Below are 68,226 nucleotides of genomic sequence, written 5' to 3'. Positions count from 1 at the left end.
TGCAGGAAAAGGTGACAAGTTCACTTGAGACTTTTCCTAAAGACAATTCAGTCAGGACCACTATCGTCAAATGCGAGTGACAATTAGCACACATTTTGGATTGGCTGTATGATTCCGTTCTGGGCGAGAACTCCATGCGCATCCATGCAGCCAAGCATGGATAATAGCAGGGAGAGCAGCAATAACCCCCCTTAGGGTAAACAGAACCAACATGAATGCATGCAATATCGTTAATTTTAAAGTACAACATAATTCTTGAATTTATTCTGATTCAAGGGGAAAACCAAATCCTGACTGACGAGAGGGGGAGCTGGGGATGGAGGAGGGTAATTAGCTCCTGAGAAACGAGATAGCTGCTGATAATACTGAAGGAGCTTATATATGTATCCAGTGATAGGCGTCATATTCCTATAGGTAGATGTGGATCAACTGAGAGTCAGCTGATGCGAGCTTGACTAATGTGACCTGCCAGAACGCTTGATTTTTGCCATGCATTATGCAGTTTTGTGGCAGGGTGGACCAAAAGCCAGACCGAGAGTGCCATCACAGCCTGGCGATCCAATGAATGCAGCTAAACGAGATTAACTGAATGAAAATCCACACAGAAAGACTTCCATCCACTCCCTTGTGGGCTAGGTGCTGCATTTTCAATGATCACTACAGCTAACATACACCTTCTGTCGAAATGATGATTTATGACTTTGATTTATGACAATGGGTCAATCTCTCACTTCTGAACTTCCTGAAGTAGGACTGATGGATTGGTCCTATTTGAAAGCAGATTCAGAGAGTTTAAACAGTTCTGTATACATGAAATTGCAATATCCAAATATAAACGACGACGCACGGTTAGCGTCTGGACGTACGGACAACATTAAGACGCAATATACGTCATTTCAGATTCTTCTTCCTGTATCCAAAGACAACAACAACAGCAGCAGCAAGCGGATAATGAATAGTTCGGGGCAGATAGCGATCGCCTTTGTTTGCGCTTTGGTGCCGGTACTGACCTCGCTCCAAAAGTATGCTGTGCTGCTTCTCGCCATGTTTACTTCCGGTGTACTGATTCCTTGCGAATAGAACATGCGCAGAACACAAATCACTATGGGGATATGCTGATACGCGTTTATAGGACCAAAAATTCGGGTTAGAAAAGGGGTACCCCAGGTATCATATCCGAGTTTTTAAAATCCGGGATATGAGCATATTCGGGTTTTTGCCGGTGTTTACATGGCCGTGCGCGACCGGGTTATTGCTAATATTCCGGTTTTGAACGGGTTATTGGCTGCATGTAAACGTAGTCAATGTCTGGTAAATATGCGTTTGACAAGGCGTTGCGTACTGTGAAACTCTACACTGCAGATGTTGGAGATGATTTTACATTGCAGGCCCCATGTCTGATTTTCCACGACCAAGACTGGTTTCTGTTTTTCCAACTACGTTTGAAAAGATTTGAACGACTGTGGTGAGGATCCGTTGTACATCGCCGAGTGGGATGCCTTACCTCCTGACACAATGATCGTTACAGTTCTGTTAAGACCCTGAGGAGGGCGTTACCAACCTCGAAGACCGCCTCTTAAGCACACCCACATATTACAGCCATTAAAAACGCTTGCAGATTGGTACACTCGCTACATTCATTCACCTTGTCTCAATAATCTACAACTGTCCACTGCTACAGCAGCACCCAAGAGACTGCACCGGCGATACCTGATGACAATGCTATACCGCTAGAGCCCCACCCACAAACTTGTGACAACAGTTGGTTGGATAAATTTTGCATGGATCTTGGGTATCACAACCTGACCTTCCTTACAACACCATACGACAACACTGATACAATAGCTGGAGCTGCGGCCTTTGCTAGAATTGACAACACAGACAGTTGTATCCACTCAGATACAAAATCATGTATCGACGGATTCAAAATCATAAAAGCAACTGTGGTGGTCCTTCTGGAAGGATGTCATAAACAAAAAGCTGAGAGAAATCTGTTTGGGTTGTGAAGTGGACCACCCCAATCAGATTAGACATTCCTGCTTGTTTGAACCAGGTCCCTATTTCCTTGATGCCTACTTAGAGGAACTGACCCGTAATCTGGTGAGACCAGACCTTAAGCACATCGTTGCTCAAGCATTGAGCCGTTGTGGTTTAAGGATTCACCCCCAGAGGATTCAGTGAGCCCCAGTTCAGTTCAGTATTTTACATGAGCTGCGTGACGAAGTTTGCATTGTGGAAAAGCTTTGTGAAGTCAGAGAGAAAGTTGTGGACGTCAGCAGTGAACAGATTGTCTATGACGCTGTGGACTGCTGGAAAGGTTTTGTCCAAGTTGACAGTGTAACGCCAACATGGGGAACACATGTGTTGCAACTGGACTGGCAAAGTGTCTACTTAAACAACGTATTAGATGCGAGATAACCAGCTTGTTGTACAAGATCATTAATGAATGTACCAATGTATCTGTTATTGTAAACAGATGTGCTGTTGTAAGACTGGAAAAACTGGAAGAACTGGAAGATAGCGCAAATCTCTGAGAGAACAAAGCAAATTAACATTTGAATTTCTCTCTTGTGCATTATTCGAAATGCAAGTCTCACCTAAGCAATCCTAATCTACATATTTTCCCTTGACCCCGGGCCCGCATTCTCCCCCCCCACTCCTTCTCCCTCATGCTGAGATCATCTGAAATTCACCCAAGAATCTAAATAGTCTGATAATGTGAGTAATCATCATACATTATCACACATGTTTGATATCATTTGAAAGGTCTCAGTGCGACTGGTACAAAGGTCTCATTCTCAAATAAGTAAACTATAAGGTGTGAAAATAACGAGGGCCAGTGCGGAAGTGCGGGAATCCAGACAGAGCTCAAACGACGAAGAACATGAAGCAAATCCACAAGTCCAATGAACAGCACGGAACAGGAACAGCACGGAACACACACCAGGGGAACCACAACGATCTGAAAACATGAGACACCAGTTACTGTACATATAAAGGGACAAACAAGTGGTGACAGCTGGTGCTGTAATTAGCAGTGATCAGAGACCACGCCCACAGAAATACACACACAGACACACACAACAGCACGTGGACGAGAGAGAGACAATACATTCATGAACAGTGACAGAAGGTATTACGGTATTTAAAGGGTCATGAAGCCTCCCTCTTTCAGCTCAAGTCAAGCTCACAATCTTTTTGAAAACTTAAATGGGCGTGGATGGCTGTGAGAAGAAGGGAAGCAGTGGGTGTGGTGTTGTGGCACGGCAGAGAGGAGGTAACTGTCATCGCCAGTGGGCAGTGGCTCATGCATATCGACTGTCACTAAAAATCAGTGGTAAAACGTGAGGAAATGCTAGATTTTGTTTTATAGCTGGCAAAGTTAAAGTCTAATGAAATACACTGACACTTTATTATTGTCCTTTCAAAAGTAACTGAATGCCCTGCTACATATATTAGCCTACAGTAATCGTAATTCTATTTAAAACATATTAATGTACATGTCTAATTATAATGCCATTATAAAATATATATTTGTTTATATACACACTATAAATGCATATATTTGAAAATAATTAATTTTCCGCTTAAAAAAAACGTTCCCTTCATAGCCTCTACGCGCCCCCTGAACCCCAATGACACATATTTAATTACACGAATTAAGCATACAATTGATGTATTATCGAAATATCTAACATTTTAATAACGAGCGCTTATTTAACAAAAGGTAAGTAAAATGACCAGGGTTACATTTTACACGTGGTGTCATGAATAATTAAGAGACAGTGTCTTCTCATAGGATATAAAAACTCAGTCTCATTAATAATTATGAGAGACCGATGAGTCATCAATGCACTTTACAGTGCTCTGCCACGCCACTGCCTGCGATGAAGATTTTAAACCCAGAAGACGAAAATAGCTGAAAAAACGTCTCGGGTTACGAATGTAACCCTGGTTCCCTGAGAGGGAACGAGACGCTGCGTTGAGACACGGTGGGAACGCTCTACGTGATTGCGTCGTGAAGCACGTGTATAATCAGTCCAATGGAAGAGCGAGACGTCATAGGCGGGTGACGTCATAGACCAGAAGCTATAAAGCACACCTGAAAACAGACCGCAACAGCTTCTGATAAGCCTGAAGCAAGTCGATCAGGGCATGCATGAAGTAAGGCAGGAGAACGCAGCATCTCGTTGTATACAACCAGGGTTGTATACGTAACCTGAGACGTTCCCTTTCAAGGGAACTCGAGCTGCGTTGAGAAGCGGTGGGAACCCCATACCCACTACGCCATAAAGACAAATGCCCATTCTGTGTGAAGTCTTTGCACACACAAAGAAGCAAGCAACCTAGCCCCAGGAGTGGAGAGGTCTAAGTCATAAAATCTGACAAATGTATGTGGTGACGACCATCCTGCCGCATTACAAATATCCTGAAGGGAAACACCCAAAATTAAAGCCTTAGAGGCAGCCATACTTCTTGTAGAATGGGCCCGAACAGCCATAGGTGAAGGCTGTCCGACCGCTTCATAAGCAAGTGAGATAACCTCAACTACCCACTTGCTCATCATCTGTTTAGATGCAGGGCAACCTATCTTAGGTGACCCGAAGCAGACAAATAATAGTTCTGATATACGCCACTAAACAGCTCTGTGGACATACGCATCCAAAGCCCGGATAGGGCATAACAGATTAAGTTTTTCCTGATCTGGGGTATTGAAGGTGGAGGACAGAAGGCCTGCAGCACAAATGACCCACACATTTAGTAGGGACCTAGAAATACAACCGGACCTGGGGTGAAGAAATACTATCACCATACCAGGTGCAAACCCAAGTACGTGCAGGCCTCAGCCTTATGTACCACGGAGAAGACGAAATTAAGGATCTCTCCTCAGAGATAACCCAGCAATGAAACATTCATTGCAGAAATCAAGTACTGTACCAAGAGGGCAGAAACAAGATTCAGAAGGCGTTCTCTGCACCAGGCAGAGAACAGTTTTCATATCAATGCATATTTAGTCTTCTCGTGGAGGGAGCTCTAGACTGGAGTATGGTCTCCACAACCTTGTTCGAGAGACCTGAATCCATGAGCTGGGCCCCCTCAGAGGCCGAGCCCACAGTATGCATAACTCCAGAGCTCCCAGGAGCAAAGATATCGGGAATGCGTACAGGTGTAGTGTCAACCACACCTAATACAACACATCCAGTCCAAGCGGAGCTGGATGCGTGAGGGAGAACCACAAAGGGCAATGCATTGTACAAACGATGTGAAAGGTCGACTTGAGTTTGACCGAAGTTCACCCTAAGAAGCTCCACCACCTCGGGGTGAAGTCTCCATTCCCCAGGCCTCAGCCCCTGCCTCAACAGAATATCTGCTATGATATAAGAGACCATCAGTGTGTTGTCCGGAAGGACAAACAAATGGTGACCTCTCGGGTCTGGCAGGAAGTATTGAGATTCTTGGGAATACCGCCATCACTTATAGCCAATTATGTGCTAAAAGGTAGAAGGTCCTGCCAAACACCCTTCGCCGAGCGACCACTCATGATCACCCCCGACTTGTGAGGGAAGCATCCGTCGATAGCATGTGCGTCGACAAGAAGCCCCCAACTCTGGGCCTGGGCGAGGAACCAAGGTTCTTCCACATGATTCCAATTGTCGATATAATTTAATACGCAAATGCCCTGGAGTCTCAGAGGAGCCAGAGCTGCATCCATGCATATTGTAAAGGTGCGGGGTAATAACCTAGGCCATTCGGAAGACCCCGATACTGGTATGCTTAGCCCCCGAAAACAAACCTCAGGAGCCTCCTGTGATGAGGATGGATAGATAAGTAAGCGTCCTTCAAGTCTATTGTGACAAACCAGTCCTCGGACTGAGTCTGTGACACAATCATATTTAGCATAAGCATACTTTGAACTTGAGATTCTGAAACCTGCTGTTTAATTGACGCAGGTCTAGAGTAGGACACAACCCCTCATCCTCTTTCGGAAACAATGAAATAATGGCTGTAAAACCCTGACTGTCTGCTGGGAGGAGGAACCCCTTCTACAGCTCCTTTTGCAGAAGTGTCAGTATGTCCTGCTCCATAACCAAAGCCTGCACGGGGTCCACCACTGTGGGGAGGACCCCTAGAAATCTGGGCGAACGAGAACGGAACTGAATTCTGAAACCCTTTTCTATATGTGGCAGTAGTTTCCACGCTGCTAGAAATTCTACTAGGGGAACCAGTCTCTCAAGACTGGCCTCTGGATTTGGTTGAACAGTCACTATGGTGCCTTAAAGCGGCGAACCGGCAGGTAACAACTGAACTGACCGTTTTACGACGATCGAGGATCGTATGGGGACGCTGACACCTCGGTGCCCTGAACGGCGAACCGACAGGGAACAACCGAACTGCCAGCGCTGCGACCCTCCTCAGAGAGTCGCACCCCAAAGGGGCACAGAGGAGAAACGATTTCTCAAAACCGTCCCTGCCCCGGAGGAGCCCTCAGAAGCCCGATACTCGTTTTGCGACAGGACTTCTTGTCTAAGCTTTATTAGAGATGACGGCAGTCCTCACATCTTGCCTACCCCTAAGTAGCTTAGTTCCTACGACCCTCCTCGGAGGATCGTTGGAAAAAGCAGGCACCTCAGGACCCTGAAACGGCGAACCGCAGGGAAACCGAACTGACTGCTCTACGACCCCCCTCGGAGGATCTTTTGGGGACACTGACACCTTGGTGCCCTGAACGGCGAAACGGCAGGAAAACCGAACTGGCAGCGCTGCGACCCTCCTCAGAGAGTCTCAAAACCGTCCCTACCCCGGAGGGGACCACCCTTAGAAGCCTGATAGCCTCGGTGTCAGGGCTTCTTCTTGTCCAAGCTATTTAGAGATAAAACAGTCCTCAGACCTTGCATATCTCTAACTGGCTAGACTGAGACCGCCACCCAGGTCCTCCTCGATTGTGGAGGAGCCCAAATGGCGACGCTCTGTTTTGCACTCTGTGCTGTGAGGAGCTTAGTAGGCCGAGACTGCTCCCGCCCAGCAGTCTCAGGAACATTATATTGGTGAGGAAGAAACCTCTGGAACGCCGCTGAATCGTTTATTTCTTAGTTTTTTTAAAGCGGAGCGTCCAGAAGAACAGAAATATTTGTATCTTTATTTTTCTTTATTTTATATCAGAAAAACTTATATATATATTTATATATATATCACTCCGTGGCCACCAGGAAAAAACAACCGAACTGGCAGTGCTGCGACCCTCCTCAGAGAGTCGCCCCCCAGAGGACGCAGAGGAGAAACGATTTCTCGAAACCGTCCCTCCCCGGTATTGTTTATCTGTTTTTGCACGACGCAATTCTCGAATAGCGTCAGTGCTGACATCCTCACATTCATCCATGTCCTTATATATTTTACCTACCAGCGCTGCCTAATAAAATGTATTTATTATATAAGATGGCTGGTGGGTAACGTCGGGGTTAAAAATGATGACGCCGACTCGGGTGAGAGAAAGCTCACAGGCGTCTCTTTAACCCGAGGCACTGTCATAACATGATACTTAATAGCCCTTAAATTACTATAGTTAGACGTTTGGGGAACACATTAAACACATAAAATAGAAACCGGTTTATTCCACGATCTCGACACCTCAGTGTGGAGATAGGGAAAAACGACAGTCCCCGACGAGGAGGCTGAGATATGGAGTTTTCCTTTTTTTTTTTAGATATATTTCATCTTATAAACTTTTTTTATTTTCACTCTCATAATGTTCAGCTGTCCAGTAAATATTTAACTAGCAACAGCGCTAGATAAAACCTCCTTTTAAAAGCTCCTCTTTATTCAACAGAGTTATGAGCTGACTTATTTATTTATTTATATTGAAAACTCAAACATCTGCCTTTTTCTTAATATTTTTATTTGTTTTGTTCTCTCTTCCTTAACAAAACACTAACGATACCAATTCCTCGGAATTGGAAATCGCAGCACACTGGATCTGGCAAGTGAAAGCTGAGATAGGGCGGGGCCCATCCCAACCCCCTCTGTCAGATCCGTTTGCGAACCCCAAAATTGCGAGTCGCCGCAGTGCCACGGCATCAGCGGGACCCGCGCAGGGAGCGCGAACCAAACCGTCCTCCTCGAAGAACGCCCGGCGGGAGCGGAGCGTCCTCACGAACAGCTTCTCGCTATGCTCACAGTCAGCTCCCTCGAGAACTGACTGTGGCATGCTCCACTCCCAAACAGCAACAAAAAGCTGATGTGTGTGTCCCCACCCGTGATATAACGTGGGCAGGGAACAACACAAAGCTGCTTGCTCTCTTTTGCCACAACTTGACAGACAACAATAAATATGACAAGGACAGAATACACAGATCGCTTGCTGAAGGCGCAGAAGCTGTTGCGGTCTGTTTTCAGGTGTGCTTTATAGATCAAAAGAGAAAAACTCTGATTACTCCAGAAAATTTCCCCAGCAGAACTGGGATCTCTAATGCTAATGACACAGCAGACTGTGAAGGCTCAACTGCAAGAGCAGCTTTAAGGTGTCACACACAGCACTGAAACAACAGCAATAATTTAGACCTGGTCAATGAAACTCAGTTTCAGGTGACAACTGGAATTAAAATTGCAATGGACATGATAATGGAACAAGTAGAAGAATTCCACATGTCTGAATCTGAAGCTGTTGAAAACATCAGAATTAACTGTGATTCTCTCTGCATATACTTCTGTCTCAGGTTTACTACTGCAATTCCTTGGAGGACGGATGCCAGGACGGGCCGACCCAACCTGGATCAAAGCCAGGACAGCGGGATTGTTAGAACATAACCTGAGACTCAGGGGATGGGTGAAAAGACACCTCAAGAGGCCATTACATCTCACAGTAGCACATCACTGTATAAGCATGGCCTCCCAGTATAGAACTGGAACTAAATTTACAACACAATTATTAAAGATTAGATTCCACCCATTTCCTTGAACACTGAACACACTCCTCCATTACTACACCCTCATATCATCATGACCTGGAAGATATCAAGTCTATCCAGGCTGAACACTACACATCATGAGATGATAAAGATGACAGAGTCCAAAAGTGTCAATTCACTAAAGATCTATTGTCCATCTTCACACTAACAGATCTGGATAGCTTCACACACATAGGATGGTAAAGCCGATCCCATGATGACAGTCTGACAGAGACACACACAGCATATGCTTTTCACAATCCTCTGCCAACTCATGGGAAAACAGACATATGAATGGCTACAGTCACAAATCGATGATGCGAATTATAAAGCAGAGACAGACCTGCTATTAAACGTCATGTTTAAACTTTCTGCTTGTTGTTAGGGTTATTTCTCAACATACCACTAATAACAGAAACATCATGAAAAAAACTGATAGATCTGAAGTGCGAGCGCTTCAATCAAATAAAAAATGTATAATTTAACCCTGTAATTGACTGTGACGCACACACGCATGCACATACGCACACACATTTCCAACGAACCTCCATTCTTCTATGACTAAGCAAACACAGTGATTATATATATATGTGTGTGTGTGTGTGTGTGTGTGTGTGTGTGTGTGTGTGTGTGTGTGTGTGTGTGTGTGTGTGTGTGTGTGTGTGTGTGTGTGTGTGTGTGTGTGTGTTCTTCATAATTATGATTGAATATTATTATTATTGTTATTACATGCCATCTATTTGATTGTTTAGATTACACTGACCTCTTGCTGCATTTCTTTTGATTAATTCAGACCAAGAATATTTAAATTCTGCAACCATTTAACTCCATCACAGCGGTGATAATTCTGTTTGAATATAAATAAAGTTTAAAAGAGAGAGTTGAGAGAGTTGAAAGAGTTGAATATGATCAATAGATCAATATTGTTATTCTGAGATTTATGAATTCTTACATTTTGAAATCAATTAAAAAAATAATGTCAAAGTCAGTTAGAATAATCAAATGTAACAATTTATTATGTCAGGTAAATGTATCATTGCAATGTCATAATCAGTTCAAAATGAACATCAAATGCTCTGGAATAAAGAGGAGAAATGTTAAACCGACATTAGGAAATGCATGAAGCTGAGAGTCTCTGTGACTCACAGCATTCACGGGCTGATCTGAGGTACAGAAAGGCCCCGATCCTTTTGCTGCATTCCATTATATAGCCAGAACTTCTTTCAAATGGTAACATGTGCTAACAATGGTAATTTGCTTTCGGAGGTCACGCCTTTTGTGTACAGAGGACCGTTTGCTTGAAAATCACCCCCTTCTGTGTGCAAGATATTTCTAAACTCTTAAGAACTTTATTACCTTTTGGTTTAATTCTTTGGGAATGAGAACTCCTTAAAGATTTCAATTAACTTTTTGAAACACTTAAAAGACTGAAAGTTCAAACATTCATCAGTGGACCACTCCCAACAAGAGGAACAAACAGGTTTTCACAGTTGCTTGGGCTTAATACATGGCTGCAAAAAACCTGTAATATAAAAGGAGTGAACTTCATTGACAACGTCAATCTTTTCTGGAGTCAGAGGCAACTGTTTCAACAGTATGGCCACCACCCAAACAAACTTGGTTCAAGAGTGCTAAAGGACAATATCTACTTCTCCCTCCATCATCCTTCTGCAGTGCGTGCCAATGGCACACAGACACCTGGATACAGTATGAATGACCACAGGTTGACACATCACACAAGGACAATGATAACACCACCCAGCCACAACAACCTCTGCTCACGGACACAATCTCAGCTGAGCCCTGCCCACAGAGCTCACCACAGACAGATTAGAACTGCTCCAAGATTCAGCACCCAAGGACGACTTTCTGGAAAACAGCATATTACATTCTCCGATAACACCAGAGCAACAGCCCCTCTCACCAGACACGTTATCCCTCTCTCCAGCATCTCCACTTCTGTGCTTCTCAGAGAAAAGTGTATGCTGGAACCAAACTATCCCACTCTATTGCAAGCCCCCAGATATCAACCAAAAAACGGCAGGCCCCGCAACCACCAAAGCCTGCGGGCCCAGCTCGCCCTCCACCTCCTCCTGCGAGAGCTCTTCGGCCTCTGCCACAATGCCAGGGCCCACACCCTCCTCCAGCGGCTCGAGGTGAACCAAAATCAACTGATACCAGCTCTCATGTGTCGGGTCCCCGCAATGATAACAATAACTTTCTCAAATGTTTACACAACAACCGGGAACCCAGTGTGCCTGTATCTTTCTCTATTGGTGTTTGATTACATGATAGAAAGTCTAAGGCCTTCAAAAGCCGTACAGCAAACCCATCTAATCTGGTACCTATTACACGCCAAACTAAGATTGCTGTGGGGACAAAAAGTAAGACTGTTAAGTTAGCACTTTTAAACATCCGCTCACTTAAAAATAAATCACTTCTAGTCAACGACTTAACCACATACAACCTGGATTTTGTGTTGCTAATGAAACTTGGCTAGAAGACAGCTGCAGTGCAACAGTCCTCAATGAAACATCCCCTCCTAACTTTACTTTTATGAGTGTCTGCAGAGCTGTCAGAAGAGGCGGAGGTTTAGCTGCTCTTTATAAAGATGTCTATCAATGTAAGTAAATTTCGAATATCTGGGTATTGTGTTAAAAGTTGCTCCACGAAGTTTACTTATTATTTACAGGCCTCTAAATAACTCTCCAGCCTTTGCTGAGGACTTTACAGAACTTATTAACAATTTCCTCTGAGTTTGACTGTTTTGCCATTGCTGGAGATTTTAACATTCGCATAGATAATGCAGAAACCAATATGGCAAAAGAAATCAAAACTGTTTTAAAAACCTTTGATCTGACTCAGCATGTACATGGACCCACACATAATCGTGGACACACTCTAGATTTACTTATCAGTAGGGGTCTAAACATTTCATCGATTGTTATTAAGGATGTAGCACTGTCTACATGATATATTGATCTCTCCTGCCACTGAAGCTAGATCTGTGTCTGTCTAGAAGAGATGCTTAAATGAGAACATTAGTGAACTATTTATGAAGGCTATATCTTTAACACCAAGCATATCTGCTGACTCTGTTGATTTTCTCCTTGATTCTTTTAACTCAAAAGTTAAAAGTGTACTTGATATTGCTCCTGTGAAAGTCAGGAAGAAGAGTGGTAGACAAAAAGCACCTTGGAGAAACTCAACAGCAGTGCAAAATATGAAAAGACAATGCAGAAAACCAGAGCGCATGTGGCGGAAGACAAAACTTGTAGTCCATTATAACATCTACAAAGACAGCATTCATGCTTTCAGTATGGAACTAGGCAAAGCTAGACATACTTTCTTCTCAAATATTTTAAACAGCAACTTAAACACACGCACTCTTTTTGCAACTGTAAAGAGACTGACAAACCCCCCAAGCCATATTCCCAGTGAAATGCTCTCAGACAGCAAGTGCAGTGAGTTTGCTTCCTCCTTCTCTGAGAAAATCAATAATATCAGAAAGATGATCAGCACATCCTTGAGTTGCGCTGGGGTCAGACAGATCAGACCGCAACCTGAGAAATTAGTTACTATGTCTGATTTCGAAGAAATTTATGGCAAAATTTTGGAAGTAACCGCACAGCACCTTAAAACATCAACCTGCGACACACTTCCCACATCTTTCTTCAAAAATGTGTTAAACAGTAGAAGCAGATTTCCTAGAAGTGGTAAATGCCTCACTTCTCTCTGGGAGTTTTCCAAACTCCCTGAAAACTGCTGTTGTCAATCCCCTCCTGAAAAAGAGCAATCTGGATAAGACCATATTAAACAACTATAGACCGTTCTCAAATCTTCCTTTCATAGGCAAGATCGCTGAAAAAGTTGTCTTCAATCAGCTGAACAAATTCTTAAGCTCAAATGGATACTTTGACAATTTTCAATCTGGTTTCCGATCGCATCACAGTACAGAGACAGCGCTCATAAAGATAATAAACGATATTCGCTTAAATTCTGATACAGGCAAATTATCAGTACTGGTACTATTCGACAATGTCGATCACAACATACTTCTTGACAGGCTGGAAAACTGGGTGGGGCTTTCTGGGATAGTCCTAAAATGGTTCAGGTCATACTTAGTAGGGAGAGGTTATTATGTGAGTATAGGAGACCATAATTCTGAATGGACATCAAAGTCCCTCAAGGCTCAATTCTTGCGCCACTCCTATTCAACCTGTACATGCTCCCACTGAAGCCAAATAATGAGAAAGAACCAAATCACTTACCATAGCTATGCAGATGACACACAACTCTACTTAGCCCTATAGCCTAATGTCTACAGCCACATTGACTCCCTGTGCCAATACATTGATGAAGTAAACAGTTGGATGTGCCAAAACTTTCTTCAGTTAAACAAAGACAAAACTGAAGTCATTGCATTTGAAAACAAACATGAAGTTCTCAAGGTGAATGCATACCTTCACTCTAGGGGTCAAACAACTAAAAATCAAGTCAGGAATCTTGGTGTCTCTAGAGTCAGACCTTAGTTTCAGTAGTCATGTCAAAGCAATGACTAAATCAGCATACTATCACCTGAAAAATATTGCAAGAATTAGATGCTTTGTTTCCAGTCAAGACTTAGAGAAACTTGTGCATGCTTTAATCACCAGCAGGGTGGATTATTGTAATGGACTCCTCACTGGCCTTCCCAAAAAGACCATAAGACAGTTGATTCTGAGCAGAACCAGAAAATATGAACATATCACACCAGTCCTCAGGTCTTTACACTGCCTGCCAGTTACATATAGGATTGGTTTTAAAGTATTATTACTGGTATATAAATCATTCAATGGCCTAGGACCTCAATACATTGCAAATATGGTCACTGAATATAAACCCAACAGATCACTCAGATCATTAGGATAACAACAGCTCTAAGCATGGCGAGTCCACCTTTAGCTACTATGCCAGCCGTAGCTGGAACCAGCTTCCAGAAGAGATCAGATGTGCTCCTATAGTCACATTCAAATCCAGACTCAAAAAACATCTGTTTAGCTGTGCATTTACTGAATTAGAACTGTGCCACTGTTCGCCCGACTGTTTGTACTGTATTTTATTTTATTTCTTTATTCAAAACTGTTTTGATTATTCTGATTTCTTTTGATTATTTTGATTTATTTTAATACCACTGTGTATGAAATGTGCTATATAAATAAACTTGCCTTGTCTTGCCTAATAGATCAATGTGATTCAAAAGATAGCAAAAGATGACACTTAAACTTGACTCAACGTCTACTAAAGTTAAAAGGCAACGTACTATGATTCGGTAAAGAGCAGGTATGGAAAATTCATTTGAAGAATTAAAAAACCAAATAGTGGTTGTGATGATTACGACCAGAGAGGGGAAATGTGATGGATTTTAAAGAGATAAGATAGTAAACGGTCTTTTGGAACTAATCATGTTTCTGACTCTAAAAATCGGACCATTAGATTATCTAACCTTATGATAAACTTTTACATGACTTCCGCTTTGGGTCTAATATTATGACTAACTCTTACCTGACTTCCCATTTTAGGCATCCTAACAATTGAACCAAATGCACTGTTTCGAAACTAGTGAAAACTCATGACTTTAGTTGTGTGAGTGTAAAAATAACAAATATGGGAAATGAAGACAAGAGGTCTAAATTTGAAACCTTTTGGTTACCTAGTAACAACTTAGCTTGTCTATGAAGAACCAATCAAATTGTGGGGAAATTATGTAATGTTTCATGTCATTTTGCCATATCCTTATTCTATAAAAACTGTTGTATTCGTGTTTACTGGTGGGATTCTCAATGGAATTTGTCTGAGATCCTCTGGCCTTGCTTCTTCTTGGGTGAGATGCTCTGAGAACTGCTTGAGTACTCTTGGCCGTGATTAAAACATTTTGGTAACACTTTAGAATACGGTTCCTTCGTTAATGAATAACTACACAAGAACCAATGAGTAACACAATATTAACAATCTTGTAACTATTATTAACTAACAAGAAACTCTGATTAACGAACTACAAAGTAATAGCGCACAGATGAAAGTGGTAGTTCACTATTAACTAATCAATAACTACTATTTTTTTAATGCTTCCCAGAGAACTACTGAAAAAGTTTATTAACAATCTAGTAACTACTTTTAACTAAAAATAAACTCTGATTAACGAATTAGGAAGTAATAGTGCACATATGAAAGTGGTACTTCATACTTTTATGGGAATTACTAATTATTCGGATCCGTATTCTAAAGTGAAGATCATGGGAACTAACTAGTAATGACTCAAGTGTTACTACATGATCTAGTCATGATTTGGGCAACCAAACACAAAAGTCATTTCAAGCGTTTGAGATTTTTGGTGAACTTTAGTATACTTTTAGAAAATTTCTTTAGAAGTATTGTAACACTTGAGTCATTACTAGCTAGTTCCCATGATCTTCACTTTAGAAAACGGATCCAAATGATTAGTAATTCCCATAGAAGTATGTAGTAACACTTGAGTCATTACTAGTTTGTTCCCATGATTCTTACAGTAGTTACTAATGAAAAGCCAATAAAGTCTAGAATCTTCTCACTCACAAGACACACACACACACACACACACACACACACACACACACACACACACATATATATATGAGCTTGGAGACATACATAAAAACATATTTTTTTGTGAGGTAAGTTAAATAATAAATTCACTCTATATGGTATTTGGATGGCTGATGACTCAATATGTTCCAGTCGTCACCGTGACTCTAGTGATTCAATGCCAGTCCAAAGGAATGCCGGAAAATTGGCCACAGGACAAGTAAGGTCCAGACTATTTTATTTAAAAATCTATTTCTTTAAAATTATTCAGTTGATAAATAGACAGCTTAGGCCAATTATTAACAGTCTGCTGTGCTATTACATATTGATAATGTAAACAACCTTGTGTATTCATTTACAGTAGCAGTTCAAATGTTAATGTAGTGCTAGTCATTTATCCTGCATTGGTTATTGATTAGTTTTGTATGAATTATGAAATTTTTCAGTAGTTCTCTGGGAAGCATAAAAAATACAGTAGTTATTGAAGTACCCCTTTCATATGTGCACTATTACTTCCTAATTTGTTAATCAGAGTTTCTTTTTAGTTAATAGTAGTTACTAGATTGTTAATAAACTTTTTCAGTAGTTCTCTGGGAAGCATTAAAAAATAGTAGTTATTGATTAGTTAATAGTGAACTACCACTTTCATCTGTGCGCTATTACTTACTAGTTTGTTAATCAGAGTTTCTTGTTAGTTAATACAGTAATAGTTACTAGATTGTTAATATTGTGTTACTCATTGGTTCTTGTGTAGTTATTCATTAACGAAGGAACCGTATTCTAAAGTGTTACCAACATTTTAAACGGCATTTGCTGAAGTCTGTCTGCAAGTTAGATAGGGAGCAAGTTAGTTATGGAACAAGTTATTTAGCGAAACACTAGAGACCTTACTACCAAGTGATAGTGTGGAGCGAGTTAAGAAAACTAGAGACCTAACTACCAAGTGATAGTGTGCGATAGGGGACGAGATGTCGTTTGACTCTTTGTGAGACCCTCGCCGGTTTAAATTGTTGTATTTAGCAAACACTAGAGACACAAGTGATAGTGTGGAGCGAGTCAACCCGCGCGTTCAGAGGCAACTCAACTGAGTAAAATATTATTTATCGAAACACTAGAGACCTTACTACCAAGTGATAGAGTTCGATAATTTCAGGTGTCAGGTGACACTCGGTTCAACCTAAGTCAGGTGCGTAGGGGAAACATCTACCACATAAGCCAACTATATTTAAAAAATATTTACCTGTAATTATAGCTGTAATTCATTTCTGTAATATAACATATAATTATTCCCTTCCCACACACCTGTGCCCAACCTTAAAAGATTAGTCACCCAAAAATGAAAATGTTGTAATTACTCACCCTCATATGTTCCAAATCCGTAACACTTCTGTTCATCTTTTTGATTAAATCTAAAGGCTACACGCAACTAGGCTACCACTTTGATGCTACAAAAAGTTCATAAAGAGATTGTAAATCTAATCGAAATGAATAGAGCGTTTTAGTCCAAATTTTCTGAAGAGACAATCTCTTTAAATGATGAACAGATTAAAGTAGGCTTTTATTTACATATAATCATTGATCAACTCACACATCTCTCAGTTGGGGTAAAAGAAAACTCAAACATGTTCGCTTGACACGTGAGAAAGCATTAGGTTTATTCCCGTGTGTTACGAAGCCATTTGAGCTTCTGAAAGAACTAATGAGGTTTGTGTTTCGAAGATGAACAGAAGTTTTATGGGTTTGGAACGACATGAGGGTGAATAAAAAATTATGATAGAATACTCTTTTTTGGATGAACTATCCCTTTAAGATTTGTCACTGGAATTCACTTGAATTAAAGCAATAGTTTACCAACAAACAAGTAAACTATAAGTCATCGTTTACTCACCTACATGACATTTCAAATATGTTAACACAGAGTGACGAAGAGACGAAAGTCATTTACTGAAACATTTCCAAACATTTCAAACATATTTGATTAATATTGTAATAGTTTTCTTTGTTTGTTTGTATTGATATTGTCACGGAACAGAAGAATCCAGACAAAGGTAAAATCTGAATGGAGTGTATTGAATGACACCGGTTATCAGCAGGTGAGTCTCTGGATTGCAGATAGTTCTGTTGATATTGGTATGCAAATGAAAATCGTATCTTTTGTAGGTGACAGAGTGAAGTGACTGGAGACTGGCAGACGATGACAAACAGGAAACTGAAGATGATGAAGGACAATACAGTTCGATGTATAGGTTAGTTTTCCACAGGTAGGTATCAGGTATGAGGGTGTTTAGCAGACTTAAGTGGAGTGGAGCTGATAAAGGTGAATGATGGCAGATGTGGATGATTGATGAGTGTGGGAGCCAGGTAGGATCATAGGAAATGTAGTGCAGTGGTGACAGGACTAGTGACTGAGGATTGTGACAGACATTGGAGACAACAACCTACGACACAAATGGATCACATGATTAGCTAAAAAAATTGCTAACTATTTTAGACAGGCTTCAGATTCAGAAACAAATGACTTGAGTCAGTTTTGTAATGAATAATTCTGAGTTGCCAAATCAGTCTGATGAATCCGTCAGAACAGCTAGTTCCATGCCAATGCATCATTAGCCTCATAAATACAGCAATCTCTGTAATTTGACAAGGAAAACATAGGTCTATTTAGCTCTTTAACTTTTAAAGTTTACAAAGTTTTTTCTGGGTCTCAAGATTGACCCAACCTCTCTTGGTGGAATCATAGTCTTCCTGAGCTAAGAGTTTCAGAAAATAATTGGATCAGAGGCCAACTCTTTTTTCAAAAAAAATCTATTTCCTTGTCGTCTCATGAATGTTTTACTCATAGCGTATTAATGGAAACCCTAGATCATGAAGGGGTTTCTCCTTAAATCTTCATTTCCTTCTTCCTTGTACACTGATCAGCCACAACATTAAAGCCACACGCCATATGTCATGTAGGTACTCATCGGGCTGCCAAAACAGGTCTGATGCGTCGAGACATGGACTTCACATGTCCTCCACAAGTCTGAATGTTTTATGTGATATCTGGCACAAAAACAATAGCAGCAGATCCTCTAAGTCCTGCAAGTTGTGAGGTGGGGTCTCCATGGATCAGATTTGTTCAAATGTCTGTTTCCCATGGTAAACTATGCACATGCACCTTGCCATCCACCTGATCTTAAAAAAACGTGATTCATCAGACCAAACAACCTTCTTCCATTGCTCCATTGTCCAGTTCTGATGCTCAGGGTCTACAGCATTACAATTGCCCCCCCCCCCCCCCGAATAAAAATGTCACTAGGCAGTTAGTCAGTACATTTCAGTACATTTCGGCGTTCGTGGTTCGACTGGTCGAGACTGTTTTCCAAAGATGGCTCCTGCTTGTATACGTGAAGTGTACTGTCTTTATAAAGTATCTTCTTATTAAACTGTCTGTACACTTACAAAGTTCTCAATGCTTTGGTTTGCAGGTAGAGACCCTAATTATGCTACCGTGTTAGTGTGAGGCTATTTTGAGCCTTGTTAGTGGTATTAACTAGCGATTTTTATTTTTACTTATTCAATGCCCCATACACTAGCGTGTATAAGCTAGTGTATAGTGTATAAGCCTATACTAGTGTATAAGCTAATCTGTGGTTAAACTAAAACTGACGTTAAAACTGGGTACATTCGATTATTATGAAAACGCATCCCAGAGATCGGTCGACTCAGTACCCATGTGTTATTTAGCCCTAGGTTCATTTTTGGCCGGAATTGTCCTTTAATACCTGAGTGAGAGCGAAGCATTTGAGTTGCGCCAAAGACTTTATATAAGAGACTTTGGTCGCACAAACATAACATTCACAGAGGCAGCTTCAGTGGAAGACAGTGACCAGATCTAAAGTTCACCGGTTGTCCTTCCTCGCACCACTTTTGCTAGATACTAACCAATGCATACCGGGAATACCCCACAAGACTTGCCAGTTTGGAGATGATCTGACCCAGTCATCTCTGTCCCTGGTCAAAGTCCTTTAGATCTTTTCACTTGCCCATTTTTCCTGCTTTTAACACTTGAAATTCAAAAACGGACTGTTCACTTGTTGCCGAATATATCCCACACCTTGACAGATGCCATTGTAACGCTATAATCAATGTTATTCACTTTACCTTTCAGTGGTTTTAATGTGGCTGATCAGTGTATGTTTTGCATGTCGACAGTTACATTTATGTTATTTGCATACGCTCATTTGGTCTTTGTGTGCTGTTTGTCAACTACTGTAGTTCTTTCGCACAGAAACCATTTCCTTCTGCATATTGTGTGCATGAGCATTACCCCCTAAACTAATGCCATTAGTTGCAAACATAATTCTATTTCTTTCCTGCAATTGTGTGTCTAAGTATAATCTGTTGATTAGAAGGGATTTACCACATTTGTTTATCCATGTAGTAATATATCCGGTAAATCTTAAAATAAAATACTTGAAATACTTGAGAAACTCTTTTCATCATCAAAGGGAGTGGAAAATTAAACGGAACATGGACAGGTAGATGATTTTTGTGTAAAGATAAATATAGAGGTCACAGCATAGAAACCAGTTTGAATAATAGCGTAGTGCTCCCTCCCATCTGCTTATAAGGCTCTCTTCTGTTTTACATATGGTTAATCAACAGGTTTTCCTGCCTTGCAAACATCACTATGGAAAACCAGCAGAGACATGAATTCAGGTAATCATTTTTTGTTTTTTTATTTATCAAACTTATATGAAATAATTAAAATTTAGATCTCCACAAACATTTAATTGTGAAGCTAAATGCTTATTTTCGAATTTAACATTTTCAACATTACAAATTTCTCCCAAATTGATTTCTTTATAAAGAACAATTATTTACCTATTCCTGGCATATAGTCCTTCAATCTCTCTAGCATGATAAATACCAACATTTTTTGTACATCTTTTAAATTTCTCGTTCAAGTGAACTATAAATTTTCCATTAAGCTATTTCCCTTTTTTTTCTTCCCAAACAGGCGATCTTGGGATGCAAGCAGAGAAGTGCCGATCATTCAAGATGAGCAGATACCAAAGAAACGAGTGCAGTGTTTGAAATGGTTCTCGTGTACCATTGTTGGCGTACTTGTCTTTGCCCTTGCGCTGCTCAGTCAAGTGAGCTGCTTTATTAATCATTGGCTAATCATTTTTGGATGATAGGATAACAATTAACTTGTCTATTGAATATTACACAGAAAGGCTTGATTTGTTCTTTCTTTACAGACATCATTTTTGCTTTTGATAACCTTTGGGAACAATAAAACTGAGATTATATGTTCAGAAAAGAAGCCGGCCGCCCTACTTGGCATTGGCTTTGTTCTGGTTGGGCCGAGTGTGCTCCTTTTGCTAAAAAGCACATGGAAGTTCATTTTCAAGAGTGCAGCCATGCCCTCTAAAAAAACTGTTTTTTGGGTAAGCAAAGAGTTTTTGTTAAACAGATGTATAGTAGCAGAGAAACTGATCGTTATGGCAGCAACCTTCTTGACTTTGATTTGATCTTTTCTCTAGGTCCTGTGTGTTGAGTTTCTGGTGGCATTGGGAGCTGCAATTCTAACAATAGTAGCCATGCCACACTTTGACATTGTCACTAATGTGATGATCCTAAACAGTGTGAGCATCCTGTCAGCAGTGTTCCAGGTAGTCGCTGAGTACCTCGCCAAAGAGAGGAAGCGGCTTATAATGCTCCCCGTATGCTCCATTTTCTTTATCATCCTGGGTTATGTGCTTTTTGCAGTCAGTTATCTGGCAATCGAAAGTTCCCTTCAGATGAGAATATCAATTGGCCTTGCCATCGTGGGGACCATCTGTGTTTCCGTGAACTGGTGGGAAAACTACAGCACGCTCTTCTCCATCTCATCTCTAGATGACATTTCCAAAGACATCGCTCAGTCCCGTAATGTGGTGTGCATCATCTCCAGTTTGATGAGAATCCTGATTACTTCAGCTGTGGTTGGAGCTTATGTTCCTCTGTCTGGTCAGAACTGGAAATCGGTCAAATCCGTCTTCGAACCAGTTATTATTTCATTGGTGGCGCTCCAGATTTTATCCTCTGCGCTGTGCCACTGGTTTGTAGTTGTGGCTTGCAAGATGCACTCCCTGCACCGCAGCTTCGCCTTGCCCATATACATGGCCTCGATTGCAGTTTTGGCAGTGTTTTTGATTCCACTTGCATTAAAACTCCCAGAGTCTAATCAAACTTCTACTTGTATTGAGAACATTCAGTCGAAATCCAGTGATACATTGTTGTTGTTGATGTTGAATGATGCTACAAAAACTCTACGTGCCAGGTACGTTGTGGGAAAAATGAGTACAGGAGGACTGGCGTGTTTGATCTGCTCTGCTCTGAGCTGGTGGTTGGGACTCATGCTCAGTACATTTTACATCTGGTTCCTGAAGATCCATCGAATAGAAAGAACCCAAGATCTTTTCGTGCGACGCATGTATGAAGGAGCGTTTCTGGAACAGTCCATGTTGCTGAACATCCGTTTTGAAATCAGAAAGAAAATCAAGGAGAAACGGTGGTAAATGTTTCAATTTTCTGAGTATGGTTGCATATTGTTAATATCAGCCAATATTAGAGATTTTTAAATGATCTGTATCGATGTTGAATATGTAATGATGCATTCTTATCGTTTTTTACATTTAAATTATCTGACTCTTACTTCATGTCCATCTATAAAAACACTAATAATTTAATAACGCCGTTAAATGCAAAGTAATGCAATACCCATTTTCATACTGTAATGTTGTGATGCATAGTCACTTGTCATTAAAAAAATTATTTTACTATTTGTAAAATTAGTAATTATTTTACTACTGCTTTATATATTTAGACTAATTAGACAAACTTATTTTAATCAAAGCATTTTACACAGTAAATGTGTTCCCATTCAAATTTACAAATGAGATTTTTTTCATGTGAAGAGAACAGTGAGATTAAAAGGAGAGCAAATGGAGTTTTGCTAAAGTCTCCGGCTTCTAAAATGTTTCGTCTGACAAAAATACTTTAATTTTAAATGTATCCTCTCAATAGTTTTAAAAGAGTTTCAGCATCTCAGACTGTACACTTGCCAAAATACCAAAGTTTGCAATAAAACACGTCTTATCACATTCTTCCAAATTAGCACAGTTATGCCTTTTACTCTATGTCAACGGACAATTGATTCACTTGCTTCTAATTTTACAAATGTTAGTAATTAAATTATATGTATCTGAGAGCAACCTCTGAGCAATTACAATTCTCCTATGAATTTCTTAATATGGATTTCTTATGTGTTCCTCAGCGCAAAAGAAACCATCAGAGTGTTTCTGTGTGCAACGATGTGGCATGAGACCTACGATGAAATGATGAAGATAATCATCTCTATGTTCAGGTAAACATACTCAGTCTCAATTGAAATGTGTGTACTTGTACTTGTTATTGAATACTATTTCTTTTACCACCAGGCTCGATAAATACAGGCCCAAGACCGACAAACACAGTGATGTCGAGTTTGAGTTCCATATTTATTTTGATGACGCTTTCAAGGATGTTGATTATGGAAGACAGCGGCATGCAAATGAATACGCTGAAATTCTTGTGGATGTAATTAAAGAAGTTTACACGTAAGAATCTTCTTAATTTTGATCTGTTTATGGTTACTGAGAATTTATGGGAAAAACGAATCTAATAATACTTCACATGCATTAGCATTTTTAGTGAGGAGGATCCATGTATATTCAAGCAGACGCCACCACTACCATGGCAGAAGATCATAAACACCCCGTATGGAGGTCGTCTGGAATACACCCTTCCTAAAGGCAATGTGATGATGGTTCACCTCAAAGACAAGCAACTTATTCGTCACAAAAAAAGATGGTCTCAGGTAAGGGTCATGCAGTTAAACACAGGTGCAGATGCTTTGCACCCAGAACTTCACTAATCATCTTTTTTTGCAGATAATGTACTTGTATTACATTTTTGGTTGGAGACTTAACAGACAGTACTTCAAAATGTTTGAGGTAGGAGAAGGACTGGATGACCTTAAGGAGAGACTGAAGGTTAGAAGCTTAACTTTAAAATTCACCACTAGTATTTCTACAGAATAATACAATATCAGCTAGAATCTGAATGTTTTTTATGCTCATTAGAGAGAGAAGGAGAACACATATATCTTGGCCCTGGATGGGGATACTGATTTCCAGCCGTCCGCAGTCATGCTGTTAATCGACAGACTGAAACTCTACCCGGAGGTTGGGGCTGCCTGTGGCAGGATTCATCCAACAGGCACAGGTTGGATATATAAATTAAGTATAAACCAATGTTATCAGGTCATTTTATTGTTTTTGATCACATTACTTTAAAATGTTCTAAATATCTAGGATACTCTACAATTCAAAAGTTTTGGTTCATTAAGATTTTATTATTATCAGCTGTTAACTTTAACTATGGATGATATGAAGCTAATTGGCATTGACTAAAAGCCATAAAACTCTAAAATGACTGTTTTTACTGTATTTTTGATCAAATAAATGCAATTGGTGAGCATAAGAGACTTCTTTCAAAAACATTTTAAAAATCTTCCTGGAACCCAAACTTTTAAACGACAGTGCACATTCTAGAATGGTTTTCAAAGTATAAGGCAGAGAAAGTGTGAAGATTAATTAACCAGATAAAACTACTACTAATAAATGAAATTAGAAAAAGCATTCAAAGAGAATCAAAATAAATCAATTAGGCTACAATTAAAAAAATATATAAAATCAAGATTACAACCAAATATGTCTGAGCTGTATGTATCGTCTGTAGGGATAAAGCCAGTTATGATACCTATAATCATAGGTGGTATTTTCCACCAAATTCATCTGTCATTTGGTAGAAACTAGTCGCAAATATAGACATGCCAGTTATGATACCTATAATCATAGGTGTTTTTTTTCCACCAAATTCATCTGTCATTTGGTAGAAACTAGTCGCAAATATGGACATGCACTCATCTTTGAAAACTATGGAAACATCTACATTAAATACAATACGATGTTTAACTATTTCGCCGTTTGATGACCATTGTAAAATCTGAGATCCACTCATCTATTCTAAAGAAAACTGCACTTGCAACTACTTATGTATAGTATAGATTATAAAGGTGATAAACTGACTAATAAGATATTATGCTTAAAGGGCCCATGGTGTGGTATCAGAAGTTTGAATATGCGGTAGGCCACTGGCTGCAAAAGACTGCAGAGCACGTGTTCGGCTGTGTACTGTGCAGCCCTGGATGTTTCAGTCTTTTCAGAGGAGCCGCACTCATGGACGACAACGTCATGAAGAGGTATACAACTAAAGCAAGTGAAGCCAGCCACTACGTCCAGTATGATCAAGGTAATGTCTACATGACCTCATGACAAATAATATCAATTCAGCCTCAATTCAAAATTCACCCTCTTTTCGGTGTAACGTCAGGCGAGGACCGCTGGTTATGCACTCTGCTTCTGCAGCAGGGGTGGAGGGTTGAGTATAATGCAGCATCTGATGCCTACACCAATGCGCCTCAGGATTTTAAAGAGTTCTACAACCAGCGCAGACGCTGGGGACCTTCTACCATGGCCAACACCATCGACCTCTTGGGCTCAGGAGGACTGACCTCTCAGAGGAACAGCTCTATCTCAAAACTTTACATCTTGTACCAGATTATCAGCATGGCAGCTTCCATCTTGGGCCCTGCCACTATCTGTCTCATGATATCAGGTAAGGTTTTGCTTGCATAGAAAAATTGACAGTAATTTATTTGCATTAGATTCATTTGGCTGTTTTATGGCCCAAAACAAAGTGCTTTTAAAGGGCTATTAAAGGGCTTTCTTTATCTTGCAGGAAGCTTTGTGTTCATTTTGGGAATAGGTGAAAATATTGCTCTTGCTTTGGCCATAGCGCCCCCTACTGTCTATCTCATCTTGTGCTACAAACTGACATCTGACATGCAGATTAAAATTGCAGCAATTATGAGTGTGTTCTATGCATTTCTCATGGCGGGAACAGTTATCTGCATCATAGGTAACGGCTATGTCTCTTTTCATGCGTAAAAAAACTATTTAGAACATCAATATTTTTGGATTTTGATTTTGAATATAGACTGCACATACTTTCTTTCCTCATCTCTACTCACATAGGGGATTTAGTGAAGCAAAGAACTTTTCTGACCCCCAGTGGTCTGTTCCTCATCGGCATGGTGGTGTTGTACATCATTACGGCAGCTTTACACCCTCAGGAGTTCTCACTGGTCTTCTATGGGTTGTTATACTTTCTCTGCATTCCCAGCGGGTATTTACTCTTGGCCATTTACTCTATAGTCAACATGAACAATGTCACGTGGGGCACTCGTGAAACCGGTGGCCAGGCTAAGACAACCGCAGTCGATACTATCAAGAAGAAGGTCATGAATGCCACATGTTGTAAATGTACATGTTTGGAATCTGAAAAAGATTTGAGCAAGGAGATACTACCTGCAGAAACCATAACAGAACCTGAAAAGCCACACATTCCTTTGGAAACACAAAGGTAAAAAAAACTACTACACTATAGCACAAATTCATACCGTTTCATCCCATTTCTATCCACCGGTGTAGAATTTTTATATTTTTATATAGATTTGAAAAAATAAAATGAATTACTTTCAGATTACAGTGGATGTTTTTAATACTACTATCACTACTAGTAATAATACTGTATTCCTACAATGTAGGGCAGAGGAGTTCCCACTCAGTGCTCATCAAAGTAAGTATGATTTCCATACTTAATATCCTAATATTCTAGCTGTTGACTTATTGAATTAGATTACGATTAAAATGGTTATATATTTTATTCCAAAAGCTTGGATTGAACATCTCCAGATGAAATCTTATGACTTTCCCTTGCATGAATCTGAACTTCCAATGGTAAGACGAAATTGGAAGAAATATATTATATTATATTATATTATATATTATATTATATTTATTTATAATTTATTTATTTTTGCAAAATAATTATGTTTAATATTATTCTGCCATAATACATGGCTACATTTGAATGGCTTTCAATGGAGAAACTGGCTTTTTGCTGTTTTTTTAATATATTTTTTTGGCTGCGCTAACTGGCCCAACTTTGTGCCATTGGTTGCTGCAGATATGCTGGTGCTTAGTGCATGCACATAATATAAATTTACTGTTTCACCACATGCAGGATGAAATCGATTTCTGGAGAGAATTGCAAAGAAAATATCTAGAACCTCTTAAAGAGAATAAAGAACAACAGGAAAAAATGGCTAATGATCTGAGAGAACTTCGAAATAAGGTAAGCCACATAAGCTTGTCAATATGCAAAAATTACTTTTTATGTGGTTGTGTCTATATGCTCTGGAACAGAAAAGTTTTGTCTCCATGTTGTTTTGCTGTTCTCTTTCATTTAGGTTACATTTGCCTTTTTCTTCTGCAATGCACTTTGGCTAGTGGCAACTTTCTTCCTTGAGACAATTGGTGACTCAATCTCCATAAAGATCCCGAAAATGTTTCCTAATGGGACTCGATCCCCAACAGAAGTGTTTTCCATTGATCCAATTGGACTAATGTTTCTACTAAGCTTCGCATTATTGCTGATTGTGCAATTTATTGCAATGCTATACCACAGGTAACTAAACATGCACAAAAGAATAAAATCACTATCACTGATTCTTTTATATGGTTAAATTTGCCAGACCTTTTTGTTTTAGTGTTTCACTAAATCACAAAGTGGAGATCATACAATAGATTATATATAAAACCAGTCTAAAGTCTGAAGATAAATCATTCCATTTTATTCTTATTTTTAGTAATGGTGTATTATGTTCTTTTGTTTCAGAATCTACACATTAATCCATTTTGTGGCGTATGCTGATACAGAAATTAAAGCTTGTAGAAAGCATGGTGAGCCAATGGATCACACACTAAATTGCCATTTTAAATGTTTTTATTTTATTTTTATTATTAACAATGTCCATGTTTCAATAGGTTGCACAGACCCAGGATTCAAACCCCCAGTATGAGACGTATGATCCAGATACAGCCTTATGTTTTCAGAACCACTCTATTTTGAGAAGACCTGTGACTTCAGTATAAGGATTTGTATTTAATTCTAAAGGTTTATTGTCCTATAGATACTAATGTAGCACTAATAACATTCTGAATTATTTATTTGAGGAGGATTTAAAATTTAAAGAGTAAAAAATATGTCTGTCAATTAATGATTTAATAAGAGTTAATTACATGATATGCCAACTAGTAATCAAATTAATCACAAACAATCACCGATACCGGGTATTTTTTGCTAAATATTACATTATTTCTACCTACTAAAGCTTTGGATTTATATTTGAACATTACTAGAAGTGACCTTTTAAGGCGATTATGTTACTTTATTATTTTTATATTATTTTTATTTATATTTTAAATTATTTCTTTGTACATATTTACTGTTGAGTGTATTTAAATAAAAATGATCTATTCTCTTTTGTAATCGTCTCTCATTGTGACTCCGGACGTTTTAACGTTATTGAATAGAAGTTCAGTTTGTGTGCATTCTTAATGGCTTTACTTTCTGAGAATACGCGAGTTTTGTGGCACCTGTTGGATATTGTGCTACCACGTGTTTCTTTCTCTCTCTCTTTTTTAAACCGCTAGTAAGAAGAATTATTTTATTGTTTTATGTGGGTTGCAATAAATTACAGCAAATATACTATACATTATACTATAAATCCTTTAAAAACCAAACATTTATCACAGTTTTATGCCATCATTGATGTGACATATGAATGGTGCATTTAAATGAATCTATTAATTAATTATAGAAAGACTGATGGTAGTGTTTACTTGTTAATGTTTAAATGCCAATTTGACATATAAATGAATATAAGTTATTAGGTTTCCTATATGTACGATATCGATCTTCACAGTGTTGGCCAAACACACACACACACACACACATACCCACACACATGGTTAAGTTAAAGTTTATTTAGATTAGTTTATATCCAAAATACCCATAAGAAAGATCTTGGACACTTTCTAATACTTAACAACAGTAAATAATGGTACAATTAAAATCAGCACCAACTATGTCTATGTAGAGCATTTTGCCTCTAACAATATGAGAGAGTCACAGTAGCATGTCTTTCTAACAACTTTCAATAATAAGGTGATAAATATGATAAGCTTAGATCAATAGTAAATTTACATTCAAACATGAATATATATGAATTCCATTTTAACGGACATTCACTAGTGATCTGCTAACCAAATGCAATGTAATGTTTGTTAATGTCATTAATGAAAGTTGTTGCCATTTCTTTAAGTTTTACCTGACAAAATGATACAATATTTACATAATAATTTGTGATGTGTAAAAGCACATAACAAAAGCACTATGTTAGAGGACTGAATGTATTGGCAAATTTAGTACAAAAACAAAAGGTTAAAGGCGGAGCTATGAATTATTCAGTACTGGTTCTTAGGGGAAAGTTCTGTCTATGTTCATGGAATCGGCAAAAGGATAGACCAGGAATCCAGAGAATGTTGTGTAACGTCCCTGGTTGCTGTAAACGGCGTATCCGTCATCCTGCTGACTGTACAGCCAGACACTGTCTCCTCTTTTCAGTGACAACAGCAGACTCTGACTCTGCATCTCTCTCCTCCGCGACAAGTCCTCGTCGAACACCATGGCCCGCACCTCCCCTCTGCCCACCATCAGCTTCACCGACAACGCCCGACGAGGGTGTTTCCCCACAGTAAACGCAAAGAAGTACGCACCTGGGAAGTGGCAGGTGAAACGTCCAGAAGTTTTGTTAAAGTGGCCGCCTATGTTAACGTATTCCACGTCAAACGTGAGAGCTTCTCTTTCCCGATGCCCTCTGCTTTCACCCAGCGCTGATGATGTTCTTGCCACTGAAAACGCAGAACGTGGTTCCTCAATGGTTGTCGTTCTTCTCCAGTCATAATGGGCATCTATAGGGGGAGGGCAACCTGGAATATGGAGGCCTGGAGGAGATAGATGGTTATTGAGATATCCAACTGATGGTGTGGAGTCTGGGTGGACGAGATAACCGCTAAATGTGATGTATGGTCCAACGTTGCTGTAGATGGCGTAGTCGGGATTCTCCTGAAGCAGAAGGTAGACCGTATCCATGGGCTTCAGACTGACCATCACGCTCTGGCTCTGCACCTTGCGACCCTGGTTCCGGTATCCGTCGTACGCCATGGCCTGCACCTCCATCCCGTTCTTCACCAGCATGACAGACAGGATCTTCTTTGGAAACTTTCCCACGGTGAACGAGAAGTAGTACGCACCAGGCAGGCGGCATCGGAAACCGCCTGTATCTGGGTTGAAGTCATCACCGATGTTGACGAGAAGGCGGTCAAAGGTCACGACCCGCTGAGTGCCACCCAACACGCTGCTGCTACGTGTGGCGGAAAAGGCCGAGCGTGGGCCTGAAGTCATTGGGGTTATGTTGAGGGATGCTACATAGCCCAGACATGTGACCAGCCCAAGTAAAGAGGACACACCACTGCTTGGTCTCCATAATGTCATGCCAGCTGCTGTAGAAAAATAAAAAGTCTTCAATGTCACTTCTTGGCACTGTTGAAAACGTAAAAAATAGTTCTCAAACAACCCCAAGTAATTATAGAAAAATATATCAGTGTGCCATTATGTATTTTGCACCAAAGGTACAAATTGAAATGCTTTAATACTTTAAAATCAAACATTTTCCTTGAATTGTTTTAATTATGTGATTAATGTGTTAATGGGATGTTTTAACTCAGTCAGTATGACATTTTTTCACTTTATCGGAATTATACGAAACTTGGTGCCTTTTGGGGCACTTGTTATATGAACACACAAAAATGTGGAACTGATTAGAAAAGGCTAAATTGTCTTAAAAAAAAGTTAATGGTTAAAAAATCTGTTAAAAATGACAGACATAGAAAATGAATGGGAAATATAAAAAAAACCAAAATACAAAGCAATTTTCTGTGGTACTCTCTATAAATCAGCTATGATAAAGTAATATCTGATATTGTCTAAGTATATGTCCAAAGGAAAACCCTAATAAAAGTAAGTAATGTCTAAAAATGCCCTTATAAGCAACCAAACAATACCCAGCCAAATATTTGGAGGCATCCATTGGTTGCACCATAGTATGACATGATTTTCTTTCATTCTCCCATCAGATTGCACCAATCTGCCTTCCATGCATTGTATTTTAAATAATGCTCTGTTTTTAACTTAAACACTGTATTAACTGAATTTAAATATCAAAATATTAGAAATTATTTTATGTAGAAATAAATGTGCATAATTTAGAGGTGTATTGTGTTGTACAATAAAATCCCCTCAAAATACAAAATATTAAAGAGTAAATATTATAAAAACAAACAAAGTTATCCTTTTTGTCTCTTGTTCACAAGTGTGACACCTAAGTAAGGAATACCAAAGGGTTATATAAAGTTTTGTAACTAATCTTTTTTCACTTTTAATCACTCGAAAAAACAACATCAACATCATCAACATCAAACAAGTCCTGCACCACTGGCATATTAAATGTGTAATGAACTGGTTAAAATGCCATATAAACGTGCAAGGAATTTAGGTTTAGCGCTGTCAGAATGGATTCTGCCGTTCATATCAAGTGCTCAGTGGAAGCAGTAGTCCCTCTAATTCAGCTGGCATTGTCTGTTCACAGTGTGCACCGGGAAAAGGCAATAGATTAGACATTGGTTCATCTGCTCCTATGTGCTGGAACAAAGGCATATTTGGGAGGTGGAATTGAAACATGTCACGGGTGCAGATCCATGGGACTCCCATGATGGGAGACTTCGTGGTCAAGTGAAGACCCGGTCAGTTAGTAACAGATAAGGAAGACACCAAAGACCACAATAAGACACATTAAGGGCCCATTAGTGAACAAGGGGTCACTGGTCGTATTTCCTCACGTTTTGACTTACTGTCAAAATAACTCAAGTTGACAATCAGGAAAGGTTTAGCCAAGAATTCCCACAACTACATTATTATCATCATGTGATGTTCCTCTACTTTTTTATATAAGCACTTTTATTATTTATACTTGTTTGTAAGTTTAATGTAATAATAATAATAATTACAAATATTCCTTTAACACTTCAGTGCATGTGCACCCTAAACATAAATAAAGTAGACTCGTTTTTTTCTATTAATCAGTTATCAGATTAGGAAAAGTCATAAAGTATCAAACTAAAACTTTTATGTTAAGAGTTTTTTTTTAGATATTAAAAGACCTAAATACTCTCAGAGTCTGACTTAATTTCAGTCTTTCAATTTAAGATCTACTCATCTCTTTTGAATATATATTTTGATATGTAAATGCTTTAAACATAATATAAATAAATATGTATGCTTATTAATATAATATGTAGAGCATAACATAAAAATAAGTCTATCAATCTTAAAGTTTTAGCTTGGTTTTGTGAATCATGGGAATTGCTATATTAAACAGGTTCTGCTATTCAATATGAAATATGACTGCAGAATGCACTGTACATTCAAACAACAAAAAGAAGAAAAGTTATTATTGTCTACAATTACTGTAACACAATATTTGAGCATAAATCATACTGATTAAAGACAATAAGAAACGTTTTTTTAAACACCGTTTTCATACCTGGTCTAAGTATCCGCAGAAACTTCATTTCTGTGATGACCTGCTCCCTTGTCTCTTAAGCCTCAGTTTGCAGTTTGTACACCGCTGTGAAGAGGTCCAAAAGTTAATTCTGTGTGGCATCTACTCTCACCGAAAACTAGTGCCTCCCATGTTCAAATAAAAGAGGTATTAGGGGAGAGAGAGAGAGATAGGTAGATAGAGAGAGAGAGAGAGAGATAGAGAGAGAGAGAGAGAGAGAGAGAGAGAGGAGGTGCTTCATGAATAAATTTTTTCAACCTAAATCAAATATGATTTGATCGTTTATATTTTTTAAAAGTTTTATGTCATTAAGTTTTATGATTTCAAGACTGCAAATATGGAAATGTAAGTATTAATCTAAGTATTTATATAAATAAAAACTAATAATAAACATTATTTTGCAATTAGTAGGGTGGTTATTTGTAATAACAGTGTTCAACCTTATTTATAGATAATTTTATTGTTTTTACACAAGTAAACATGCTTAATTAAACTTTAAAAAGTTAAAGAAAAACTAGATTTGATGTAAAAAACAGTTATAAACGGTATTTTATTAACGGAAATTACTGTATTTTTTATTTTTTATTTATTGTATTAAGTTTATTTTAGCTACGTTATTTTTTCTAGCACCCCAGCATTTTTTTTTTACAGTGTAGGCCTCATAATAGGCCTATAGAATATTTCTTAAAAGGGCTCATTTCAAAATGTTCACCTTTATATCTTCAAAAAAAAAAGTGAGACTAGTGATATAATAAAAATCAGAATTGTGAGATGTAAAAGTCGCAATTAACTTTTTTAAATTTTCTATTCCGTGGAAGCATGTTACTGTATTAAAAACTTCAATCAAGTGTGTTTTTCGGTGAAAGAAACAGCTTTCCCTCAATACAAAACTACAACTTCGATATCATCATCATCGTCATCATCATCATCAATTGCGCACGTTTCCGCGTGCGTCTAGACGCAACGCGCCGGAAGGCGTGTGTGCACTGCGTCTCCGCCGTCAATGCAAACGAAGTAAGAAGCACCGAGAGTCAAAGCTAAAATCCGCATTCAAGACAAGATGGCAGGGTTGCCCCGCAGGATCATTAAGGTAATCGTGAAGTGAGACACACGGCACATTTTAAGTCTATATTTTTTAATCATAACTACACGAAATCCTCAAATAGCATTGTAATTATCAGCCAAAGAGAAGCGACAGATGGCTTAACGTTTGGCACTGTATTTGTTAGCCACTTCCGTTTCGGTACATTCAGTCGTATCCCGAATATGGGTGGTTTAAAAATACATTCACCGCTGTGAAAAATGGCGGAGGGCCTGTGTCTTATTCATTACTATCTGGGGCACAGAATCAAAAGCATTAAGAAATGACAAACGTTCCAATACGAACTGAAGTCTAAATGAGAGCGGCTCGCTCGCGGCCATTCATTGCTTAAGCTCGAGCTGTTGTGTGTGTGAGCTCGCGAGACTGCTAACAGCTCCAGAGACGGCTAGCTAGGCGTAAAAACTTAGTAATATAATCAGAATTAAGCAGTCACAATTATTTTCACAACGATTTTACGTATATATTATATATGTGTACCCGTTTTTACTGCGTGTAGGATGTCTATCTGGCCATTTACGGCACGATCATTTGCAAAATAATTTGTCTCGCTCGCTTCCTGTTGGCGAGGGAAGCTGTTGCGATGCTTCTGCTAAACGAGCTAATGACTGCAGGCCCCAAACAGCCGAAATTTCAAATAAAACACAACTTGAGGTAATTATGAAAAACATTAATTAAATAACGGCCCATCCTAAATGGGAACCGTTGTTTATTCTCACGGGAAATTTCAACATTTGTAATGTTGGAGTAAAGCGACAGTTCATTCCAAATTCATATTAAAATCGTCATCGTTTATGAACTTGTGGTGTTGCAAACCAAAAACAAAATATTTATGTCAGTCTAGAATGCAGAAGGAAATGTTAGACAGAATGAAAGTCTCCATTCACTTTCATTTTGTGAAAAAAATTTGTAAAATTCTAGTCTCACAGATAAACGTCATATTCGTTTTGAACAGCATGAGAGTGAACAAATAATGACAGAATTTTCTTTTAAAAAACAATGAAAATAACTCTGATGAACAGATATATGGCTATTGAAATTACGTTAATGGCTTCCTCCTGATAAAAATCACAACTCTTAGTCTGGTTTAATTTTATTGTACAGTATGTGCACTTACATGTATCAGTGTACTTAAAGTACTGGGTAATATAAGGTAACTACATTGGTTAAGGATTGGTTAAGTTTAGGTTTAAGGTTAGAACCTAGTAGTTATTACGCAGTTATTGTAACAACTATAATATGTACAACGTATAAATGCGGAACAGGACTGTAAAATAAAGTGCTGCCGTGAGTCTGAACGCATAAGTTTCCGCATTTTATTTAGATTAAATGGATTAGGCCCTGGGTATATCATTGCTGCTTCATCTTTTGTGTATATTATCAAGAAGGTTTCTCGCTTTGCGTTGTCTACTACTGCTGAAGTCCAGTAATTAATGCTTGTATGTCGAGCACTTCAGGAATGTTTGACTAAAGGGAAGAAACTTTATTTTATTTGCACCGTCCTCTGAATAAGACAATGAAACAGTTGCAGTAGGTTTGCGTGTGAAATGAACTGAGTGATGTGAGTGGGAGGGATGGGAATGCATCCTTGATGGCCTGTTCCCCAAGCATGAGACCATGACAGGGAGCCCCTCTCTTGTCTGTGTTTGCTCGGCATGGTTTTGTCTGTAGGATATCTGAGACATGCGAGGAATTTCATTCTGAGCACAATGTATATGCTAGGTTAAAGGATCAAAGTAATGTAATGAATGCAATGATAAACAGTTTGAGAGTCATTATCACACAATAAACCCTTTAGATCGTCACATTAAGGTCCTGATCATGCGGTCAGGCATTAATTGGTTAATGCACGTTATTCCTTATATGATTGCGCTATAGTGTAAGATTTATAATACTTCAAACAATCTCTATTTCAATTAACTATTGTTCTTTTGAACTTTCTATTCATCAAAGATTCCTGAAAACTTGATGAGGATGATGATAAATTATTCTTGAGCAGCGAATCAACATATTAGAATGATTTCTGAAGGATTATGTGACACTGAAGACTAATAATAGAGTAATAATGCTGAAAATTCAGCTTTGTCATCTCAGGAAAAAAATACATTTTAAGATCTATTTAAGTAGAAGTTAATTTAAATTCAAATTTCAACCCCAAATGTTTGAAGGGTCATTTACATCAGATCTTTATTGGTTTGTTGATTGATTTTTAATTGTATATGATAGCTTTTATTATTATTAACCCGTATCAGGATTATAAAAATATATAATGCTAGATTTGTTCAGTTGAAATACTGGAATTAGAATATTCTTATAGAAGAGTCTTGTTTTACAGGTTCATTATCATATGGCTAAAGAACCCTCCCTTTTTGAACAGGTGTGGTAGGTTTTGTACATAGGTTTTAATAACACTGAGATTGTAATATCCACTTTTTGGCATGAGTTCTCAGATGCCAACATGTCAATCTATAAGGTGTAGAGTGGAGCATAGTACAGCAGTTCTCAGATGAATAAAGTCTCCAGACTCAAGCATTCCACAGGTGATATCAGATTCTCATTAGTCACATGGGTGTGTGTTTTCAAAGGAGTGTCAGGGTCAGCCCTATTTCTCTCTCTAACTGAATGCAAAGTGTGTCTTGATTGGCTTGTAATGGCTGTCAGTTAAACCCTTGTAGTCTTGGTTTTAGATGAAAATGTTTCTGGAACATGGGTTGTATTTTGAGATATTACTCCATGTTAAATGTCATTTAGCAGTGCAAGATGCAGATACAGGACTGCACCAAGACTGATCATGGAATAAAAAGATATAAACCCGTGCTTGATATTGAAATAGCAGGATACTGTCTTCTAATGTGGTGCAAACTAAGAGAGTGTTTACCGAAAACATTTATAGTGGCTAACCAGTAACATTTGTGGTGATGTAAGATTGCCCTCTGCCCTACTGAAGGTTAAGGATACTGTATTATCTGTAAATATTGTAGTTCTGACATTGGTCGCTATATTTAAGCACACAAAGTGTGTGACTTTGTTGAAATGTAAATCTTTTCCTATTTTTTGTGGTTTAACAAAGTTGTGCATACAACAGTTTGGGGTCAGTAAGGTTTTTCTTTAAAAAAACTTTTTTTTATTAAAGTCTCTTATGTGCACAAAGGCTGCATTTATATGATCAAAATACAGAAAAAGCATTATTATTGTGAAATAATTACATTTTAAATTACATTTAAGATGTCATTTATTCCTGTGATGACACAGCTGAATTTTCTACACGATTACTCCAGTCTTTAGTGTCACATGATCCATCAGAAATCATTTCTAATTTGCTGCATCAGAAACATTTCTTATTTTTATCAATGTTGAAAACAGTTGAACACAATCTTTTTTCCCCCCCAGGATTTAATAGAACGTCCAAAATAGCCTTTATTTGAAATACAATTATTTTAAATGGTTTTGTCTACAAATAAGAATGTAGGACTGACATTTTAACATGTTTAAATTCATTCTGCTATTTTGACCCTAAAATCAGGTATATGTGGGCCTGGCCATACCAGTATCTAATAATAAAAAAAAAGTATTCATAAAATTATAAACCTAAAATTATTCATGACCTGTCAGTCCATGAATCACTTTGCTGTACAGGTTTGTTTGCCATTTGAATGTTGTTGATGCGGGACAATTGGTCTTTTGTTACATATCCATTGTGCAAGGTAACAAGGTGAAATTATACAGTTTTTTCAAAGACAAAATTTCACTGTGTACATTATATGTTGGCTCTTTCTACTGTTTTGTTTACTCGACCGTCTCACTGCCAGTGCTTTGGCTAATCAGCTGAGTGTGTAGAGAAGCCTTATGTTCCAGCCAGCCTAATTGATCTTGTTTCCATGCGTATGTGTGTGTAGGAAACACAGCGTTTGTTGGCAGAGCCAGTGCCAGGTATAAAGGCAGAGCCAGATGAGGGGAACGCTCGCTACTTCCACGTGGTCATCGCCGGACCTCAAGACTCCCCCTTTGAGGGGGGAACTTTTAAACTTGAACTCTTTCTTCCTGAAGAATATCCCATGGCAGCTCCGAAAGTACGCTTCATGACCAAAATATATCATCCTAATGTAGACAAGCTGGGAAGAATATGTCTAGATATTTTGAAAGGTGAGAGACCATTTTATTCCATCTTCTAAAACTTTCAGATTATACTGATTTTACTCATCATGACCTACATACATTATTAAGAGTTTAATGCTTTAATTCTGTTGTAATTGAATGCCATTTTTTTAATTGCTATATTTACACTTTGAAATTAATCTGAGATGATCACTAGATTTTTCATTAGTCCGTTATCATTTATTCATTCTGAAGGGCCTTTTTCTAACACTTCATGCAGACTTCATTTTTAAAAGATGTGACCATTGAATCTCTGTAGGAAGATTGAGGATCTCAGATTACACCTTTGACCCCATAGAGAATGATCCCTCTGCTCAACTGTACATGGCTAGACTTAGCGCAAATGAAAGCTAGCAGCTACTTTTCTCCTAATGCTCTTTCTCTTGTTGATCTCTCTCCATGGCATTATGTCACAGATAAGTGGTCTCCAGCCTTGCAGATCCGCACAGTGCTGCTATCAATCCAGGCATTACTAAGTGCACCCAACCCTGATGATCCTCTAGCAAATGATGTCGCAGAGCAGTGGAAGTCTAACGAAGCTCAAGCCATAGAGACAGGTGGGTGCTGGTTAAATGCGTTTAAAGGGATAATTCTATGAAGAATAGATATTGTTAATGTTTATTTGTCTGCTTGTTCTACATTGATTTAGTTCTACTAAATCAGAGGTTTTTCTGGGAGCTTTAAGAGGCCAGTGGCACTACTTCATTAGCCGTGTTTCCACTGTTGGGACAAAAGCGAGCGTGTTAGTGCGTGCCAGGGCCAGTCGCATTTCCACTGTCACTTCCGGGGCTTGATCGTGCCTTATCTGGGCTTCCTCGGGGCCAACAGCCTGGGGTTTTTGGCCCACCGAATACCTTGGTCTAAATCGGTCCAACTGGGGCTTGAACAAGTGATCATGAACAAAGCCGGAGTCAGGAGAGGGGATTCTGATCACTGTATGAGGCAGAAATATATTTATACGTGATGCTAAAGGCTGCTTATGCTAACCATTGCAAAACTAAATGCATATGAATATGGAAAATACCAGAGACCTTCCTACAGACCAATATAATTGTGCATTTATTTGATTTTTATGTGTCATCTGTCTCTTCCCTGTGCCTTTGTTGATAACGGACTTGAACTTAGACTTGTTATAAATCACTCTCCGGTTAACAACACGTATAACTCCCGTTTTCTGTCCATGCGCTCCCTCTGTCGCTCTGGCTGAAAGGATAACGGTATAGTGAGACAGGAGAGATCTTTTAAACCTCCTTAGAGCACATCACTTAATGGGAAATTAATAGAAATGGACGTGAACAAATAAATGGGAAGCAGGTGCGACAGAATAAGTATGTGTTCTTTTTTTATGTAGTTTTCAGTCAGCTAGGTGTGACGTCATTCTATGGAGGCGGGCTTTAAGGTAGCTCTGGGGGGGGCGACTGGCCTGACAGTGGAAACGCAGCTTAATTTTAGTCTTGAGGCTATTGGCCCCGCCGGCACGCTGTTAGTCCTGGCTCTAACTGGCTGATGATGGAAAAGCGGCTATTGATAATCTTTCTGTCGCAAAGGATAATGCAGAATAGTTATTTTCATGTAGCTGTCTTTGAAGTACATTGTTTGGATATTGCTAATTAGAGAAAATCCACACCCTTTTTATTCACACAACTGTAGTTGAAGTCAGTTTTGTGCTGAACCAAGTAATTTATCTCTACAGAGTGTGAGAGAGCATTTGGGGGTGTATTAACTCTGCATTTGTTTGTCTTTTTCAGCTCGAACATGGACCAGGCTTTATGCTGGAAACAATATTGAAGTCTAGAAATGTTTGGGGGCACAAAAGGAGGGGAAAAAAAGAATGAAGTTAAGAGTGAACAACTCCATGTTCTGCCAAGACCTATTCATTTTCATGTAAAGGACACAGTCTTAGGAAACAAAACAAAAAAGAAAAGATAAACTGAAAAGAATATATTAACAAAAGTAAACAGAAAACTTCATACAATTTGTGATTTAAATGCACATTAGTAAAAAAAAAAAAAAAACGCGTCTTTGTCCTGATTCACTGCTGTTCTGATGCATGGGCAGATGATCTACTCATACGGCTTTCTTTTACAGTGGTTGGGGAGGTAGCCACAGACTTCTGCTATGAAGTGTGCATTAAAACTGACTGTCATTTTGTCTGTCCCATTGCATTGGGGGGGGGGGGGGGGGGGTACAATTTTTTACATTTCTTTTAACCATTTTATTCCTTCTCATTGCTCTGTTAATGAGGAGCAGCAGACTATCCCCTGTTTAGAACACTTGTCAGACCTTCCCTTTTAGAAAAACCTAGCAAAAAAGTATAGGTTCTTTAAATAGGAAAAGAGACGCAAGATTGAAAACACATGCAAACAGTAATTTCACCTTGGAAATGGTTCATCTGAAAAAGTCTTTCCACCATCACAGAAACTGTTGAAGGTGTAACCCCTAATGTAGAATTTATTCTGGACTATGGGTAAGGTAGAGCCTAGAGAGAAGGGAGATTTTGTGTAATATTTCTTTAGTATAACAATTGTTATCATATCCGGTTTTTAGTGTTTTGTTTTATCTATCTTGCCATCACTGTACTAATTGCACTCTTGAAACTCCATTGCGTGCTTTTATTCTTGTGTCCATCACAATCCAGTGCATTGAGATTCATTTGTCTGTTTCTTCCCTTCAGCATTTATTTTGAAACGCCAAGGTTGCAGGGGACTGGAGATGAATGATAAATAGTATGATTTTAGTAAAGGGATGAGGGGTGGGAATGTTTCCAGAAACATTGCAAAAGATCAATAAAGGCTTTGTCTCAATTTCATCGATTGGTCTTTGGTTAAAATGTCAACTTCAAATCTGTTTGTAAATTCCTGCTTTCTATAGAAAGGGGGGAAAATCCTACTTTATAAATGTGAGGACAACAGTCCACACACATATTTCTGTTCTTTCTGTAAATAAAATCTGTTGATTAATAAGAAATATTTATGTGGTGCTTTTATTACAGTTCTAAGAATGAAGCAGGTTAACTGCTCATTTGTTTTTTCTTACGCTGTTCTCCTACCTTTCAGTAGGCTTTCACAAGAAAATGTCACACACCTTAAAGTTAATCATTACTCCAGAATAACCTGGAACGATCAATTACAGATTTATTTCACGTGGAGAAATTCCACATCTTTAAAGGATTTTTTATGTTCTGAGGATGGTTGTTCATCATCATTAAATTTTATTAACTTAATTAAGGATTTACGGATTAAACATTTAAGTTGGTTTCCCATGCAATTTTACAGAACTGCTCTTTTGATGTTAGTAACGCGAAGTCCGACTCCATCCTTTCTATGAATCGGTCCTTTCACTCAACTGGTTTCAAAGAAACAGTGAAACGCTTCGTCGATCAGATTGACATTACTGATAAGGTCAGTCTCTTTTAGAACATAAATATAAAGTTAAGACAATTCCAAAACTAAATTACAAATGTTGACTTCACAGTTGTTGCACGTTTTAATAAAAAATGATGTGGCGATAAAACTATTAGGTAAACCTACGTAAAAGTTTCCAGTAGGCGTAGGCTACATTTTATTTGTTCAATTTCAACTATCAAAGTAGCCTAATGTTATTTTCCTTCCATAATTCAAATCCTCGTTTCACTTTTGGTTTATCAAGTGTAACCTGTGAAGTCAGTGAGTCGTTTATTCAAGAACATTTCGGACGGTTTCAGACTGTTATAAGCTAATCTTTTTTTTGAAAAGCGTCAGCATCGAAAAGATCCGACTTAAAATAATAGTTTGCTGTCTGGATAACTCTTAAACTGATTCCATTGCAGGGATAGTTCACCCAAAAATGGAAAATGTGTCATCATTTTGATCATCATGAGTTTGTTTCTTCTGTTTAACATAAACGAAGATATTTTAAAGAATGTTGGTGGTAACCAGACAGTTGACGGTAGCCAAAAAAATACTATGGAAGTCAATGGATGCCGTCAAATGTCACCAACATTTTTTAAAATATATTTTGTGTTCAACAGAAGAAAGAAACTCATACAGGGCCGTTTGGAACAACAATTATTCAAAAAGAAGTAAATTATGATAGGCCTACAATTTTTCTTTAATAGGCTACTCGGGTACCAGCAGATGGCGCCAATACAACATACCACCACAATCTAAGTTGCTGCAGTGTTGCTTTTGTCTCCGCTACTTTAAATCAATAACTGGCAATTGCATCAAATTTATTGCGATGCAGCATAGTTCAAATCTACCCGGTTAGAGCGTCGGTGAATCAATTACTCCCTTCCTCTGGCGGCTGAGATGATGTCTCATTCATATTTCCAATAAGGGAAACGCCTATCTGTTGATGGCATCTTGGGTTTGTAACGCATATCCTATTGCAGCTGATTTAAGGCGACTGCGCAGAACTGAAGAGCCGCAGCACAGTGTTCACATTTCACACAGCACCAACCAGAGACACCATGGTCAAGATGAGAACACCACAACTCACAATCTCCGCTGTCCAGAGAGGAATTATGTCTTCAACATGAGGCACGTCTTATAAATGCAAACTGTATGATCAGCCTGGAAAATCTGGGACGACTTTCAGCTCTTGGCCTGAAAGGCAGATGCGTTGAGCGGACGATCCAACAACTAGGCAACCGAGAACACTTGTATTCTTGTTTTGTTCGGAGAAAACCCCACATGATGAAATTCAAGCCAAATCAGACAAGGACATATGACGGAGAGGGCTTTAAAAAACGAGCAGCGTGTCTATGTTTCAAGAACGATCGGGAGGACGAGGTAAGGTTGAGAAAAGTGCCAATGTGGTTGGTGGTTTATGTAGTGCTACAACTGTCGACTACTGTACGACTACTATCGCCTACAGACACGTCATAAATAGATATTGCAACCTGTTTTAAAGTGACATTTCTTGTTACTAACTAGTAGGCTATTTTATTTTAGCAACACTTGTTTCTTAAATCAATGTAAGCCAACAATTAGTGACTAGAATCATTATTCTTGTTCTATAACACTTCAACATAAGGTATCATTAATGCATTAACTAACTAACAATGAACAATACATTTATTTCACTGTTTATTTATCTTTTTTTACGTTAGTTAATAATAATACAACTGTTCATTGTTGGTTCATTTTAGCTCAGGTGCAATAAATAGGGTAATATTAACATATGTAAGTGGAACTTCATTGTAATAGTTTATTATAAGTAAATGTTTAAAATAAGCTTACTAATATTAATGAACGTTTTAAAAGTATTTTTCATTGTTAGTTCATGTTAACTAATGGAACGTTATTGTAACATGTGACCACCTAATTAGTTACTTAGTTACTATCCACTGTTAACTGTTCCACTGCAACTTTGCTGTTGAGTATCTTCCGACTATGAAGTTCCTCTTTTATGTCTCACGTTAAGTTCCTTTGACTGTTAAACATTATGTTGGGCTGTAATTTTTATGATACTGCTAGAAAATGCTTTTATTTAGAAACATGTTTACATTGAATATTTCAGAATGTATCACCCACGTGCATTTTAGATTTTCTGTCAAGTTGAAATGTTTTATATAATAATTTATAATTTTATGGATTGTGATATTAACCTTGTGTTGGCCATGTAAATAGCCCGTTTCTAACATAGCGTTAAAAACTTTAAAAAACAAAGAAACGTTCCGACTATGAATAACAGATGCAGTTGTTATATAATCCAAATTTACCAGCAACTGTTTGATAGGTTCTAGTACTTATTTATAGTAATGTTTCAGCTTTTATATCTGTGACTAGTTGTTACCAGTAGTTCGACCATTTTTTTTAAATTACAGTTGTTAATCAGAATAGCTACAATAGTTCAACTAAAAATATTGGTCACACTTTAGCTAAGTGTCCAATTATCACTATCAACTAACTATCTCTGACCTTTGCCTCAATAATCTCCTAATTACTGTTTATTAATAATAATTAAGGTAGTTGTTAAGTATAGGAATTGGGTAGGATTAAGGGATGTAGAATATGGTCATGCAGAATAAGGCATTAATTTGTGCTTTATAATAAGTACTAGCCTAATAAACAACAACAAGTTAATAGGGAGAATTGGACCCTAAACTGTTACCAAAATTGTACTTGTAAAATGAATGAATGAGTCTATTTAAATAGTGTCATAAAAGTAGGAATATGTTATAATAACTATCTGAATAGTTAAAAGTAACTAAATAATATTACAAATAAAGATTACACTTTACAATAAGCTTCTCAACACTCAATGACCACGAATCCATGATTCATGTCTAGAAATATATGACTGCATGGAGGACTGATGGTAGGTTTTATAAATGTAATCAATGAGATCAGCACGCTAAAAGCCAGCAGTGAGCTTTACTCCTGAGTAATGACAGCTGTTCAAAACAGGTAACAATATAAGTATATGAGAGCGAGAATAAAGGAACACTATGTTCTTAATAAGCAGGGTTGCACTTGTTACCTAATCTCTTTAAATGTATTGTAGTTTGAGATTTTGTTTTCATAGAGCTAGTTTGCTTGGTCTGGTCTGTTTCAGATATTTATTAAGACAGTGCGTATTAATAATTTAGTGCATACTAAGGTTTTTGTGATTGATTGGTGAATGCTTGACATGTACAGTACAGACAATTTATGCACCTTTAGGCTCAAATGTCAAATGGATTGTCACAAACAATCAGTTAGATCTAAATCACCCAAAAATGTATAATTTACTCACCCTCGTGTCATTCTAAACCTAAACGACTTACTTTAATCTGTGAGATATTATGAAAATCTATGTGTTTTTTTTGTCTATGCATTGAAACTCTTTTCAAAATATAATTTGTGTTCCACAGAATTTTAAAGTCTCTCATAGAAAAGTGCTATCAAATTGATCACCCGCATCATTTTGTGACCACCTCAAAAGTAGTTTCTGCTTAGACTCAAAATACTGTCTATTATGAAACTTGTCAGTCACAGTCGAGGTGTTCTTGACTCCTGAGACGAGGGCTTGACCTGATGTGGAAAGTGCACTCAGAAATTGCAGGAAATTACAAGGAAAATGCTGTTGTATACACAAATACTCCCCCATAGATGTCTACTTTTCCTTAAATGAACTTGACCAAACTACGAAGTCAGTGAATCTTTAATTAAGTAGCACTAGAGTTGTCAAAGTTACATAAAGCATGTTGAGGCACGGGAGCCTCCGACCCTGAATGTTCCGCATTGCAACAGGACCTGGTCTCCCAGGTTTCCCATCCATGTGATTAGCACTAAGAGGGGGGAGAGGGGGTAAGTTACACTATGTTCTAAGGCTGCAAGTGACATTTCAGCAGCAATTTATAGAAACAGAATGACAGCAATTACTGTCCCCTGACTGAGTCCTTTCTCCACTTTTTTAATCTGCCTCTTTCTTTCTAATTTTTTTAACCGATTGCTGTTTAGCTCTCTTTCATCCTACTCTTTGGGAAGGATCTTACCTCTTATTTTGTGTATTTCTATGCTCTTCTGATAATTTGAAGTGTTGAGTACAGGAACTCTACTGTGGACGTCAATGCATTCCTGTCGTGGTGATAGTTAGCTGAGGACAAGCTACAACATAGCTAACTCGGGAGAAGTGCAGTCCCTCAGCTCATCTGCTGTTTGTGCTCTTGTCCTACAAGACCTCACAAAGCCGCATAACAGGGCTGGGGGAAAATAGCAATTTCTCGATTTTAATCAATTCTCATTTGAATCATTGAATCAATTCTCTCAATTCTCACATGAACCGATATTAATTCTTAAATCCCAAGAATCGATCTTTTGGTCTATGCTGTTTTCAGTTGATTAATGAACAAAACGTTGTAGCGTACGTGCCTCCCATCCAATAGATCGCAATAGAGTGGTACAGGTATGCCATCAGAACCTGGAAGTCTAATTCGCGGCTGGTTCCTCCCTATGTTTTTTTATGGGGTTTTTCAATTTATGGGTAAAATAAAGCCTGTGGTAAAGATAACTTGATACTTTGACGACATTTGGTTCTACAAGGTAAATTACTCATACCCATATCGAAAACGCAAATTTTAAAGCAGTTGAGTTTATTTTTGGAAACATATGTTTCTAATAAGTAACTAAACAAGACAGTTTTGGGTATGTGCAGTGTATGTTTCTGTCAATTTTATAATGAAATTCAAACTATGAATATCTTTTTGGCGCTCTTTAAAGCCCCTGTGAACCATAAGTTGCGACCGACTTTACTTCAGTGTTGTGACGTATTTCCCAGTGAAACAGAATATTGAATAGGGGTTTTACTTTAGCACACCTCCTCTCCATCCCTTGCTCATAGCAGACTGACTGTTGGAGGGAAGTGGTTAAAGGATTAGTTCACCTCAAAATTAAAATTTCCTTATAATTTACTCACCCCAATGCCATCCAAGATATCCATGTCTTTCTTTCCTCAGTGGAAGAGAAAATACGTTTTTTGAGGAAAACATTTCTGGATTTTTCTTCGAATAATGGACTTCAATGGCAACCAGCGTTTTGAAGTCCAAATCAATGCAGTTTCAAAGATCTTTAAAGTGCTTGAAATGGCTGTGCACGATGGCAGCTGAGGAAGAGAGTCTTATCTAGCGAAAAACGATAGGTAATTTAAACAAAAAAAATATATATATATATTCTTTTTAACTACAATTGTTCGGATTGAGCTGATCTGCAACGCGCTGGGAACTACGTCATCACGTTGAAAGGTCACCGTGCGAAGGAGGATAGTTCAAATTGTATTGTATGTTGAATGACATATTTATGTCTTTGTGTCATATTATTGTTAAAATGGTCCTTATGTGTGCGTATCCTGTGTGTTTAAATCTTTTAAAACCTAAACTTTTTTTTTTTTTCAAGTGTGACCTTTCAACGTGATGACGTAGTTCCCGGCGCGTTGCAGATCAGCTCAATCCGAATAATTGTAGTTAAAAAGTGTATATATATATATATTTTTTTTTTTAAATGACCTATCCTTTCGCTAGATAAGACTCTCTTCCTCAGCGGCGATCGTGCACAGCATTTTCAAGCACTTCAAAGATCTTTTTCAAACTGCATTGATTTGGACTTCAAAACGCTGGTTGCCATTGAAGTCCATTATTCGAAGAAATATCCAGAAATGTTTTCCTCAAAAAAATTATTTTCTCTTCCACTAAGGAAAGAAAGACATGGATATCTTGGATGGCATTGGGGTGAGTAAATTATTAGAAAATTTTCATTTTGAGGTGAACTAATCCTTTAAGGATATTCAACCCAAGACGTCAAACTGACGTCATCAGAAAAGGAACGTCATAGAGCGGTGCAGGTATGTCATGACTTTGTAGGCCAAAACGTGGAAGCTAGTTAGCATTTTAGCACTTCCGGTTCCATCGTCCCAAAGTCAATGGGTTTTTTGAATTGTTTTTTAGTTAAATGGCTGAAATAAGGTCTGTGGTGAACACAAGCTCAAGATACTTTCACATTTTATTCTGTGACATAAAATACCTCAGGATTACCCCAGGCGGTTGCTAACAATTGTCTAAATGGGACTACAGAGGCAGTCGAGGAGATTAAACGTCATCATGCCGAACATGTAAGCTCAGTTCACTTTTATAGCCTCGTTATGCTTATAATTGTGCAATTATAAACTATTCTTACTCAAACTTTCTGGGGAAAAGTCTTTAAGATAATGAAAGAGTTGTCGGAAGCTTAGACGTTGAAATCGTGGGACCGTGGTGTACGCTAGTTCGTTTATAGCCTACCTTTTGCTTTTTACTTCTGGTAGCTGCATTTAGGCTTCAAAATTCATAAAAGTTGAGTTCATCTGTGAAAACTATGAACAAAACGTGTTTAATTATTATAAACTTATATTTACGCAGAGCATGTTTTTAACAACAATCCAAAAGCCTATGGGAAAATCCTATTGGGTTTTTCTCGATGGAACCAGTGTGATGCTAACTGCTGGTTGGCCTACATAGTTAAGTCATACTTGCACCACTCTATTCAAGAGCGGAAGCATGGAATCGTGGAAGCGTGGAAAAATTACCACGACAAACAAATGTTTTTGCAAACTTTCACGGATTAATTGTTCACCACAAGAATAGTAATGTGCACCAACAAAGTAAATACGGTCAATTTGGATTTCATGATGACTTTAATGTTGCGCAGCTCAGTTCAATCGAAGTGGCAAGCAACGCAGAGTGCACGTGAACTGATCATCTCTTTCTCTTTACTACTAGTTGCAGCATAAAATAAACATGAATGAACATCATAAGGTATGTTGAACGATACAGTACAACTTACCAAAATCTGTAATATGTCTCATGTAATTGTTGAATCAATGTTTCGACCACGGAAAGACGTCAATAGCTTGTAAACTATATATCACGTATTTGTCAAATAATCAGTCAAATAATCTCTCAAATGGTGTTGGAAATTATGCAGAATATTACTTCTGGTTCATTCATCACACTGGAAAGGTTAAAAGTTGAGCGTATTGAATTTTGAGGTACAGTGTTCCAAACATAACAATATGTGCTTGTAAAATAAATGCTTGTGTGGACCGAATTGTAATACTACAGCAGTAATAAGCATGTAATTTTATCAGAAAAACATGGTTTGTTGACTTTCCTCATGACAGTGTGGTTGAGATGTGTATTGACATTCAGAGAGAATACTGCTGATATAGTGCTTCTGAAAAATGTGTTTGTGTTTTTGGGTGCGTGTTTGGGTTGAGCAACTTGCAACATTCTGTTGCCTACTGAAGACTTTTATTGAATGTGGTGGCTTTGCAAGTCTTTGTTTTGCATCTTGGTAAAATGCCTGAACTGTTTTTCTTTGGACAGAGTTGTCCCAAACAAAAGTAGATTTTATAACTTTAGCTTTAAATATACAAAGAATTATGTTAGGGATAAACAGTCATTTCAGGTCTACCAAGAGGACCAAGTTCGCCTCAGGGACTTTATTTAAGTTTTTGAATTGTCAAGCTCAGCAGACTGGTTCAATAACAGTAGTGCCAGGGTTGTCATAGCAACAATGATCCCCTTAAATGCGAACATGATACAGTGGACTGAACCTGAACAATGACCCTTAAAACAAGCCAGAATGAAATGGCACTCAGTTGCGTGCTGTACGTGACTGATTTTAAGCCATAACCATTTCCTCCTTTAGCTTGTGAACTTTACATTTCAAACTTGCGAATGAAGTGAAAGGTTTGAAAGCGTGAATGTCTTAGTAGCCTAGTTTTGTGTTGACATGCTGTTATGCATGTGAGTTGTTTTAGCATGTCAGTAGCTTGTCTGGTACAGCATTACGTTAGCAACTGGAAAGTCATGGGTTCGATTCCCAGGGAACACACACTGATGCTGCAATAGCCTATATACCTTTGATCCACTGTAAGAAGTTTAGGGTCCTGTTTACACCTGGTATTAAGATGTGTTTTGGTCGATCGGATCACAAGTGGACGACGCTAAATACAGGTGTAAATGGGGTCTAAAACGTTTTGAGCTTGTCCACTTTCGACCACTTCTAGAAGTAGTCGAAAATGCATTTGACCAGATTGCTTTCATGGTGTAGTAGACGCTCATGTGGTTGAATGCGCCTACTCTCCACATACTGACCTATGGAAAACCCACTAGCCAGACGGGATTTAATCTTTGTCGGCTGAAGACCTATGTTTGGCTTGAAGACGAAATGCGTACCAAGAACAATGTTCTCTCACCATGATTTCTATCACGCACTTGGAGTTCAGCATGGTCTTGTGGTTAAGCTGAGGCTCTCCATATGTTTTACATTTCCTCTCTGTGCGCGTTCATATGTAAATAACACAAGCTTATTTTGTCCATTTGATCGAAAGATCTGAAAAAGCCCATGCATTTACCCGCCCATAGACCTCCCCTCGAAGAAATCAGGACAGAAATGGTTGAAAGTGGACAAAAGAGATGAATTAAAACACCAGGTGTGAACGGGAATTTGTCTCCCTTGTCTACTTGTGATACGATCGAGCAAAACAAATCTTAATACCAGGTGTAAACAGGGCCTTTAGTATAAAATTATTTGCCAAATATGATTTCTTGCATTCAAAGTTGCAAACTATCTGTGAAATTCTAAAACATTTTATAACCTAATCGACAAATACATTTACAGACTTTCCTGAAATGTCAAACACAGCCCTGACCCTGATGCCTATCGTGACGGAAAGACAGCCTGTCTGCTGGGGTTTGCCCAACTGAAAAGATCCACGCTCTCTTTGGTCATGTTTATGACGATGGGGCCACACTTGCCCCTCAGACTCAGGCTAGGATTTAACATGCATTTCATCTTGAGTGTCAGCTCTATGAGGGGTTGGAGTAAAGCTAAATAATCATTTTATAATGGAGAAAAAGACTATACAAGTAATGTTATTCAGATGAATGGGCTGTTTTTAAAGTCATAGAGACTGTTATCAATTTGTTGTGGCTTTCAGACAGTCCATGATTCAGTCCTTTTACCCTTGATTTTTAATGTCATCAGCTGGTAGAGTGTTCTATAAACAGCAGGGTTGTGCAATGTGCACCATTCAAAACGGGAAATACAAGAAAGCTGAGCTTTGATGCAAAGGTTTAACGAAAGGAAAACTTTACAAAAGATATGTGTAATGTAGCAGTCAGGCATCAATAGTCTAATGCTAAATGAATGCAGGGAAATGTAATATGCTGTGGCATTGTGGTGTGTGCAAAAAGAAGCACAACAAAACAAAGAACAAAAGGAAACAAATCAAGTAGGGCGCCCGCTTCTGCCATCCATCTTGCTTTTTTTTAAAGGCCCAAAGGGAAGTAAGCAACAGGTGTCTACAATGTGACCATTTAGGAGGATGGAGACATCCACGGGTCATCACAAAATATAAAACAAAAATGAAAGCCATATTATTTCTAGCCGCCAATGCAGTATTTCTCATTATCATTTAGCTTAACTTGATGTACTAAAACTGAAATAAAAATAAAAACTAGATAGTCATTAAAAAATAATATAAAATAAAAAACATTCTAAAAAATGACTAAAACTTTAACAGATTTTAAAATGAAAAATATTAAAATAAAAATCTGTAATATCTAATTTCCAAAATAACAATAATACAGTGTACACTGTTACAAACAGAAATCTTGCAATTTGAAGTAGAATGGAGCGAAATGTCTAACTGCAAAAATCTTTAAATAATGCATATAACCTTGTGGCTTAGTTTTATCAATCTATCTGTTCCAAGGATGATTGAATCAAAAACGTTTTTTTTTCAAAGCTATCAGTGGGTGGGGCTGGGGAACTTTGCATAACAGTTCACATAGCCAAATATTGACTGCAATGTTCGCTGAAATGAAAGTGCCCTAAATTGCTAAAAATAAAAGGTGAACAACTTTAACTCTAATTACCATGCTGTATTTTTATCCTTGAACAACTACTGTAACTGAACCATCTGCATTAGTGGGCATATTGATTCTTAGGTTTTCCCAAACTAAGGCTATGATTGAACGGCGTGATCCTTCAGGAGAAATGTAAAGGCGGAACCTGTGAGATTTCTCCACATCTCTCATGGTCATCTGGTCTAGCCGCAGCTGTTTTTGCTCCCACACCTCATACCCCAAAGCAGAGCTTGACTCTCAGCAGACAGAATCTGTCGCTATGGCTGAGACAGCTGTTGCCAGTAGTTTATTTATAAGACGTGATTCCACAGATATACGATTGCCTTCTAGAAGAGTGGTGGAGAGTGACAGCATTGAGCGAGAGTTATGCAGTAGCTCATTGTGGAAGCAGAAATGCAATTGTAATAAATATAAAAGACTGTGATCAAACTTTCTAAAAGATATTCATTGTCCATGCAATGAAAGGCAATGGGGTCCAATGTTGTTTTGGAACCCATTGACATTCATTGCATGGACAAAAACCGTCAAAACATTAACAACATTAACCATTTCTCACTATTAACTAACTATTAACTATGACTTTTGCCTCAATAAACTCCCAATTACTTCTTATTAATAGTTAGTAAGGTAGTTGTTAAGTTTAGGTATCGGATGTAGGGATGTAGACTATTAAGACATTGAACAATTGACACTGAAGACTAAAAAACTGTCAGAACATTAACAAAAATACTCAGACAGGTTTGGAACAACATTAAATATCACTTTTTATAAAAATGAAATGAATTGCTACAGTACATGCTGAGGCCAACTTTTCTTCTAAAGTGCAAGGAAGTTTATCAGATGGATGGTATTTTTGCTACTGATGTCACTATGAGCAGTATCAGGTTAGGCTTAGTTATGCAATCAAGATGTCCTGACAAAGTGTTGATGAGCACTTGGATTTGGACTAGCTGACTAAGTTCTGTGTGTGTGTGTGTGTGTGTGTGTGTGTGTGTGTGTGTGTGTGTGTGTGTGTGTGTGTGTGTGTGTGTGTGTGTGTGTGTGTGTGTGTCTGTGTGTGTGTCTGTGTGTGTGTCTGTGTGTGTGTCTGTGTGTGTGTCTGTGTGTGTGTCTGTGTGTGTGTGTGTGTGTGTCTGTGTGTCTGTGTGTGTGTGTGTGTGTCAGGTTTTGCTCGTTAGCAGCAGTCGACACCCAGATCAGTGGATCGTTCCAGGAGGAGGGATGGAGCCAGAAGAGGAGCCTGGAGGAGCTGCGGTTCGAGAGGTCTATGAGGAGGTGAGCTCTGTCCTCGAGGTTTTTTCCTCATTGGTTCTCGACTCTGGCCCTAAAGGTCCAAATTCCTGCAGAGGGAAAGTTGCATTCACACCATTTCATAATTATAGTAGCAGTTCTGAACTGTAAAAAGCCTTCACATGCTTGTAGAACTTGTAATTACAATGTGTAAACTCGCAATTTTCTGAGAGCTATGATTTTTACTAGCTGACCACTGCAGATTTAAAGGGTTAGTTCACCCAAAAATGAAATTTCTGTCATTAATTACTCACTCTGATGTCGTTCCAAACCCGTAAGACCTTTGTTTTTTTATCTTCGGAACACAAATGAAGACATTTTTGATGAAATCCGAGAGGTTTCTGAACCAGCAGCCATAAGCAGCAACGTCATTGCAACTTTCAAGGCCAAGAAAGGGGGTAAAAACATTGTTAAAATAGTCTGTGTGACTACAGTGCTTCAACCTTAATGTCATGAAGCAACGAGAATACTTTTTGTGTGCAAAAAACAAACAAAAATAACAACTTTATTCAACAATTTCTTCTCTTCCGTGTCAGTCTCCTACGCTGTTGTTGGTGTAAACACAGTTTGGCGCTTCCAGGTTCTACGTCAGAAAGCCGGCTCATTATTGACTGACGCTGTTCACGTGAGCACCACGACGCATACGTGTGATGCTGACCCTGGAGCTGGCAAATAATGAGCCGGCGTTCTGACGTAGAACCTGGAAGCGCCACACTGTGTTTACAACATCAACAGCGTAGAAGACTGACACAGAAGAGAAGAAACTGTTGAATAAAGTTGTTATTTTTGCTTGTTTTTATCAGTAACTGTAACTTATCAGTTCATCTCTGTTATTTATGTGTTTATTAGCGTAAAATTTAAATCTTGTCTTATCTTTACTGGTTTACTGAAGGGGGTTGCATCATCAGGTGGTCTGTTGGGTAATGTTGGTCCTTCAGGCTTCTGAGGGTCTGTCGGTAGGTTCAAGGTCCTAAATGAGGCTTGAGTGTACTGTAGTTATGTTTAAAGCGCCAGCATAGAGACCGTGCTCATGTTTAGGTGAGAGTAATGGTTTGCAGCTGTCTCATATCTTGTCACCAGGATTTTTTGTTTTACACCATGCCATACTGCTTATTGCATACTTAGCAGTAAATACTATATGCTGCATACTATTTTTTTTAAAGTAACACTGTACAGCAAGTTCCAACCAATCATCATCTCGGTAAACCAATTTTAAATCCAGTTGTGGAAAATCTCTTAAATTAGTCAAATAATGACTCAAGAAAAAATATTACATAATATTACAAACTAAAGACTAAGCTCACATCTTTGTTTATCTTTTTTAATGTGTTTTAAATTATCCATAAAAAGTCCATGAAACTCTCTCATTCACACTACATTCCATTCAGTTTTTGCCCACACCTTTGACTCAACTGTTATAGATTTGGGTATGAGAGCTATGGTCATTTGATACCACCACCTTATAGATTCCTCAATCATCATTCACAATCTGTACATCAGCCCGTTTTCTTTCGTCTTCAATTTAAGAGGCTTCACTAAATGAATCTTTTCATGTCTATCCCTGCTAATGGTTATGTGGTCCATTTCAAGGATGAGCTGTGTCATGACATTGAAGAGCCATCGTAGAGGATGCCAAGAGGGTAATTTGTTGACAGCTGTGAAGCATTACAGCGACATTTAGAAACCGTGTCCTGTTACCGTTGGCCTCGTCCGTCTGAAATGCACATGTCCCTGAGGTTCAAGAGTCATGGTGTTTGGACACTTGCAGTTGGCCAATGTGAATGCAGCTTAATTACAGCAGTCAATGGTTTTTTTTTTTTAAACTATGAAATTAATTATTGTACCATAAACGAATAGTGACATTTACAACAGGGCTGGAACGCTATCTGGCTGTATAACAAAACAATCAGCCAGCTTGTAATGCTTTCTATTAATAACATATTGAATTCAATAATTTAAAATCGATTGAATGAGTTTTACATTTTAGTTAATGTAACTAAAGCATAATTGCATAACACTGAAAAAAAAAAACTGCCCAACTAAGCCATATTTGGCCTATTTTTTCCATTTTATCCTTCATGCATAAGACTTTATTTTGTATTTCGAGGGATTTATCTGTTACATAATGGTTTAAAAGGTGTAACTCAAGCCATTCGAGTGTTAGGGAGACCCTGGAGAAGACCATAAACCTGTCTGTGAATTACAGCATGCTGCTGGCTATGGCAACACTCATGGGACCTAAACTACTACCCCCCGGGGGTTTGCCAGGGATGGGATGTCCCAAAGCTTTTTTTTTTATAACAGGCCTCTTGTAAAAAGAACCTTTTTTTATTATTTAATGATAAATTAATACATTTGTTTACTTGAAATGTTAAAGAGGACCTATTATGCTTTATTACATTTCAAGTCTCTTAAGTATGTAATTTTGCTGTTTGCACAATGCACGTTAAAAAAGTCTGCAAAGTTACAAAGTCCACTCCAAAGTGAGTTATTCTCTATATCAGTAAGAACTGTTTCTGAATCCCTGAAACGCCTCAAGTGTACACTCTTGGGCCGAAAAAAAGGACCAAGGCCAAGCCCAAAATGGCTAAACACTAAGCTTTTAATTGTCTTAACCACAAATTATTGGTCAGGAAATTAGCAACATGTAAGCAAATGCACTCCTATGTGTGTGGAGTGTTTAATCACTATGAAACCTGAGTTGCATTGTGACGCTCCAGATGTCACAGTGGGTATTGGAGAATGGAAAAGAGGACTCAAGTGCAGAGTGAAATGAAAAGGTTTAATAAAGATAAAACATAAAATAAACAAACCAACAAAAGAAATCCAAGGTCTCAGAACTTAATCCAACACAGACATGACAGAACAGGACAGGCACAGAACTCCACGCGACTAACACGCGTAACAATAACAACGTACGAGCACAGGACAGCAAACACATTTAGACTAAATAGGGAGGCAAACAAAGGAGGGTAACGAGGAGGACAGGTGAGACAAATAAACCAATAATCAGATAACAAGGGGGAGGGACCAGACAATGACAAGAGCACATGGCCCAAAATAACAAAACACCCATGTGCATCACAAGACAGGACAGACATGTGACACCAGAGCAGTGTCTTCAAAAATCTGGTAAGAAATATAACAATGAATGCATCTCTACCACAGTGAAACATGGGGGAAGAGGAGTCATTGTGTAGGGAGCCTTTTTAGCTGCTGGTATTGGTGAGCTACTTCACTGTGAAAAACACGTATAATGCTTTGGAGTACAGGAGAATATTGCAGAATGGCTTGCTTCACAAATGAAAAGTTGTTATCTGAAGAGGAAATGATCAGATGTTATTTTTCAACAAGACAATGCTCCGGCCCAAATTGCAAAGACAACCAAGAAGTGGCTTGAGAACAAATCCTTGAGGCTCATGTTTTGGCCTGGTCAGAGTCCAGAATTGAACCCTATAGTGCATATTTGGTCTCACAATAAACAAGAACAAACTGGGAGACATTTTTCAACTCCTAATGAACTGTTTGACATCATTAACAATGAGTGAAACAACACTGACTCTTCCTCTTGTAAAAGGCTATACCTGCAAGTTGGGGAAAGGCTATTCCGTCCTAAGTTATCTACAGTATTTGTGCAATTCTTGTTAATTTCCCGACCAGTGATTTGTGATTAAAATGGTTAAGAGCATTAAAAGACCAATAAATATTTAACCATTTTTGGCTTGGCCTATTGTTCTTGCCCAGGAGTAATGAAGTCTTGGGTTTTCATCTGGGAACGTATAATTCATAACATCCCACACTGAATTATTTATTGCCTGAGGCATACACAAAAAAATTCCTCTTGGTTGAGTTGCATTTGTAGTGTGTTGAACTCGCGGCTATGGTAAGGGGTGTGACATTTTCGAAACACGTATGAAGCGGTTTATTAATTACAACACGCTGGTCCAACCAACCAATCAGAGCACATTGTGCTTTTTGAAAGAAGGGGCTTTATAAGAGACCGGAACTAAACAGAGAGTTACTGACAGACTGGGAAGAGAGTCTGTGTAAAAGAACAATGTAAAATATGTGAAAAATAAGGTGTGTTTTTTTTACATTCAAGCATGAAAACCTATTCTAATTGACCCCAACAACAAAATCAAGACTTTGTAAAAGCGGAGGCATAATAGGTCCTCTTTAAATGAATGTAGCTAGACCAAAACTCTGGATGGGACATAAAAAACACATTATTACCTCATGAAATGTTTAAATTTGGTCCTTTTCCAGCTATGATGTTTATTTTCTGGGTTTGTCTAGGGCAATGCTCATGTTATGTGATCGTGTCAGATGAGGATACACGAGATAACAGAAACAGTCTCAGGGCATTTTAAATAGACACATCTCTCATAGTCCCTGAAATCACCCCCTGTTGTTTGTCAGTTTTGATTGTGAACAGTCATATCAACCCAATTTTCAGGGTGAGCTCGGGCTGGTTGGGGCATTTTGCAATGTCTGAATGAAGACATGATGTTCCCTTATGAGCATTATGTTGTCCGGGAATCTCCTGTGTTATGGAAACACGCAGCTCAGGTCTCCCGGATCAGTGAGCTGGGGCTAATGTTTTGGCCTGATGTGTCGGCGTCAGCTGGTACGGTTCCAGAAATTTGGTGTGTTCTTCTTCATGTTAAGCCTCTGTTAGCACTGATAGAATCATGCTGCAGCTTATGTCATAGCCAAAGTCATTTTCTTTTTAAAAGTGCCATAATATGCACAATAACGCATCATAACCCCATGCATATTATTTGATGTTATATATGTATATATTTGATTTGTTATGGGACTGTATTTTCTGTTATTTCAACTATATTTCTGTATGATTTTCTTTAAAACTGAAAAAGGCTTGTGGGTTGGGACAAAAGTGAGTCTCTCTAATGCCTTTTCCGTGTCTGTTCCTGCTTAAACAGGCTGGTGTGAGGGGTACCCTTGGCAGGCTACTGGGGGTGTTTGAGGTAAGACTGCCAAACTGCCTTATATAAAATAAGATGCTGTCACTGATATTTCAATAAACAAGGCTTTATTTCATAAAAATTCATACATATCTTATCTTCACACCTACTCAATGCACATTGTGTAGCCATGTGATAACTTTATATTTCTCATTCTGTACAGCAGAACCAGGACAGCAAGCATCGGACATATGTGTATGTGCTTACTGTTACAGAGACACTGGAAGACTGGGAGGACTCAGTCAATATTGGTGAGTTGATGTTATGAATAAGACTGTCTTCTTTGTACAGGTATAAACAATTCAGATTGATTCAGTACCTGCTGAAATGTGATTCATAATTGTTTTTCATTCAGTAAAATGAACTGACTCAATAGAGTTCACTTGTGAATCTGATTTGCTTTTGATTTGATTTACTTTTTTAAATGAAATTTATACTTCTATTGCGCAAGGATGCAATACGTTGATCAGTAAAGACAAAAAACGATTCTGTTTCAAATAAATGCTATTATTTTAAACTGTCTATTCATCAAAGAATCTGGGAAATGTTCTCAAAAATATTAGGCAGCACAACTGTTTACAACATTGATAATGACAAGAAATGTTTTTTGTGTACCATATCAGCATATTAGAATGATTTCTGAAGGATCACGTGGCACTACATTTTAAATTGTAATATTAAAATAATATTGCTGCTTTTACTGTATTTTTGATCAAATAAATACAGCCATAAAAATAAGGTAAACTGTTATTTTAAAAGGTTAAAAAAAGGTTTACTGACTCTTAATCGACTTTTTTGTGGAACACAAAAGAATATTGTAGAATTTATAGAGAACTTTTCATTATAATGATGAGTGGTTGTTTAAACGACACTGTTTTCAATAAAAAACGTAAAACTTTTTATGCCGTTTTCCATTTTTAGTACATTGGTTTCGTGTAAAAGTACCCTTAGGCTGATTTTAAAAAAAACGGCATGAAAGTAGGCTGATTTGTGTGCTATATTACAAATCTTCTGAAGCCATTTGATAAAGTTGCTCACTAAAAATCCTCCTCTCCGCCATAGTTCTCAAATCTCATGCGAAGCTATCATATGGCTTCAGAACAAGACTTGGAATATTGCAGCACAAAGGCAGCATTGATTTCTGTGGAAATTGGGTCCTTCAGAGAAGTTCACCTGTAACAAAGTGACCTCTTCCCAAATCTGCAGTAAATCAATAGTTGGGACTTTATTTGTCTACAAACAGCTTAGTCTGCTAACAGGACATAATTTATATAGTTTTAGACAAGCTTATCATAACCAGCTCATTTCTTTTCATAAGAAGCAACTGCTGATCTGTAAGCAGCTGCAAATATGGGGATTTATGTAACTATTCTCCAAAGCTATTACAGATATAGAGCAGGCATGTGGATTAGCCACTTAAAAAAACCTTCTACTTACTGAATATTTGTTGTCAGGAAGGATGCACAATAATAAAATTTTCCCACAGACAGCGCAATTCAAAACTTGCACTATTTGTAGATGGTGAGGAAAGAAAAAAACAGGTAATCCTTCAGTCCAAGCAACCGTATAAATAGACCGAAGTTTGTTCACAGGGAGGCGTGCTGTTAGCATGGGCACAGTTGTTTTCCAGTTAGCGTCACTACACTCCCCTATCGCTGGCCTCGCTCTGCTTGTACCATAGTTGCGGCTGCCAAATAGGGCATCATAACCTCAATACACGGAGAGGAAGCTGGTGTACTTGACACAGAGTTGAGCTGAATGCATAGAAAAGGTCAATAGTCTGATTGTCAAAGTAATGACCTTTAACCTTCCGGCATATATGACATATTTAAAAATGCTTAAGGTGAATGTTTAAGTTTCAGCACTTTGTGAGAGACAGTTTTGAGGACTATAAATACAGTGGAATGCTTGTCAGTCAGATGGTTGGGCAGCCAAATGTCTGTCAAGTTCACTGTGAAGTTGACCTTTTGTACTGTATTTAAATAAAGCTGTGCATTTTTAAAACTGAGCAGCAAGTCTTCAAACCGTCTAGATCTTTAATCCAGGTCGGTGTCTCCTTAATGATGATTCTGATCTTTGTGTTGGCTGGTTTTGCGTCTGCAAAAAACAATTTAAAATTGGTTTACGCCACATATGTGTACCAAAACAGACTGGATATATAACTTTCTTAACATAGTAAAATATGAATGTACAACAGCACAACTTAAGGTTAAACCTGCTACTATTGATGCCTGGACACCCTTATCGTTGCATTTACTGGACTGTATAAAGAACATTGGACATTTTTTATTGGATGTCTGTTGCCTCCATTTCCCCTATTTGTGCTTGTTGGATAACTGTATATTTGCGCTATGTGTTTTGGTGTTAGAAAAGTAATCACCTCAGGCAATAGACAAAATTGCAGAGCCCCTATGGGGACATGGTGAAAATGAGGAACAAATATTTTTCAAAGCTTTTGCATTCTCTCACATAGTGGCGGGCGGTATACCGGTAGATACGATTAACCGGTTGAAATTTGAGATTTTGGACTATCTGCTCTATCGCGGTTACGCGGCTAACGTGACGTTGCTGTGCTACGCAGTCACGAAAGCTTATCTTTTGCATGCATTTTTAACTATTGCTGTTTAAAAACAAGTGATTTTAACCTGTTAAAGCACAGTTAGCAGCGAAAGACGACTCATTTCGCTATATGCGCACTCTGTTTCTCATAACTATAGAAAGACGCGCACGCATGAAGCCGCTGCTCATACACAGCGTGAGTGCTTTTTGCCGACTAATTAGGCTTAAAGAGATCACCCAAAAATGAAAATTCTATCATCATTTACTAACCCTCAAGTTGTTTCAAACCTGTATGAATTTCTTTCCTCTGTTGAACAAAAAAGAAGATATTTTGAAGAATGTCAGTAACTAAACAGTTGTAGCGTAGCGCACCATTGACTTTTTTCCTACTATGGAAGTCAATGGGGACCAAAAACTGTTTAGCTACCCATATTCTTCAAAATATCTTCTTTTGTGTTCAACAGAGGAAAGAAATTCATAGGGTGAGTAAATGATGACAGAATTTTACATTTTTGGGTGAACTATCCATTTAAATTCAGATAATTATTTGTCAAAGTGATCATGTCTTTGCAAGTCAACAGTCATTTATGTCTTAAGTGAATGTTAAGGGAACATTGAGAAAGAAAATGCATGACTATATTAGATCCGTGGAGTCGGTCTTAAAGGAATAGTTTACTTAAAAATTAAAATTCTGTCATCATTTACTCACCCTCAAGTTGTTTCAAAGCTGTATGAATTTCTTTCTTCTGCTGAACACAAAACAAGATATTTTGAAGAATGTCGGTAAGCAGGCAGTTGATGAGTTGAAGACCATTGACTTCCATAGTAGGAAAAAAATACTATGGAAGTCAACTTGCCTCAACTTGAGGGTGAGTAAATCATGACAGTATTGAAACTAATGCTGCTGTTAAACCTGTATTTCTGCTATTGAATTGTTGCTGGGAAACAAAGTTATTAACATAAATTAGTTTCCAAGAAATGCACATCAACAAAAGAACATCAACAAACTGTTGTAAATCCATCACTTTCTTTCAAAATCAAGTATTCCTTTAAAGTGACAGCATCCAAATGTCCCTGCTGTTGTTATTAATGTTACGCAAACAACAAAAAGGAGAACATTTCTCACTGTTCTTGAATGAATCACTTTTGTAACGTTAATAAAAAATACATGTAGATGTGATTTATACACTGAAGGCTATGCAGTGTTTTTTAATACATTTTATTACTTTATACAATTTATGAAGTATTTCTTATTTCTAGTTCTTGACGTTTTTCAGGTAGGTCTATTTAATTTGTGTCTTTGTTCTATTGTAGTTTGTTCTTTATCACTTTTTGCAAGTCTTCAGTAAGCTTAAGAGTTGTTGTTTTTTTTACTTGGTCTAGTATTTTTTTTGTGATATTGAAAATGGTGACAAGAATTATGAAATTTCTAGTAATTTTAACTAGTAATTTTATATATTGATATCATCATAACCTTATTTAGAGCAAAAATAACTATATCGTGATATATATGGTTATCGTGAAATGAAATATCATATCGCGATATAAGATTTTGGTCAATCGCCTACCCTTACTCTCAGAAAAGTTTTGCGTTCAGCTTTGCACAAAGTGGAACGCAAAACCTTTGTGAGAGTATGGGAGGGCGATATGGCCAATATCTTACATTTTGTTCCATCACCATGTCCCTTAAGGGGATCTGTAGACTAGTTTATTTTATGCTTTTAAATATTTCAAAGTGCTCTGAAATATGTTTTGCAGGTCGGAAGCGGAAATGGTTCAAGATCGACGAGGCGATCCGGGTGCTACAGTGCCACAAACCTGTCCACGCGGAGTATCTCCGCAAACTCACTCCTCACTGCGGTCCCACCAACGGCAATGCTCAGGAGCCGGAGAACACGGATGACAACGCCCCCCTCCACCAGACAGCCTCACAGGACTGTGATCTGGCACGTTTCCACAGATAGAACTGCCACTAGAGGGCACCGATGCAAGGAAAACTATCCTTGGATTGGAAAAGACAGTTTTGCATGTATAATTTCAATGTTTACTATTTGAAACTTTTTTTAAGTGTAGAAACCAAAGGCTTGTCGTGAAATGCCTGCAAGTTTCCGGGTCAATAAGAGCAAGGAGAGTTGTTTTCATAATATTTCATTCGTAAACGTGCATTTCAAGCCAAATAAGGTAAAGTTATTTGAAGAAGAGTGATGTCAAGTAAGCGCAGACTAAATGGAGACGCGTGCCGTGATGGACATTTTAGAAATATTATTTTACAGATGATTTAGGTGGAGGAAGAAAATGATGGATGTGAAAAGGATTGATTGTTGTTTAGAAAGGATAAAGGATGGGTCTTTTTGAAATGCTGTCTGTTTATATCTAATAGATAACTACTCTTATTTGTTAGGTATTGGGTAAAATTCTTGATAAAGAACCAAATAGGGGCAAAAAAAATCATAATCATGAATTATAGAATACGTAAATAGTCTAAAAGAGGATTTGGGCTACTTCTGGTTATATTAGATGCCTTCATCACAGATATCTACCTGTAATATAGGTTTAACATGCTGTGAAGTTTAAGGTATTTTCACAGTTTTGGTCTTAAATGTGAATTTGCCACATTAAGCGGTGCAATGTGATTACCCTTCTTTCTCTTTGCACATAAAGGTTTAATTTCCCTCTCCTATTATTACTTCTGAGCCACTGTCTCTTTAAGACACAATGGCATTTGGTAAAATTTGAGAAAAAATGAAATAAAAAAAAAGTCTGGTGTCATTGGTCCATGAAAGACTATGTAATGTTATGCTGTTTATATTGCCTGAAGTGATATTCTGAATATTTCAGAAAAAGAAAAGGCATAAACACCTAATGTTAACCCTAATATAGGCTATCTTGTCAAACCAGTTTTTTCTAAGGTCTGCAGAAATGCAGTATACATTTATTTTGATTATAGTAACAATTCACGCATCAATAGCTCAATCTTGGGAGTTTAAATAGCTGAGGAGGAATTTTATGTAATTGTTCATTATGCTTTTCCTTTGAGGGCTTTGTAATCTTCCACAATGTTTTTTTTTTTTCCAGTGGAATTTTTATGCGGATTTCACTGAACGGGATGTAATATGTGGTCAAACTGTTTTATTAAGACTGTAAATGGTAAACAAGCATACGTATCTTTCTTCATAGGGAAGATTGCATGTTAGGTTGTACATATGTTTTAATATAAAAAATGTCAGCTTCTGCCTTATTAGTTTATTTGGTATTATGAGTCCCACAGTTTGTTTTAGACATTTCAAGTTAGTTAAATTATTGCACTGCTAAAAACACAGGCACCTCAGCTGTTTACTTGTTTATCAGCAAACACTGTTTGATAAGTAAAACATTACGGTGTTAAAATGTCCACAATGTGAATGTGATTTGACAGAATTCTTTTTTTCTTTTTCTTTTTTTTTTCTTTTTTTTGTGCCTGTCTTCGGAAATCAACATTTTCAAACAAAATAAACTCATCTCTGTTCCAAACTCAGAATGAACTCTGTAAAGAACAAGTCGTGATTTTAACTGTGAATTTTAATAGCTTATCCGTATGTATATGCATATAATGCTTAAAAAAAACATGTCTTAAAGAGGGATTCGGCATGATAACATAATAATCAGGTAAGGATTTCCTTGGAAAGTCATGTGGCAAGTCTTCTCTTGGAGGCATATAGCTGAATGCAGGTAAAGTGGGCCGTTTAAGCTTGATTGTACTGCTCAATGGGTTCATACTTTCAGACCATAACAATGGTCTTTATTAAAGAGATGCTATTTCTTTAAATATTAAAATAAATTTGCTTGATGCAACATGACATGAGAGTGTGTGGCCACACCTCAAAGGAAGATTCCCTCAAGGTGAAAAATTGAAAACCTTTTGACATAAGATAAATCTATACAAATATTATTCTGACAGTTACCATTTTGTTTGTTACTAACGTTGACAAGGAATAAAATTGTTGTAAGAATGTAAAATTGTTTAAAGATTTGTTAGTTTTCTTGGAAGGTGCAAATGTTCCTGAATGTGTTGGATAAAGGTCAGTGGGGTTAATGTAAAGTTGCCAACCTTTAACCTTCAGTAATTATAATCAAATTATTTAAATAAATTGACATCCACTGGTTATTTAATAGCTGATGTGTATAATCTACTTTTTTAGAAAGCAGAAATGAGTGTGTAGAAATTAAAGTCAGAAATAGAAGAAAGGAAAGAGCAGAAGTTGGACACATATAATTTAAAGTGTTTGGAACAGGCAGAATTATACAATATGGTTAGCCTTGTAGTTGCATGCGTTATAGTCACATTTTTAATATGTTTAGATATTTTCATATTTATATAATAACATTCTGATTTCTGAATATTTTGAAATTCAGATTTAATTAAATTTAATGTAAAAACAACATTTACTATCAGTTTTGAATTTTACACTGAGTGACCTTGTGTATTTTACGCAGAGGTAGACAGTAACAAAGTACATTTACTTGAGTACTATACTTAAGAACACTTTTTGAGTATCTGTACTTTACTTGAGTATTATTATTTTTTTCTGGAAACTTTTTACTTTAACTTCACTACCTTTGAAAGACAAATATCATACTTTTTACTCCACTACATTTCTGTCAAGGTCCTTGAGTAGAAAGTAGTAACGTCAGTCAGGGGATGATTTTGCTTGCAGGGGTTGCATTTTGGTTGGAAAATAAAGTCGTGTTTTGGATTTTGCTTGGAAATTAAAGTCAGAAAGACGTCAACACGATTTTCATTTTCACCCACAATACAATATCTGTCCAACGTTGGAGATTGACGTCAATCTGACGTTGATTCTGACATCACCCTTTTTTTCATTTTCAACGTCTTCTAAATGTGAATTTTGTCATTTTTTTGGAGCACACTAGCTTATAGATAACAGTAAGGCTAACATATTCATACTAAAAGCCAAAAAAACTTTTCATAAAGACTTTAAATAGGGATATTGCACTTATTAAATCTCACATTCAATCCCACTACTGGAACTGTGTTCTAGAAATACATTTTATATTGATATGAGGGTGTAGGAGCGATTTCAAACACAACCAATGTCTGATTAACGTGAATATTATTACTTTTCATCCTTTTTTTTTACTTTGTAGGATGTTACAACGGGGTTAACCTGTTACTCATAGGCTATAAGCTTTGAGGTTTGTCATTGTTATGTTGTTGAATATATTTGTCGTATAAAATGTGTTAATTAATCATGTGTTTTTAATTAAGATGCAGGATTAATTTTGATAAATCAGGGATGGCCCACTTTACCAGAAAATGAAATTTCTCTGGAGAGCATGATCTATAATGTTTTGTTGGTATACAGTATACCTTGCAAATTTAATATTATTCAATCTTATGTAATTAAGAAAAGAAGGAAACATCTAGGTATCTAAATGACATGTTTAACAGAAAGTGGTCCACTTTAACTACAGTACATTCACCCTATATATGAGCTTATTATGAAGTTTGCGAGTATGTTTGCATTTGAAAACACAGGCTGGATATTCCCTGGATTTTTTGTAGTTTTCAAAACATCTGTATCTTTCCTAAAATATCCTGAAGGTTTGATGGTCTTGGCTGGTTTCCCTTCTAGACCAGCTAATACCAGAAATTTTAGGCTGGTTCAAGATGCTTTTTTCCTCCTCAAGATGCAATTAATCTGCAACATGCCTAGCTAAGTCAAAGTTTAGAAGTAATATTAAATTGGCATTATAATACAATAAAACACAAGGTGTTCTCTCTCAGTTCAGAGAAGATAAAAACCCTGAAATAACATTGAGAAATGAAGTCAGAGATTAACAGTATTTTTAAACGATTTGTCTTATCTGTGTCCTCTTATGCCAGATTCTTAAATTTAATCAATAAATTCAATCAGATTAAAAAGACACTATGGCCATTGCCAATCAAATCAAATAAAATCAGTATCAACACAATCATTAATTGACTAATTGCATAATCAGTGTTGGGTGTAATGCATTATAACTAATTAATGAATTACTGTTATTTATTTACTTTTCCTTCAAAAAGTAAAGTATGGGATTACTCTTAATTTTTCTTTAATTTAAATACAGTTACTTCCGATGTAATTCCATTAAATGTATAGAGTAGACTAACAATTCTATATAAAACAATAGTAGATTTAACATCAAAATTGTACATTTTATATTCAAATGTAATGTAACCTTCTGCCTTTGAATACTTTGGTCAGTTCAAGAATAATTAATGCAATTTTATATGATTTATTTGATAGAATTCAAAGAGCCGTTTCATGTCTATTTTAGCATTGTTCAGCCCGTCAAGGTTGATATGGGGTTTAGAAAATAATTAGTAATAAATAATGGAATAATTTTAAGGAGAGAGTTATTAGTAGTAGCCTAATTAATTACACTGTTGAAGATGATATTAGTAGCTAGTAATTAATTTTTTTTTTTTGAGAAACTTACCCAAAACTGTGCATAAATTATGTTTTTAAAGGGATAGTTCAGCCCGAAATGAAAATTCTTTCATCATTTACTCACCCTCAAGTTGTTCCAAACCTGTATGAGTTTCTTTCTTCTGTTGAACACAAAATAGGATATTTTAAAGACTGTTGGTAACCAGAAAGTTGACGGTGGCCATTGATTTCCATAATAGGACAAAAATACCATGGAAGACAATGGCTAATGTCTGGTTATCAAAATTCTTCACTCTATCTTCTTTTGTGTGCAGCAAAAGAAAGAATTTCAAACAGGTTTGGAACAACTTGAGGGTGAGTAAATGATGACATAATTTTAATTTCAGGCTGAACTATCCTTTTGAAGATGCAGATCCACTTTATAGACCTTAATCTCTTTAAATATCACAAAATAGCAGAGGTGTAAAGTCCAGGTTCAGAAAGTAAAATTCCTCCTCAGTATTTTGTTCCAATCACCTGGATTTGCTAATTAGCAGTGTTTTTCAGCCAGGAGACAGAACTAATTAGTGAAATCAGCTGGCTGAGTTAATGGGTGGAATAACAGGACTTTTACTTTCTGACCCCTGGAATTGACACCTCTGCAAAATAGCCATGTCAGTCACTTTCTTAATAAACACAAGAGGATTTTTGTTATTGTGTTTCAGTGGAAACAAGCTAAACTGAATGGAAATCAGTTACATTTCTCAAATTTAATACAGATTCAGGAATATGAATGCAGTGATAAGGCACAGGATATCATCAAGTCCCAGGTCAGGTGATTATGCTGTCGACAACAACTCAGTGTATAATCAATGTCAGCATGGTCAGGAGGGTGCTTCTCTTTTCTTTTTTTATTGTCCATCTTCATCTGCCTTCACTCCTAATATTTGCAAGCACTGACAGATGCAAGACATGGGCTATGTTTGCAGTGTAACATTCTAGCTCATGTTCATGTTTTCTCTCTAATGAGGAAGCATAGTCTACTACTGAGAAGTGCACATGCAAAACCAAAATGGGGTGTCTACCAATCAGTGGCCAATTTCAAACTACAATAAATGTTTTTCAACCTTTTTTCAACAGACTTGCTAAAATTGTGAAGGCCCACCCCTAAACCAAGCCCCCAGTGGATTAGAGCAAATCGGGTAAAGCGGTTGAAAATGCCCATTGTGGTTTGAAAACGCCCCACTGATTGAGAAACACCCACTAGTGTTCTGCAGAGATACATGCCTGAATGATCTTGCTCATCAACTACAAATCACTGTTAGTTCAATGTCACTGTGTCCACCCATGCGTGCTGTTGGCTTTCATCAAAGTTTCAATGCTGATCCAACACACTTTAAACATTGAAATGTCAATCTCAACCAAAATTAAGTTTGGATTAAAACTCAACATTGTATCAATGTCACCATGCTATCTGGGTCTTGTCTATTGTTGTTTTTGTTCGTTCTGTGTAGCCTATGTAAAATTGTAAATGAAAATGTAATTATTATTATTTTCAATGGAATAATAACTAGCCTAAATACAGCTATCAAAATTATGAATCTTGATTGGGCTATAATATGTTTTCCTTTTCAATTTTTTTTTCCATATCCACCCAGAAAATCTTTGTGTATACACAATTACAAAAGAGGACAACAGATTATTTTTCTGATGAACAAAAATCAAAGGAATAATCAATATCTTAATGAAATCTCTGACTAACACTTTTGGCTGGATAGAGAGGAACTTCCACTCCCAATTGCAATGCAAATAAAGTAATCGAGTCCAGACTGTTGTGTTTTATAATGATCACACTGACACAGAGAGTAGCATCAACTTATAAACATTTTTACTTCCATCTCACTGCCTGTACAGACCCAAGTAAGTGAACACATCGATTCGTCAGACATAACCGAATGATTCAGCACAGTCAAACTCTATGCATCACTGAACACTAACTAAATGCATTTATAAACCCCACTTGAGAGAACACAACACCCCCCCCCCCAGACATGAAATGTTGACACAAAGTCCTGTAGGTGCCCCGGT

At 37.8% G+C, this 68,226-nt stretch overlaps 4 protein-coding genes across 7 annotated transcripts; 3 read left to right on the top strand and 1 right to left on the bottom strand.

Moving 5' to 3' along the window:
- The first annotated feature begins 20,405 nt into the window (after window positions 1–20,405).
- LOC143696779 (chitin synthase chs-1-like) lies at window positions 20,406–27,951 on the top strand. The gene is made up of 17 exons (XM_077193464.1): window positions 20,406–20,683; window positions 20,792–20,980; window positions 21,077–22,089; window positions 22,852–22,941; window positions 23,015–23,173; window positions 23,259–23,433; window positions 23,507–23,608; window positions 23,699–23,840; window positions 24,729–24,929; window positions 25,011–25,295; window positions 25,419–25,598; window positions 25,715–26,102; window positions 26,287–26,318; window positions 26,415–26,479; window positions 26,766–26,876; window positions 26,992–27,209; window positions 27,420–27,951. Exons 1-17 carry the CDS (start codon window positions 20,447–20,449, stop codon window positions 27,601–27,603), a joined length of 3,771 nt encoding a protein of 1,256 aa, XP_077049579.1. The 5' UTR covers window positions 20,406–20,446; the 3' UTR covers window positions 27,604–27,951.
- A 601-nt stretch (window positions 27,952–28,552) lies between these two features.
- On the bottom strand, window positions 28,553–41,130 carry c1qtnf13 (C1q and TNF related 13). Of its 2 annotated transcripts, none has more exons than XM_077193459.1 (2): window positions 32,248–32,371; window positions 28,553–30,148 (listed from the first exon to the last, which is right to left on the bottom strand). In XM_077193459.1, the coding sequence occupies exons 1-2, from the start codon at window positions 32,273–32,275 to the stop codon at window positions 29,064–29,066; spliced, it is 1,113 nt and encodes a 370-aa protein (XP_077049574.1). In that variant the 5' UTR covers window positions 32,276–32,371; the 3' UTR covers window positions 28,553–29,063. The 2 variants fall into 2 exon arrangements, with proteins under 2 accessions (XP_077049574.1, XP_077049575.1); XM_077193460.1 differs by lacking the exon at window positions 32,248–32,371 and adding an exon at window positions 41,050–41,130 and having other exon boundaries at window positions 28,959–30,148.
- ube2na (ubiquitin-conjugating enzyme E2Na) lies at window positions 33,202–40,486 on the top strand. The gene is made up of 4 exons (XM_077193458.1): window positions 33,202–33,355; window positions 37,261–37,507; window positions 37,936–38,076; window positions 39,268–40,486. Exons 1-4 carry the CDS (start codon window positions 33,326–33,328, stop codon window positions 39,312–39,314), a joined length of 465 nt encoding a protein of 154 aa, XP_077049573.1. The 5' UTR covers window positions 33,202–33,325; the 3' UTR covers window positions 39,315–40,486.
- Window positions 40,840–63,239, top strand: nudt4a (nudix (nucleoside diphosphate linked moiety X)-type motif 4a). 3 transcript variants are annotated; one of them, XM_077193462.1, is made up of 6 exons: window positions 40,840–40,920; window positions 41,892–42,291; window positions 52,056–52,166; window positions 57,125–57,169; window positions 57,330–57,417; window positions 61,484–63,239. In XM_077193462.1, exons 2-6 carry the CDS (start codon window positions 42,064–42,066, stop codon window positions 61,687–61,689), a joined length of 678 nt encoding a protein of 225 aa, XP_077049577.1. In that variant the 5' UTR covers window positions 40,840–40,920; window positions 41,892–42,063; the 3' UTR covers window positions 61,690–63,239. The 3 variants fall into 3 exon arrangements, with proteins under 3 accessions (XP_077049577.1, XP_077049578.1, XP_077049576.1); XM_077193463.1 differs by lacking the exon at window positions 40,840–40,920 and having other exon boundaries at window positions 41,655–42,291; window positions 57,333–57,417; XM_077193461.1 differs by lacking the exon at window positions 40,840–40,920 and having other exon boundaries at window positions 41,656–42,291.
- The last annotated feature ends 4,987 nt before the right edge of the window (window positions 63,240–68,226 follow it).

The sequence above is a fragment of the Siphateles boraxobius genome, unplaced genomic scaffold (genome assembly GCF_051911475.1).
Source record: "Siphateles boraxobius isolate OS27281-9 unplaced genomic scaffold, OSU_SipBor_1 31, whole genome shotgun sequence".
NCBI lineage: Eukaryota > Metazoa > Chordata > Actinopteri > Cypriniformes > Leuciscidae > Siphateles > Siphateles boraxobius.
The sequence above is the reverse complement of the archived record's forward strand: the minus strand, read 5'-3'. Positions and strand labels throughout refer to the sequence as shown.

Excerpts from the sequence above, each read along its gene's own strand:
- LOC143696779 (XM_077193464.1), top strand. The coding sequence starts at position 20,447 with ATGATAAATACCAACATTTTTTGTACATCTTTTAAATTTCTCGTTCAA. Across the intron at positions 24,930-25,010 it reads CTACGTCCAGTATGATCAAG|GCGAGGACCGCTGGTTATGC; the intron begins GTAATGTCTACA and ends GTGTAACGTCAG. Across the intron at positions 25,296-25,418 it reads TATCTGTCTCATGATATCAG|GAAGCTTTGTGTTCATTTTG; the intron begins GTAAGGTTTTGC and ends TTTATCTTGCAG.
- c1qtnf13 (XM_077193459.1), bottom strand. The coding sequence starts at position 32,275 with ATGAAGTTTCTGCGGATACTTAGACCAG. Across the intron at positions 30,149-32,247 it reads TCTGCGGATACTTAGACCAG|CAGCTGGCATGACATTATGG; the intron begins GTATGAAAACGG and ends ATTTTTCTACAG.
- ube2na (XM_077193458.1), top strand. The coding sequence starts at position 33,326 with ATGGCAGGGTTGCCCCGCAGGATCATTAAG. Across the intron at positions 33,356-37,260 it reads TGCCCCGCAGGATCATTAAG|GAAACACAGCGTTTGTTGGC; the intron begins GTAATCGTGAAG and ends ATGTGTGTGTAG. Across the intron at positions 38,077-39,267 it reads AGCTCAAGCCATAGAGACAG|CTCGAACATGGACCAGGCTT; the intron begins GTGGGTGCTGGT and ends TGTCTTTTTCAG.
- nudt4a (XM_077193462.1), top strand. The coding sequence starts at position 42,064 with ATGATCAGCCTGGAAAATCTGGGACGACTTTCAGCTCTTGGCCTGAAA. Across the intron at positions 52,167-57,124 it reads TTCGAGAGGTCTATGAGGAG|GCTGGTGTGAGGGGTACCCT; the intron begins GTGAGCTCTGTC and ends CTGCTTAAACAG. Across the intron at positions 57,418-61,483 it reads GGAGGACTCAGTCAATATTG|GTCGGAAGCGGAAATGGTTC; the intron begins GTGAGTTGATGT and ends TATGTTTTGCAG.